This window comes from Gymnoscopelus microlampas (assembly GCF_963454915.1).
Source record: "Gymnoscopelus microlampas genome assembly, chromosome: 2".
In the NCBI taxonomy this organism is placed as follows: Eukaryota; Metazoa; Chordata; class Actinopteri; order Myctophiformes; family Myctophidae; genus Gymnoscopelus; species Gymnoscopelus microlampas.
In genome coordinates this window covers 25,015,526-25,087,466 of record NC_139939.1, presented here as the reverse complement: position 1 = coordinate 25,087,466, position 71,941 = coordinate 25,015,526, and the positions used below count along the sequence as shown (strand labels likewise).

Sequence of the window (71,941 nt, the reverse complement as noted above, 5' to 3'; positions counted from 1 at the left end):
AGCATTTCCTGTTTCCGGTTTTACAAAGCGTGTGTTCTCCCCCTACTGGACAATAGTGGTACTCTCCAATATGACTTGAGACTGTGCCAAGATTATCACTATTAAAAGCAGTGATGGTTTCTTTGATTGATTGATTGAATACTTTATTTGGAAGAAGTAGTCACATGTTTTACGTAAGTAAAAGTATCAATACTGCAATGTAGAAATACTCTGTTACAAATAGAAGTCCTTCGTTAAAAATGTACTTGAGTAAAAGTAAAAGTATCGGCATCAAAATATACTTTAAGTACCAAAAGTAAAAGTACTCATTGTGCAGAATGTCCCATTTCACAAGTTAAAAATGTATAAAATATTTTGAAAATAGCCGATCTACAAGCTCACAATGCGCCGCATCGTGAGCTTGTAGATCGGCTCATCAAATGTTTGTAATAATAATAAAAATCTACAAAGTAACTAGTAAGTAAAGTTTTCATTACACTATTATCCTCTGAGATGTAGTGGGGTAGTAGTAAAAGTATTGAACATTGTAAATACTGAAGAAAGTAAAAATACCTAAATTGTACTAATTAACATTACAGTACCTGAGTACATGTTCTTAGCTACTTTACACCACTGGCACTGTCACTAACACTTAAGTCGTATACAATGTAATAAAACGTGTGTGTGTGTGTGTGTGTGTGTGTGTGTGTGTGTGTGTGTGTGTGTGTGTGTGTGTGTGTGTGTGTGTGTGTGTGTGTGTGTGTGTGTGTGTGTGTGTGTTGCGGCGTGCGTGTACCTATAAAGCTCCCAGTCTGTAATTAGTGAAAGGTGAGAGAGGTGATGGACGGACTTTAGCAGGTCTTTCAGATCCCTGTCTACATGTCAATCATCTGACCATGTAATCACTGTGTCTGGACACAGTTGCCACAAGGGTCATTTCCTTGTTAAAGGGTCTACACCATGAATTTTAACTTTTTCTTCATTTTTGTGTGTTTTTGGTCTCCCCCACCTCTCTTCTGTTCCAACAAATACCCGACTTCGAGCATGCAGGCTTTCATAGGCTATCTGTGTTTTTTATGTAAATTGGTCTGAAAACAGTCCGTCAGATTTGTTCCCCCACCCTACGTCACGTCTGGGAACAATTCCTCCCGTTTTTCAGTTCTAACCCAAAAAAAAAAAAAAAAAAATTCTTATTTTTTTCTTTTTACTTTTTCCACACAGAACCAGGACATAACATGCATACAAACTGGCTCAATAGCGCCCCGTGCCAAACAGGACAATGTGGTATTGCAGGTGAAAGTGCTTTATAAGCCAGAGAGAAGTTAGTTGGAATGAGTATATCTGAGGCTTGATTTAGGCTCAAACCTTTTGAAAAACGTTTGAGGGACATAAACAATATGATATCAAATATTATTATTATTTTTTAAATTCATGGTGTAGCTCCTTTAAAGGGGAGCTGCAAGGGTCTGTTTGGGATTTTGCATTATGTTGGCTCTAACCAATTTATCCCATTTATGTTATAAACAAAAAATGGTGGATCCCTAAAATGTTGGTTGAGGGTTCTGGATCTGTGGTCAAGATAATACTTCAGGATGTTCTTCACTTTCACAATGTGGATCTGAGGAGTATAAGTGGTGATAGAAGTTACTGTATACATTATTTCTTTTTTGACACCGTTTGTCAATAAAAACAGATCTAGGTTTATAGAGCAATACGGTAAAGCCTCATCAACACACTGAGTAGAATAACCCATTTCTAGGAAGTGGGGTTTCATCTCCAAAGCCTTTTCTATGAAATCTTCATCAGAATGCCAAAGGCGTCTCACGGTCTCAGTCTATAAAATGTACTTTTAGGTAAGAGAGAGCTTTAGTTTGGTCACTGCTAGCTAGAAGGAAAGATTACAGTCAGTTGTGTCTTGTACAGGGTGGTAATAAATTAGGCCTCACATTTTTTTATTCTATCCACATATCCAGAAAAGACACTTAAGGTCATCCTCTAGAGAGAATTTTAAATCAAGGTAAACACCATTAAGGAATGACACAAATTCCAACAGTTCCTCAATTTTTCCCTAAGGAGGGAGAAATAACCATAAACATTTCTGCACCTTTGGTTACTGTCCAGCATATTTTTTTGCTACACTGCACCTGTCCCTCCTTAACTGAAAAGTCAGCTCTAAACACAATGAAAATTAATACCCTCAATATATCCAATTTCTGTGTTGGCTGGACCAGTTAGTGAGCTACACAGTGCACCATACTGTAGGCCTAGTTGTGTAATTGCAACGCCCTGGTTTAGAGTCCAAGATCTGTGGTGCATGTCTCCCCCCCCCTTTAAAGGATAGAGTTCCAACTCTCCTCTCTCTGCACTGTACTCTCACATAAAATAGAAAATAAATTAAATACGCCTATCTAGATTTCTGGGTTTAACAGAGGTGCAGAACAACAGATCAGCTTGAAAAATACATTGACGTCCCATTGAACTCCCACGGGATGTTTGAAAAATAGTGCAGATGAGCTAAAACATATAGACAGGGGCCGGGGATCGAGGAGAATCTCAGTGATTGACAGTGGTGGAAGAAGTACTAATTTTTTTTATTTGAGTAAAAGTATCAATACCACAATGTAGAAATACTCTGTTACAAGTAAAAGTCTGGTATTCAGAATTTACTTAAGTATAAAAGTGCAAAAAGTATTGGTATCAAAATATACTTAAAGTGTATACCAAAAGTACTCATTATGCAGAATGTCCCACTTCAAGTTTTCAAAATGTAAAAAAAAAAAATCTTTAGAATTTAGCAGATCTACAAGCGTTACGATGCAACACGTTGTGAGCTTGCTATTTTCAAATAGCCAAAATGTATACAGAACTTAAGTGGTTAATGTATGTTGTAATATCTATAACATCTAAATCTAAAAAGTAAATAGCAACTAAAGTTTTCAAATAATTGTAGTGGTTAAAAATACAAAATTGTCCTCAGAGATGTAGTGGAGTAGAAATCAAAGTATTGAAAATAGGAAATACTCCAGTAAAGTAAAAAAAAAAAAAACACAAAATTGTACTTACGTACAGTATTTGAGCGTACATGTACTTATAGTTACTTTACACCACTGCTGACATCCCATGGAACTCCCACGGGATATTTGAAACACAGTGCTCAAACATACATAGACAGGGGGCTCCAGAAGAATCTCAGTGATTGATTGATCTGGGAGCTTCTGCTGTGTTTCTCATGGTCGTTAGGGAAGGACCTGGTTGTTAGGGAAGTAACTGCTCGTTGTGGACGCTCCAGGTGTCTTTAGGGTGGACACAACCCCTCATCAGGCTCTCTGAGGCAGCTGGCTGAGACGGCACACGGGGACATCAAACAGCACACAGCTGGAGGAAGGGAGTCGGGCAGAATGGGGAGGAGAGAGAGAAAGGGAGAGAGGAAAATGGAAAGAATGGGGGGGATTAGAGGGCATGGAGAGAGCAGTGGTGGAAAGTAAGTTTGGGTGCATTTACTCAAGAGCTGTACTTTGAGGAAATGTAACTTTCTTTTGATATTTCCCTTCACTTCTGCTTCACTACATCTCAGAGGCAAATATCAAATTACTCCACAACAATTATTTGGCAGCTTTAGTTACTAGTTACTTTGCATATTTTGATTATTAATACAAAACATTAAGTGATACATTTTGATGCATTGTTATAGATTAAGCTACCCAGCAGCACATAGTAGTAACCCAATTACAACCAACCCTACCGGCAGCAATTAAAGTGATGAACACATACATGCATTTCTAATTACAATCCAATAATGATATGATTGTGAATGGGCCATTCTGCATAATTTAAACTTTTATGTTTGGTACTGTGAGTATATTTTGATGCCGATACTTTTATCCTTTAAGTAAAATGTTTAATGCATTGTTTTTTTTTCCACTGAGTAATCACAGCACAAAGACCAGCAATGGCAGCAGGAGAGATAAATACTGGCTAAAGCATATTTTATAAACAGCAACACATGGTAATCCCTAAAGACATGTGGGTGAGAAAGAGTAGCACTCAACTTGATTTTCATATAAGATTCCATCTGTAAGGACTCTTTCATTCCCAAATCTGTACAGTCACAATTTAACTGCACTTTAAGCTTGATTTATACTTATTATATTAGTTGTGCGCCAGTGTCGCATGTGAATGCAACACTGGCACGCAACTACGTATAAATCAGGCTTTACAGCATGTTTTCTGCATATTGTAGGATGATGTTGAATATCTCAGTTGGTGTTCACTCCTCTCTATGCTTTTACAAGACAAAACTCAGTGCAGAATGTTCTGTGGATGGTTCAAGTAGAAGAAATGCTTCAAAGAGCAAGATCATAGTTTATAGGCCTCCACTACTTTGAACTGGCCACATGTGTTTAATAAGACATTTTTATTGGGCTATTATACAGTACATTAATGTTTTATAATACAAGTAGAGAGTGATGCACGTCCCTTCTTCATAATATGACATGGTCATTCTGTGTTTGTCTGAGGGATTGCCAATTGGTTTGATATATCTCTGCTGTCGGGCAGAAATCAACAATGTCCAAAACATTCACTTTTCAGGAAATGAAAAACTTTTTTAGAACAACACAATACTGCCTCATCAAGTTGGTATGGTGACTTTATACATGATAGTCAGATACTTGAATGTGTCCTTATCACTTTACACAAACACAGCTGAAGTGGAGGTTTTTGACCATTAATGTGGAGCTTTTTTTCCGTCTGACTCTAAAAAAACAACTATCTCCAAAGTTGGAGTTAGGTGGTTAGACCGACAGCTTGAGGATCCAATGGAGTTAGGAGGTTTAGTCAGAAACGCTTTTTAATACTTCATTGGTTCAATACTTGTAAAACCCACACACAGACATAAAGGGTGTTCAATAGCACTGATTTATAAAAAAAAAGACATTAAAAGTAGAAAACTGGAGATAGCTGGTTTCTGCCCGACAGCAACGATATACAATATGTGTTAGTACTTTAACATGCAGACTAGTTTGTGTTTGTGTGTGTGTGTGTGTGTGTGTGTGTGTGTGTGTGTGTGTGTGTGTGTGTGTGTGTGTGTGTGTGTGTGTGTGTGTGTGTGTGTGTGTGTGTGTGTGTGTGTGTGTGTGTGTGTGTGTGTGTGTGTGTGTGTGTGCGTTTGTGTGTGCGTGTGCGTATAGCTCGTATGTAAATAACATTCATAGCATAATGTGATTGTGAAGAAGTAACCGCCACACATCTGTAGAGTATAACTAACATGTATTACAAATAGGTGAGAAGAAGTGATACAAGGAATGAGGAGTGGCAGGGGCTGAGGAAGAGTCGGACTGAAGAGGTGAGTTTTCAGGTGTGTGTGTGTTTGTTTGTCTGTCTGTCTGTCTGTCTGTCTGTCTGCACACACGCACGCGCGTGCGTGCGTGTAGCTGCTGTTGCAGTGACACACAGTATGCATGCATAATCAGACATGGCTGTTATTAAGCTGTTAATAGTGAAACACAGACGTTCCGGTTGTACAATTCCTGTCTTGGACAGAATTCCCAGTATTCCCAAACAGACTTCGGGAGCCTTCCAGAATGCCTGTGTCTTAGCTCCATTACGCTCAGGGATTCACTGCAGGGGACTGGCGTCTTAGACTTGGCTGTGTTCCAAAGCATAAGAGGGAGTGATTATTTTGCATGTATGTCCGTGGTGTGTGTGTGTGTGTGTGTGTGTGTGTGTGTGTGTGTGTGTGTGTGTGTGTGTGTGTGTGTGTGTGTGTGTGTGTGTGTGTGTGTGTGTGTGTGTGTGTGTGTGTGTACGCATGCATGTGTTTGTGTCTGTGTATAGGTTTATGAGTATGTTTACATGTGTCTTGTGTTTGTGAGTTTGGTGCTCTCCTGCATTGTGGATAAGCTGTGCTGGGCCTGCTAGGTACAGAGCCAAATATTCGCATGCACGCACGCACGCACGCACGCACGCACGCACGCACGCACGCACACACACACACACACACACACACACACACACACACACACATAGGAAGGATGCTAGCGAAACAAGCCTGCACATCTTTCACACATGATGCTTTCTCAGTCAGTGAATCAATTCGCTGTGTGAAACATATACCATTCCTACCACCTCATAGTTTTGTTTTTTATCTACTACAAATCTATCCATGTATCTGTATAAAACACACGCACAGACACACACACACACACACACACACACACACACAGTCATGAGATTCTTGGCCGCAACTACCTCATATGAACAGCTGTGCTGTCAATCAACCAAGTGGCGTAGAAACTGTTTGGTTACGTTTGGAATGATTTGTTTGATTTTGTTTAATCTTGTTACACTACATGCATGCCATAACCAGAACTGAAACACTCTGTTTCTGCTCCATCACCCTTTCTTCCGTGGGATCAGAAACCCCTTATGCCTGCACACTTAGAAACTCTGTAGAGAAACTCTATACAGTATCTGATGTTTCTACCTCTCGTCTCTCCTCACTCCCCTGCAAAGAAACATTGGAAACATTTAAGAGTCCGCTACGGTACATTGTGTGTTTATGGGGCTAAAACAGGCCTCTGTCCAGGGCTGTCAGGCAGAAAAACATATTGCATCCATGTGTGGTTAAACGTCTGCAAATCATTTATACGTTACAAATGTGACCATTAGCTGACTAGGTAAGGCCTGCTATATCCAGGGGGAGAATGTGTCACATTTTGACATGTAAGATTGCTAGCCAATGGCTTTACAGTAAGGTCTGAATCAGTCTGTTCCCTGATGTGACACTGTTCATCAACATAAGTCATAAACTGAGTCATCATGAGCTGAGCATCCTTTGTACGTGAATCACTTGTGAAATGATGCTGAATTACTGGTGGGATGTTCACTGCCCCAGTAGCATGTGTGGATATGTGTTCAGAGATCTTGGAGTGGAAACAAATCTTCGAATGAGATACAAGAAACGAGAGTGAAAACTTTAGCTGTCAAACAGCATTTGTCTGAAATATTTCCTCTTCATTTTCTCTCTGCCATCTATGTTTATCTAGTAATCACAGGATTTTTAACCACTTAATATTGGCCTACATCGTTGGCCGGTTTTCTCCCAGTCCCGAAGTGTCTATTCTTAGTCTCCTCCTTTTCCCCTCCACACCAAATCTCTTTGCTAAATATAGGCGATCTGCAACAAGCTATCACTATTTTCGCCGAGTGTTCACGTATTATGACATGGCCAGAATAGGGACACTGGTAAACATGAACACCCTAAACCTCATGTCTTTTCATCTTACCATGTCATCTCATTCCCATTGTCTGCTTTCCTTCTTCCTAAGACTGCATTCACTCCATCCTTCTTACCCCCATGCATTACAGAATTGGAGAAAAAAAGCAAGAACTGAAAGAACATAAAACGTGAAGACGTGGACCCTTATGGGTTAAATAAACACTATGGATTGGACTGTGAAGGAAGCGTAGAGGTATGTGTGTCTGCTGTCATGCGACGGGCTTTGGGGTGAGAGACATTATTTTTGGACGGACTTTAGGCTGCACTACAGGAGCATGTCTGTGCACACACTCACACAGACACAGGCACACAGGCACACAGACACACATGCACACACATCGTGCACAAACACATTATGAGCTGTCACAACAGCGACCTTACGCCAAGAGCTACCCAGTGGGTGTGCTCTTGGCTTGGGACAATAATTGAGAAGTATGTGTCTCCAATTCTCAGACACTTTCTCTGCAGTGCGTGCGTGAGCGCGCACACACACAGGAGGAGGGCGTGGGTGTGTGTGTGTGTGTGTGTGTGTGTGTGTGTGTGTGTGTGTGTGTGTGTGTGTGTGTGTGTGTGTGTGTGTGTGTGTGTGTGTGTGTGTGTGTGTGTGTGTGTGTGTGTGTGTGTGTGTGTGTGTGTGTGTGTGTGTGTGTGTCAGAGTATCCTCCGTCAGTCTCTCCATGGCTAGGTTGTGGCAGCAGCTCTCCTCTGGAGCTCTGGGCGTGCTCCAGCTCACCTTGTCTCTCTGCCTCCTCTACCCACCTTCAGGTGCTCTTCCACAGGACACAGTGGCCGGTGCACCCACTCTGAAGGTAAGACCTCCACTTCCATACGACAAAAACGCAGGATGGTAATATGACTTTCATACCATAGAAGTGTGTTAAGAATGTTAGGAACAAGCATATCATGTTCCATAGCCGATCGATTTCAGTTCATGTGATGATGATTTATGATATTGCAAAATGTTACATGCAAATTATTTGCTTTTACAATGTTAGGAATGTAATTCTTTTGAGCAAGAGGTGCAAGGGTCAGAGACTGACTATAGTCCTATTGTGTGATCATTGACACAAAGACATAGGAGACAATAATTAGAAGGCTAGGAACTATAGAAAGCAAATTTTTAGACACTTTTAGAGGTTTTCCATAAAAAAACATGATCTTTCGCTACTTCCAGCTGCAAACATTCAGAGTGAAAACATCAACTCAGCAATAATATATCAAAAAAGAATTACAATTACAGTACCACAGTTAATTTAGTTGATTTCATGGTCCCTCTGAGCATGAAGTCAGAGCTGATTCATTAAAAAAAACGTTGTCATAATCTTGCACACAGGACAATGGTTTGGCTTAGATTAGCACTGCATTTGTCACTCAGGCAAACTAATCAATAACACATTGCATGGATCCATATCTGATACTCAATAAAATATGAAAGGAGGAGAACAAGGGCTGTCCATTAAGCAGACACGACATGCAGAACGCAAGAGTTCTCCTCACTTGCATAATGGGTAGGGACCATGTAGATCCATTTAGCCGCCAGGAAAGAAGCAAAAGAACTCAAACCAACTGCTTGGCTGGTTTGAGTCTTTAGATTTCGGATGGGTGAGCGAAGAAATCATTGTGTCAGTGAGTAAAGTGAGCGCACATGGAACTGTGTGTGTAGCTGCATGTGACACAAACAAAGACAAAGTGAACTGTGTTGAAATCCTATGCGATGCCATTGATTGTGTGTTGTTGTGTGCACGTCTGTTTTCAGAGATTCGAGGTGGTGAAGGGGAATTTCTCTCGATCCTTCCTCAGTGTGGGATACCATAAGATAGCAGAGATTCCTGCAGGGGCAATCAACATCACTATACAGGAGACCGTTAAAAGCAGGAACTACCTAGGTACTCACACACAGACGCACGCACGCACTCACGCACGCACGCACGCACGCACGCACGCACGCACGCACGCACGCACGCACGCACGCACGCACACACAGTACTGTTAATTTAACACATTTATATACTTTTTAATGTAAAATTGTGTTAATGTAGTTTAAATAGAGCCTAAGATCTAAAGTAACACTGTGGATTATACTGTAGACAGACATGCTGCACAGTGATACATTCGCAGTTATTTGGTGAATCAACATGCGTGACTTTCCTCTAGCTCTACGCGCTCAAAGTGGCACCTCCCTCATCAATAGCAACTGGGCGATTGATCGGCCTGGCAGCTTCATCGCTGTGGGAACGCAGCTGACGTACCGGAGACCCAATGAGATCCGCTCTCGGATTGGGGAGTCAATAACTGCACCGGGGCCACTATCAGAGGGCCTAGATGTTTATGTGAGACCCAAAGACACACAGACACACGGATGTACACACACAGAGTTTGTTTCACTGTTGTTCACATAAATACACTAAGGCACAAAAATAGTGAATATGGCTGATCTACAAGCTCATGCGTTGCAATGTGATGCGTTGTGAGCTTGTTGATCAGCTATTTTAGCTACTTTTGAAATACATTTTAAGAAATTGGGCATTTTTTAAAATCTGCCCAAAATAGGAATGCCAGGGTTAATGTAAGATCACATTTTAATGAAATTGTTCAACTGTCTCTCCTTTCTCCTTCTTTTGGCTAATTCCTATCAGGGGTCGCCAAAGCGGATCATCTGTTTCCATCTGATTCTGTTTTCTACATCTTCCCCGGTCACTCCAGCCACCTGCATGTCCTCTCTCACCACATCCATAAACCTCCTCTTTTGGTGCTCCTCTTCTCCTTTTGCCTGGCAGCTCCATCTTCAGCATCCTTCTCCCTATGTACCTCTCATACTGTACCTCCTCTGCACATGTCCAAACTATCTCAATCGTGCTTCTCTTGCTTCATCCCCAGTCCATATTTTCCAAAAGGAAATGCATGTATTTAATTCAGTCTGATCAGAAGCAGGGATAAAACATATCCCCACTGACCACATCAACAGCAGAGGCATGAATTGTAGGCATCTATATGTACGTGTCTGTTTTGACTGTATCTGCACAGTTAATTTAACCCTGACCTCACTCCTCCCCTTCAGTTGATCTACCAGCAGCCGGGTCCCAGTGTTTACTATGAGTACAGCGCGCCACCACTACCACACACTCACCCTACTCCTGAGCCCAATACTCCTCCTGATATACTGTCTCTGGGTCAGTACACACACACACACACACACACACACACACACACACACACACACACACACACACACACACACACACACACACACACACACACACACACACACACACACACACACACACACACACACACACACACACACACACACACACACACACACACACACACACACACACACACAGAATGGGAGAGTGACCCAACAGCACTCCGTGTCATTTTCTCATACTAAATATCCTGCTTTGCCCCTGGGGAGCTTAATTCATAACAGATGTGCGTGTGTGCATGCGTCTGTATAATGTGTGTGCGCGCGCGCACGCACGTGTGTGTGTGTGTGCGTGTGTGTGTGTGTGTGTGTGTGTGTGTGTGTGTGTGTGTGTGTGTGTGTGTGTGTGTGTGTGTGTGTGTGTGTGTGTGTGTGTGTGTGTGTGTGTGTGTGAGAGTGTGTGTGTGCATTTGTGCGTGTGTATGAACTCAACTTAAGAGCTCCGCGCAGGGCCACAGTAACCCAATATCTATCCCACTCAAGAAAATCCTCCTTTAAATTGGATTTCGATTAAAGATAACATTTGATACAAGCGGGTCAGCCAAGCATTGTTCTGGCTGCATATTTGCTCCATATTCAGTCAATAATGTGTCACCGACGCCAGATCTGCTTTCATTACTGTATCTAATATGTCATCTCTGATGAAGCTGTCAGTGGTAGACAATAAAGAAATACTTTTACTTGAGTATTCTTTTTTTGGAAGCTTATGACTTTCACTTCACTACATTAAAAAGACAAATATTGTACTTTTTACTCCACTGCATTTCTAGGAAGGGACCCCTGGGACCCAAACTTACAAAAATAACCACTTAAGCCCTATTTCAAAAATAATCATTTTGAAATCCTTTATATCAAAATTGCCTTGTGGGTCGACTTTGGGTCGACAATGGGCGTCACGAACGTAACATGCACATATATGGAGACTATGGTATCGTATAGACTGTATATAAACCTTGCTGGTATCACTGATGATGTCACACTCTGACATCGCTCTGTGATACCACAAGCTCAAACTCAGTGTGTGTATCACCGAGGGTCAGAAGGAGTGTGTGTATCACCGAGGGCCAGAGGGAGTGTGTGTATCACCGAGGGCCGGAGGGAGTGTGTGTATCACCGAGGGCCGGAGGGAGTGTGTGTATCACCGAGGGCCGGAGGGAGTGTGTGTATCACCGAGGGCCAGAGGGAGTGTGTGTATCACCGAGGGCCAGAGGGAGTGTGTGTATCACCGGAGGTGCGGTGCTCGGAGTGAAGTCGGTCGGATTGGCAGTTGTCCAGAACCACTGATCGTCCATCCGATATCCCCATATATAGGCATATATGAGGATCCAGTTGGCCAGAACCGCCAATCCGACCGATATACCCATACATGGGCAAGCCATATAAGGGCCTATGCTGATGTCCATATATGGCCATAAAAGGGACATGGACAGACAGATACAGAGATGTCCATATATGGGCATAACAGAGACACAAGAAGACAGACAGACAGATACAAGATCTCCATATATGGTCGGTCATAAAAGGGACACAGACACACAGACAATGGGTACAACGGGTATTGCATAACCGGGTGGGGCATGCATTCCCTACTTACATTGTTTCTGACTTGCATAGATCCTGAGTCTGAGGGACCACTTCTAAATACTGTATTAAAAAGAAACTGTATTTAAATGATTGTGTATTTTTAAAAGCATGTACTTTTTAATAGTAGTTCAAAAGTACAACTTTCACTAGTTGAGTAATAGTATTTATATTTGAATCAGGTACTGGGGTTGAGTACGTTGTCCACCACTGGAAGCTGATAAATCCTAACATTCCTGAAGCCTGGTGTCTCATGCACCATTTTCCCTGACCTTGGTTCCCCTCCCTCATCTAATCCAGTGGTTCTCAACCTTGTCTGGATCAGGGCCCACTTGAAAACCTCAAAGGCGTTCACGGCACGCCCCACCCAACTATCACTTAACAGTGATACCGATAAGTGATCAGATGGGTGGGGCACGTGCATTTTCATGTTATGATCAATCAATTGATTGTGTTCTGGCTTGGATCAATGGAACCAACGTAGTATATTTCAAGCTCCTATTTAACAGTATTAAAATGAAAACTCCCTTTTCAAGGGCTTAAAGAAAATGTTTTATATAATTGCTTTTAAAATATTATTGTTGTATTATCATTACCAGCCCACAGTTTGAGAATCACTCAATAATTCATGTTTATGTCCCACACCCTTTCCCAGTTGAGACGGTTATGCCAACCCACCCGGGTGAGACTCAGAAGCCCAGTGATAACATCAGAGGAACACCGCACCCCAACCAGGTTCCATCTGACCCCGAGGTGAAGCCTGACCCCCGGCATGCCTACACCTGGGCAGAAACTGGAAACACTGCATGCAGCTCCACCTGTGGCACCGGTAGGCAAACCCAAACAACTATGTGCATGCATTGCATACACACAAATGCACAAAAACAACATAAGGCTTTAACTATATAAACAGAAAGCCCATTGTACATTTTGCCATGGGGGACACCAATGCTGTTACATTCCCTTTGAAGTTACAAGCAAACAAACGGATCAGAGAAACACACTGGGAATCACTGAAATGGAAAATATGTCAAATATGTCTGTGGAAGACGTACGAGTGTCTGCTAAATTTGTAAATTGACAACAGATAATACATATTAAACCTTGTAGCTTGGTGCCACTTCTAATTAGAATGTTATAGTATTGATAGCACACAACATATCATTATTATCTGTTAAGGTCTACAAATATGTGGCCCTAGGCTGCACCCACACAGATACACACATGCTCACTTAGTATGTCTGTGTCTGTCTGTCTGTGTGTGTGTGTGTGTGTGTGTGTGTGTGTGTGTGTGTGTGTGTGTGTGTGTGTGTGTGTGTGTGTGTGTGTGTGTGCGTGTGCGTGTGCGTGTGCGTGTGCGTGTGTGCGTGTGTGCGTGTGTGTGTGCGACTGTGCGTGTGTGCACATGTTCCAGGTAGGCGCAAGTTGCAGTGGGGGTGTGTGGAAAGGGATTCTCAGACTACTGTTCCTGCTGACCTCTGTGACCCTGCCCTCAAACCATCCATTCAGCAAGCAGACTGCAACACCCAGCCCTGCCCTGCATAGTGAGCAACACAAACATATATTTATACACACTGAACAAATATAGAAGTGCTTGTGGTTACACGTTTGTCCAAATATCCATATGTACACTTATGGGTGACTTATACTTAGGTGCACAAAACATTGCCGGTCTACAAGCTCCCAATGCGTTGCAGCGTGTTGTGAGCTTGTAGATCTGCTATTTTAGGTGTGGGACATGGCGCACAACCAAGTATAAATCAGGCATTACATCATATTGGTTCCACATGGAGTTGTAAAATTTTCATTACGCGCGTTTGTTCCTGCCATAAGTCAGTCAGCAGTCACAGTCGATCAAGCCAACATGCTTTGGTGTGGGTTTGGTATTCATGTCTAGTGGCACATGCCAAAGCACATAGCTTACTATCGCCAAGATGTAACAGGATTTCACTGTATTTGTATTTGAGTATTGTCAGATATTTGGCCCCAAACTCAACTGATACAGTGAGAGCTGATAGTTATGTCTTTATGCCTCACTGTGTTTCTCTGTGGAATGTCTATCTGCGGAATGTGCCAATAACAGACAGATGGTTGCAAAACTGAAACTTAAGCAGTAAGTGGTGCACAAGGAACACCTGAAAATACAAATGACAAAGCAGTTGCTTTCTGCAAATTGTTTTGCTCCATTTCACATCCATTTGGATTAAAGTTATTAAACTAACTGCTTGCCAGGAGAAATGTACAATAACCAGTGCAAAACAATGAGCTATAATATCAGAGGAAACAAAATTACCTATAACAATGACGGTCAAGTAACCTTGTGTCACCAGGCTCTCTGCAGTAGCTACATGTGGAAAGCCTGGTTTTCATTCCAAATTAACCAGTGTGATCTGGTCTACAGCCTGCCTTCTGTATCCAGTCACACACATATACAGTATATGAACGCATTGTTTGCATATCCGCTCTAGATACATCAGATCAGCAACCTACAAAGAGAATTGATCCCAGTCTATGGTCAAGCCTCAAACCTTTTCTCTTCTGCTTGTTATTGGCCAACAGCTGGGACCTGGGGGAGTGGTCAGAATGCAGTAGGAAGTGTGGTCCTGGGTCTCAGCTCCGCCAGGTCATCTGTCGCCAGGTTACCCGCATCCAAGACAACGGGGTGGACACAGTGGACACCGTGGCACCGGATCTGTGTGGGCCATCTGACAGGCCAGAGACAACCTCATCATGCCAGCTGAAGATCTGTAGCCAGTGGCAGATCCGTTCTGAGTGGAGCCCGGTGAGAACACAACGCACTCACATACACCCTAGCACTTCCATTACTGTACCTGCTGTCTTCTCGTTTGTTTCAGTCTTCAGACTCCTCTTCCCTTGTATACCTTCTTGTCGCTTATTTTGATAGATGCTAGTTATACTATGCAGCAATGCATGTCCATAGCTCAGTGGCCCTGGGGTTAGAGTGCATGCCCTGCAATTGAGAGGTCAGGGTTCAATCCCTGGCTCACACCAAAGGTTATAGGAACCCAAAGCCTCCCTGCTTGGCACTCAGCATCAAGGGTTGGATTGGGAATAAGTCCCTTGGACATACAGTACTAGCGTCATGTCCAGCGGGTGTATGTACATCAATCTCATGCTACAGAAACAGGTGGCTACTTATAGGTTTGATGTTTAACCAGGTAAACATCCTAGTTCTTTTTTTTGCACTCTATTTATGAGACCATTTGTCCTATTTGTTGACTATGGTTCATGCCACTACTCTGATCTCGCACTTTTACATCACTCTGGATAAGAGCGCCCAAATTGTAAATTGTAAATGGTCTCATCCAGCCTTATTTCAAACATGTCACCCTGACCTCCAAAAACATGTCATCATCACGTGTCATCTCCTCTGCCTTCCTTCCATCCACCCTCTCTCCTTCGTTGCGGCTCACCCAGTGTTCGGTGCCATGCGGGATCGGCCAGAGCGGCAGGGAGGTGGTGTGTGTGGGCGACCAGGGCGACGTGGAGCCAGATGAAGAGTGCAACCTGGGCCTGAAGCCAGACTCACTGCAGAACTGTGACATGGGAGCCTGCGCTCGTAGCTGGTTCACATCCCTGTGGAGCCAACGGGTGAGACAGGAACTGGGCTCATGGAGGAAGTGTGTGTAGATAGATGATGTATACCAGTGGTTTTCATGCCAAATTGATGCTTATTTGGCCATGGACTTCCATTTGAAACAATTTTGTGCCAGGATCCCCCCTAAGAGATGATTTGCCAAGATTTGTCAACATCGCGATTCGCGATGCATTGTGAGCCTGTAGATCGGCTATCTTTGAATAGCTGAAACAAAAAATAGGGCTTAAGTGTTAAACTGTTCCTCATTTTTGCTGAGGACTACCTGGAACCCCCTCAAGGACCCCTGGGGGTCCCAAAACCCCACTTTGAGAACCAGTGGTGTACATTATACAGACCGTGAACCGAAGAAACAGAATACAGAAAGTGAACCGTGTCGAAATTTGATTATGCTGTGTCACTCCTCAGTGCTCTGAAGAATGTGGTAAAGGCAGTCGAACCCGGACGGCAGTGTGTCTGATGGATCATGTGTCCAACCTCCCACTGGACAGCTGTGAAGGGGAGCGTCCGGCAGAAGTCACATCATGTGACTCTGGTCCATGTAACAAGCGCCTGGAGTGGTATACAGGATCGTGGGGACAGGTAAGTAAAACACGCACGCCACGCACGCACGCACGCACGCACGCACGCACGCACGCACGCACGCACGCACACACACACACACACACACACACACACACACACCATAAAAACAAGTGTTAGCAGAAACATCACCTTGAACATAATGTGTGCTTGTGTTTGCGTGTGTCATGCAGTGTTCTGCAGAGTGTGGGAACGGCACAGAGACCCGCAGCGTGGCTTGTCTTCTCCATGACAATGGTCACATGGAGGTGGTGGACCAGTCCAAATGCTCCCACATACCTAAACCCACCACCTCCCAGCCCTGCCAGCTGAAGCTGTGTGGTGTGCAGTGGTATGTCACAGACTGGAGTGCAGTAAGTGTTCCTACCAATTATTATTATTATTATCTTTATAGTATAAGTATAAGATTATAAAAAAGGGTTTTCATTGATGGGTCCGTTTACCTTAACCACTTGCACAACATTTTAATTTCATGCTATGTATATAATGCCAAAATTGGGATGAGAGGGAATGGTAAAAGCATAAAAGCCATAATATGGCTTTCATTATCAGGTTATATGGTTGACCGAGCAGTGCGTTGGCCTCTTAATCACATCCTGTTCGATTCTGTCTGGAGACCTGTGTTGAACTTCCCCTCCTCTCTCTCTGTCCACAGTTTCCTATCTCTCTAATGTCTAAATCAGGGGTCTTCAACAGGGGGTCCGGCACCCCTAGGGTCCCCCTGTAGATTTACTACAGGGGGTCCGCCAAATGTTTGTGTGATGGGGAACATTAGCTATAAATAGCAGATCTACAAGCTCACAACGCCTCGCGCTGCGAGGTGTTGTGAGCTTGTAGATTGGCTATTTTCGGCAAAGAGGTTTGATGTAGAGGGAAAAAAGAGCGGACCAAGTAGAGTAAAAGGTCAAGTTTACTAAGTATTGACCGTTTAAGTGGTTAAATGCCAGAAAATACACAACCTGAATTCAACATATTAAAAAACGTGGATTGACACAATACTGATGACAGTGCTGTCAAACAAGTCTATGAAGATATCTATGAAATCTATAGAAAAGTTAAATCTGCAACACAATTTTATTCTATATGTAGTGGGGGTCCCCGCTTCATCTCTCTCTCCGCTAAGGGGTCCTTGGCGTTGAAGACCCCTGGTCTAAATAAAGCAAAAACTGACAAAGAAACATTATGTTTTAACACTACCCACTTAAATTCACAGACAGAAGACAACCTTTATGTTTTGCTTTTCCTTCCTGATTCTCTATACCTTCAGTGCTCGCGCTCCTGCGATGGTGGCTACCGCGTGCGCGAGGTGCGTTGTCTTGCAGACAACATTGTTCCGAGTGGCCTCTGTGATGCCAGTTTGACCCCAGAGAGTCAAGAGGAATGCAACACCCAGCCCTGTCTAGAGGAGATAGGTAAGACCACACAAACAGGCAGACAGCCTAACACGATGGTGTCGCTATAGCCAAAAAGAACAGATATTCAAATTATTTTTGGCAAGCAACAATCGTTGAGTCGTGTGTATTTTGGAGTGTTTCATCTTGCCAGTATGGCTTGTATGTGAACCTTCTCTCCTCCCTCCAACTATCTCAATGTGCCTATCAGTGGTTCTCAAAGTGGCATACAGTGACCTTCTGGGTTCCTTGAGGGGGTTCCAAATGGACTCTTACGGGTCTATAATTCTGAGAGTGTACAAATGGAACCAAATGGACCCAAAATTTGGTTCCATTTGTACACTCTCTGAGTCACAGGGGGCGCTGAAATAAAATTTGAGTTCAAGTTTGAGAACCACTGGCCTAACTCACTCCCGTTTCGTTCTCTCCTCCCTCCCTCCAGACCAGTCCTGCAGGGATCAGTACCATAACTGTGCTGTGGTGGTCCAGGCCAGGCTGTGTGTGTACCCTTACTACAGAACAGCCTGCTGCGCCTCCTGCTCCCGATCATCAAACGCAAACTCCAACAGTGCATTTCGAAGAAACCACATCCGCAGGTGATGCTGCCGCAAGCAGGTGCACATGATGGTGCACAAACACAGGCGTCAGTTTGTTAAGACATTTTTACAATGGGACCCAAATTTCAGGGTTGCCCCTGGGACCCAGTCTTGGTACACCAGCAGACAGAGGTTTGCGACCGATGGTCTCGGTCAAGTGTGTAAATATCACCATGATCTGGGTGAACAGACAGAATACCTCAGGGTCTGTGTTTTCCAAACATAGAACCGCTGATCTTTAGTCGCTGATTCAGATCTTGAGTCCTACATGAAGCTCAACAAGTCAGCCAGCTCATCCCCCCTTCTCTGTTTTGTAAATACCACAGCCTTAAAAGATTGATGCCGTTTGGCTGACAATTAATTTAATCTGAAAGCATACTGGATAAAGAATGGACTGGGAGACAATGTTCTTAGTCTCATGCCAAAACACCCACATTTGGATAAGTGATTTAGGAACATTAATTTCTACGTCTGGACTGCTCACATTTGGTGGAGTGCAAGAACATGAATAGCAAACCAGTATATTTATTCTGAATAAACAGCTTACACAGCCGTTTTGCTTGCCATTTGTTCCTGGTTGTAATACAGATTGCGTGTATAAAAGTCAAAGTTTCAAACAATATTTCACCACAGGAGAATGTCTTAAATCTTACGCACACTATTTATACTTTATAAAAGTTATATATTGAGTGCATGCACAATCAACTTGAACATCAGTGAGTTCATAACCCTCATCCTAATTCTCAATATTATTAACTGAGCGGTGAGCCTGTACAGTAGATTCACCAATTTGCCATTGACATGCCCAAAATAGGGACGCCAGGTTGAAAGTGGTTAATGAGTAACATAAGGACATCTCAGTAGGTGGGGTTACTGTGGAGCTTCATTTGTTACCTCATAAATGACCATCCCAATTCTCAATAATTGCAAAATAAAATTCTCTGTAGATTGTATGGAGCTTTTAGACTACTGTCAAAATGTACATCACTACAGATACAATAAAGGATTGACTATGAAGTGATGCTGTTATGTTTAAGTACCTTGTAAACCAAACTCTGTGTACTTCATTGTACAACGAATAACTAAAACAGCCAATCCACATCTGCAATTTCGCATGACGTGCCAGGTGGATATTTGTGCCAGGCCGGATATTTCTTGATTTCAGTTAAAGATAAAAAGCATTTCAATCAGTAAACATCTGCATCCATCAGAGAAGAGACCCCAGTAGTTCACTTCATTCAGTAATACCATTGCTTTAATGGGACAGCCAGGCTGACAGCATGTAAAAGGCCATTATTCAATCACGAGAACTTAAAAGCACAAAAAGAAACATTAAAAGAACACCAACAACAAACGCACAGAGCATTCTTGGCTGTTCATGAAAACAACTTTCTAGCATGGGGACCAAGAGACTTTTAACATACACACTCGCTCTCACTTCCTGTAGCTATACACAATCTTTTACAATATTGTCCTGGTGCTCAAAAGTCTCTCTGTGAGTGACTATGGTTGCAAGGCTGCGTTGGTAGGTCCATGCTAGTAGGCTGTAGAGGATGTGTGTACAAGGAACTAATGGTCGGATGAGCCTGGGCCTTTGGCATCGAGGGTTGCAGGTTCCACAGTCATCATCCATATCTTTCAATCACTCGACCACCCTGAAAACCCGGGAAACATTCAAGACTCTCTGCATAAAACTTGTAATCATTCACTCTCCAACCCCATGTGTTATTTTTCTTTTTACTCTTTGACACCAAGCTTGCAGGGGTGGGGGATGTGAACAGACATGACAGCCACCAAGTACAATATTTTTTTCCTTTACCAACCTTTGTCCTTGGCATTGGGTTTCCATACAGCAAGACGAGTTTGTTACAGAAGGATTTTGCAATAAGCTCCTTAAAAACATCATTACCTTTACCATTGTCCTGGAATTGAACAATCTTTTTTTTATACAAGTCAGTTCTGAAAATACAATGGCAAATAACATTTTCCACCAATTTCATCGTAAACAACAAAAAAATATATTTTTCACTCCCCATCTGATTTGTTTAGCTTATCAAATGAAAGGTTGTTTTTTTTTCCTTTTAAGCATCGTACCAACATTCATTGATTTCAATACTGTTTAAGTTTTACAAAGACATAAATATAATAGGATACAATACAGTATACTGTATAAAATACAAAATAAAGTTGATAGTTTTTTTTTTTAAATGATAAATCACCAGAAGAAAACCCAAAAAACGGATCTTTGACATTAGGCAAAAACACTAGTAGAATTACCCCCTGAGGTCAAATGATACAAGGATAGCAATGTCTCAAACTCCTTAAGTACCCAGATAGTTCACTGCTCTGATGTCACCCCAACGTAGTTCACTATAGGTCTACGGGCATTTTACAGGTGGCCTTTGTGACACGCAGTGGATGTGTATTATGTGAGTAGGCTAGTTTGGTTAAAATTGTTATATTGTATCTTAACTGCATGATATTACACCAAGAAAACTTTGAAGGCACAAATATCTGAGGCGGGGTATTGCCTCCGAAGAATCAAACCATACAACAGTTGTGGTGTCAAAAAAGTAAAAAATAATAATAAAAAAATAGGGGAGAAGAAAAGGTAAACACTGCAAAAAGAAAGGTTTCAGGTAAGGTTTAGGTCTGACTGAGGATGATGAGGCAGTGAATCAGGAAGTTAAGGCCAATTTACACAAGATCATCCAATCAGAACACTAACAGTTAAGATGATGTTAGACCTGACCAAACACAGTTTTACTACGACAATGTTTTTTTTCTTCTTTTCCTTAGCCTGACCCAATACATATATTTCTTCCCAAGGTTAAGTCAATTATATTAAACAAGGCATTATTTCTTGTTCTTCTTTCAGAGGTTGTTATTATACACAATAATATGTAAAGGTATGTTACAAGAATATACACGGGCTTCAGTCTATAATATTTTAGTAAGGAGTACATCCAAGCATTCAGGGTGAGGACTTTGGCTTTGAAAGGTTAGTCTACATATGCACAAATATGTAACACGCATATAAAACTCACCATAGAAAAAAATGCACAAGTACACAGAAAGTAAAGGAAAACCAGAAATGGACTAAATGGCTCACGTTAACTACATATCAGTCGTGACCATTTGCTCACACACGACCAAAGAGGGGGGAAAAAAGAGAAGGGGGCGGGGGTGGGGGTGGGGAGAAGAATACATTTTCAAGTTTCACCTTTTCACACCCCTCACATATTTGTGAACTTGACCAATCACAGAGCATTTTGTTCAGGGGTAAAGAAAAGCCAGAAGACATACAAAAACAGGATAAAACATTGAGGGTGGGTGGGTGGGGGTATTGAAGGGTTAAAGTTCAAGTTTGTCATTCATGTGCAAGTCAATATAAAAATGCTACAACTCGTACAACGCTCTTGTCAACATGACAGGGTCAGGGCAGTCCCCTGACGAGAGTTTACAACTTTATTTTTTTTTAAAAGGGCTTAAGTTGGAAATTGGCAGGACAAGTTTGCTCAATCAATGACGCAATGCATTATCTGATCTCCGCTCCCTGTAGTTTAGTTTTTTTTCTCCTTCTGCTCATCACCCCTCCCTCTGTCCACGCACCTGTCAGTTCAACCAGACGAAGAGCCTTCTGAGAACCTGCCTCACTGCATCAAAGGCCAAAGCAAAGTCTACCTCCTCCATCTCTTCCTTCTTACCCTGGGAGAGTCATCTCTCTCCCTCTCTCTCTCCTCACCATGCACCTTTGCCCACTATGGTAGGTCATTTCAGCCATCTCACCGTTCCCCCAGCCCCTTGCTCACTCGCTGTCGGTCTCTAGGTCCGAGTCCGACCACTGCACGGGGCTCAGTTTGCCATGGCGCTGGGCGTACTCGATAACTGCCGTGTAGCAGAAGTAGTACTGATCCCAGGTCTGGATGCTAAAGGCCCTCTGTGTACGCATCCGCCGCACTGTCTGACGCACATCCACCGTGCCAATGTCCTCTAGCCGTGACAGGCAGATGTCCAGTGTACAGAAAGTACCTACAGAGGAGGGCAGTGAGGGATGGAGGGAGAGGACAAATGGAAGAAGAAGAGTGAGGTCACACTTACAATCATTCGCACACACCAACCAACTGCTTTTTCTTCAATTAATTTCACTCCAAAATAAACCAAATAAATTCAGTCCACCTCATAAACATTAAAATTCAAAGGTTTCCATGCAATGTAATCAAGATGATATCAGATACTTCATGCACTACATGTGATTTTGTGGATGATATAGTGGTACAATACTGTTCATGTTTACCTGTGCGGCCAATGCCTGCACTGCAATGCACCACCACAGGGGGCCCCCCTGGAGACCCCGTCCAACTGGGGCCCAGGCTCCTGACTGCTGCCTCCTGCCTCTGGAGCACATGCTCACGGAAATCTAACATGGCAGACGCACACTTGGGAACGCCAAAGTCTGGCCAGCCAACATAGAGGTAGTGGGACACCTCACGCCTCTCGCCAGTCTGAGAGAGAGAGATAAGAAACACATGAACACGAGTGGAGTTGTTTCTCTGAACATGACCAACACATCACAGTTAAGGCTAATCAATCACATGAACCCCAGCATCCCTATTCTGGGCATGTCATAATAGGTGAACATTCTGCGAAAATAAACACGCTCACAATGTGAGAGAACAGACCCCTGGGGAACCCCGGCCAACAAAGTATATAGGGTTCAATGTGTTTTTGCAATTGTGTCTTGACAGAAAAGACAATGTTTCAACAATATTCTTTGCCTTTCATGTTGGCACGTTTCCACTAATAGAACTTTATATCATTATGTGAATTATCATCAGTAATGGGAGAGGGGACGTACCCAAGAGGAACACACTTTCAAGGATTTCATGGACTTTTGTAGTCCTAGATAGGGCTGCAACTACCGATTAACGAATATTCTATCAATTACTTTTTCAATTAATCAAATAATCGAGAAGCACGTTTTTGTGATACTCAATCGATGCAAAAACATCGAACGAATGTTTCATAATCGTCTAAATTCAATTGATTAGTCTGATTAACCACTATTTTAACGTAGTCGTTCAACAGTGGTGCATAAAAATATTTCTGATTGATTGATGTCTTTATTGACAAGTGCATAGACATGACCATATCATTTGTACATATCTGTCGAAAGGATAAAACTAAAGTTTGAGAACTCATTTTTCCACTGTGGTCCTTTTTGCAACTGTTGCACCCCTAGCCCCAGGGCACGTCTCACCTGTGCGTTGTAAAGTTCAAGATGGGAGAGCTTGAAGTCCTGGAACACCTTGATGTGGGTGCTCCTGATAAGGAAGTATCCATGCTGCTCCGTCCTGCCCTCCTCCAGGGGCCAGTACTGACCACACTTTACACGGCCGCGCTCTACCACCCTGGGAAGCACACAAGAGTTAGCTCAACTCTTCACCTGCTCCGTCAGGCACCATGCATCTGACATCATTCAACCCTCACAACTTGTGTGCACATGTGACTCTTGGCATCTCCCATCGCACAAGATAATTTTCCCAGAAATCAGATGACGGCGAAGGTTCACCTGGTGGTCATGACTATAATCAGTACCATCTGCTCCCACACCATGCGCCAGAAGTCACCAAAGGTCTTTGGCAAAGGACCTGAGGAATACAAAGACACCGTCTGACCAGGGTAACAGAGTCACCAACATAGTTCCCACAACATGGATCAGAGACTGACAACCTAGAAGTAACAGACATTTTAGAAGACCGATTGCAGGGAAAACAGCCAGTAAGCCTGTTAACAGCAGCTTACCTTGAGTAGCAATGTAGGCGTTGCTTCTCTTGTACCCGTCCATGAAACTGGCATTGATGTAGTCTGGTGTCTGAAGAGAACACAGCACAAAGGAAGTTAATTGCTGACCGTTTGATGTGATGTTCTACTGCCCTCTATAGGAGTACTGAGTTGTGCACACAACAATATAAAAAAGTGACCACTTAAGCACTTTCTTATGGTCATATTTAAAGAAAAGTGAAAATAGCCACCTACAAGCTCACAATGCGTCATGTGCGCTGTGTTGCGAGTTTGTAGATTGTCACAATTTTGTTTTTACATTTTTTCCTACATGCCCAAAATATGGACACTAGGGCTGATATGGTTAACTGTAGTTTGTTTTAAAGGGGAACTTTACCGATCTGTTACTTGAATCCTATCGTTCTTTTGTGAGATGGACATAAACTGACATATCACTATCCAATTTGTTCTGTGTGCTGCACTCTCACGTCGCTGGAAAATCCCTGTCAGCCTACGTGACTCGTCGAAACTTGCTGTTTTACATAGCACCACAAGCAAGTGTTAGCAGATCTTCAGTCTCAACACGATAGAATGATAGGACTCATGTAAAATATCACCAAAGCTGCCCTTTAAAGATGGTGCAAGTGATTATTTTGTTAAGATAAGAGTTAAATAGCCCTATATTCTGATAGCAATAATTGCTATAGAGTGTTTGTTCAGTAACAGGAGTCTCCCCATGTCTCCAGCTCTTTAGTAGGAGACCAATTTTATCCAATCAGGAGAGAGAACTCATACAGGAAACAGGATAAACAAGTGAAATTGGAAAAGTGTAAACAAATTAGCATACAAAATTGGAACTGGAAAACATGATCATAAATCATCTTTGTAGAGTTCTCTCTCTTGATTGGATGAAATGTGTAACCAACCTGAAAACGTATTTTGTGTTTACTAAAAAGCTGGAGAGTAGAGCTGTTCACAGGTCCCCAAAAAATGGATCGACGAACCCGAACCCTAATGGACCCGACTGGTTTGGGGACGCGCAGCTCAACTTTTTCCCCCCGCATATTGCACTGGAGTATTCTGATACCAGGTCACTGTGATCATCGTAGCACTTCATGCTTTTCTCTAACGATCAGTGTGGAGCACGGGTCTTCTCGGGTATTAGACATAATGATAAACAGAACCGAGGTCCGAGATAATAGAACTGGACCGGAACCCACCCAGGTCCGAGTGATAATGGTAAAAGATGGATCCGGACCTGTAGGGGCCTGTCGTGTATTTTTCAGAATCGGAGGACCCGAGAAGAGCTTTACTGGAGAGATGGGAGACCCCTGTTACTGAACAAGTTCTCTACAGCAGTGATTACTAATAGAATATAGAGCTTTAAAGGTAGGGTAAGTGATTTTCTTTCGTTAAAATAAGTGTTAAATAGCTTTATATTCTGATAGTACTCATTGCTATAGTGTGTTTGTTCAGTACAGGAGTCTCCATGTCTCCCCAACTCTTTATTAACTCTTTTACTGCCATGGACGCGTTTTGAAGTCATTTGGTACTTGGTCCACAGTGCCATTGACGCGTTAGACGCCGCGTTTGAAAAAAGAAAAAAGCTGATAAATGGGTACTGATGGCTGAAATTTTGCAACCCACTTGAAAATGTGTGTTCTGTTTATTGAAGAGCTGGAGAGACAAGGAAGATACCCGTTACTGAAACAAACACTCTATAGCAATGATTACTATCAGAAAATACTCCTTTAACCTTTTAACAAAGCACTTTTTGTTTTAACCCAAAGATATCACTTACCCTACCTTTAACTTTTTAACAAAAAACTTTCAACTAAAATACCTTTATACACATTGATTACTGGTTTTTAAAATGGATCAGAATTTTAAGAAGAGTGACAAGCTATGGTTAAAATGAGCAAAAATCTGTCTTCAACCATTTTAAGTCTGAATAGGTAATAGTTTTAGGGAATTTTGATCAATAATTCGAATTTCCCAGTGACATGCATAGAGAAACATTAAGAACATTTCATCGCTGTTGGGCAGAAACCTTGTATCTCCATATTTCAACATACCCTACTTTATCGTACAAGAGTGTCACGCAAAAGTAGAGAAAACAGCTGATCTACAACCTCACAGTGAGATTTATCGTAGTTACATTTATCTGTGGGTTTTGTGAATATTTAATCAATGAAAAGTATTAACAAGAGCTTGAATTTTTGCACGAGTCAGATCTGAATTATTACCTCGTCGTCATCATCACAGAGCTGGCAGAGTCGCACTCGCGACTGGTCTAGACAAAGGACATCGCTGTACCGGTTCTTAATCTGATTGGACAGCTTCCTGTAAAAGAGTATTAAAACACACGTAGACACACTTTCAGATAACAGATTTCAAGTTTGGGCAACTCATGTTTTTCTGCCTTACAAGACAAAGAGAGCATCAGGCTAAGTATCATCTCTTACTTGGAGTAGTCAAAGGTTCCCGCTGGTGGCTCCTTGCGGATCTCCTCATACTCCTGGTAGATGCCCTTCTTCTTCTGTCTCTTCACATGCTCCACCAACTCCTGCACGGTCATCCCTCCTGGCTCGGGCATATGAACAGACGCCTCCATGCAGGTGTCCTCGTCCTCGGGACCCCACGACGATGACAAGGGTGGGGACTGGGACGACGGCTGATGGGGGGGCCGCGGCAGAGCTTTCTGGGGCAGAGGGGGGATCCCTTCTTCCTCTTCAAGCTCTTCGTCTTCCTCGTCCTCCACCAGGCTCTCATTCTGTGGGCTGCAGGTGGCAGTGTCCGCCGCCTCGTCATCGGGTACGTCCCCATCGACTTTCTGGTGCTGCGGGGTGTCAGGGGGGGTGTCCGACTGGGGAGGGGGCTGGTGGCCGCGGCCGTTCACATTAGCGTTGGGACCGGTGCCGCCAACAGCCACGTTGGCTCCGCTCACTGCCGAGCCGTTCCAGTGTTGGTGGTTCCCCTGCGGCCTGTTGGGAGCCGAATGCGGGCTGTGCTGGTTCTGGCCTTGGGCTCGAGTCCTACCCTCCACTCCACCACAGTGGTTGTGTGGGTTAGCATTGCTATCATTATAGCAGTTGGAATTAGCCACGGCTAGCTCCGATGTCAACGTTGTATTGATATGCGTGTGGGACAGTGTAGCGCCCGCGCTAGTGTTGCTGCACTCCAGGCTGTAGGAGCGCAGCAGGCTGCCCACGCAGTCGTGCGTGTCGTGTACTTGCATGTCACCTGAGGCAGGGTGCGTATTAACACAGGACTGGATCCAGGCCACGTGGCTGTACTGGGACGTCCCACCTAGGTGCTCGGGGAGAGAGGAGACCGGGATGTGATTGGCCAACTCGTGGGCTTTCACAGTACACACCTGAGGAAGAAATAAGAAAAAAAATAAACAAGAAATAATATCCAGATATTTCATAACTGATAACTTCAAGTTTACACCAGGTATAAAGGAGTGGGTGAAATCATTTTCTGCAAGCTTCCTATGAAATCCAGTATACATTAAATAAAGAATAACAATGAAAAACAGTTAAACATTCTGACGGTAAATGTAAAAGGCACAAGAACTGGTACTGTGCCATTGGCTTGATCACATATAATAGTCTATTTAGCAAATATCAAATATACATCAAGGGACAGTAGTCTGCAGTCTCTTGTGCACCATATAAAATAATGCAAAACAAATGTACATAAATGTATGGTAAAGCATGTACAGTCAGATATACAGTACATAAAGTGAGTGACAGGCCAGTGTAGCGGTGCAAAATAGCATTTAAAGGCTGACATGGCCATCTTGTGGCTGCACTGAATAACAGAACATGTAATGTACAGCAAGTACTCAGATATCGTCTGTCAGGTGGAAACCTTGTATGTCCTAAACCGTTACTTTTCAGGAAATGGAAAAGAGAACCTGTGTTCCAATGGATTCAATGTAGTTTTATCACTATTTTTGTAATTATTAATTTAGTCACAAGCTCTTGCTAATACTTTAAATTTTATATTTATAAAACACACTTAACCACTTTCACTTTGCAAAACGTGTGCATACATGACTTCAGAGACGTACGTACCCTTTCTCTCAGCTTCTCACGGACAAAGAGGCGAAGAACAGCAAAAGGTGCTCGGAACCAGAGAGGTGATGACACGATGAAGACACATTTTAGACGAGCTGGGAATGCTCCCTGATGAAAAACAGAGATACGAGTCACTGACCCAGGAGAATGACACCCATATTTAATGTGTCGTGTGCATGTCCACCTGCTTGAACCCCATCATTCCTATTCTGGTGTGAACATTCGTCAAAAATAGCAGATCTACAAGCTCATGATTGGCTATTTTTGGCAACGATATTTTAGTATAGAGCGAAAACAGAAGGGAGCCTAGATAGAGCACTTGGGAATCCACTCAACTAAGTATATGCTGTATACTAAAAACGTACTTACATCTTAAAATAAAAAGTGAGAACAAGACGTGATGATTCAATTTAATAGGGATCCCTAGAGAAACAGTAAAATAAAGCAATAGCCAGAACTCCGAAGTCCTTCTGGTACTTTTAATTCATATGCAGCACGGACAACATAGCACACACGGACGCGTTTCGGCGTCAAGCCTTCTTCAGCGTGTATGATAATGCAAACATTTGGGGACATTTAAATAGGGGGACCGGGGTGCAACACAGAAATCGGTCCGTCTAAAAACAGGCTACTTCATAGGCCTCATCACAGTTGTTTATACAGTATATCACATTAATCCCTATACCCCTCTTTGATTCCCTAGAGAAACACCATGCTTCCAGCATGCAAGATGATTGAGTCTCCCGAACCATCTTGGCACAAAATATGTATACACAACACAAAAAGGGGAGGAGTTCGAGCTGTGACATGACCCAACAATACCCTCTCTTTGGTAGGGCACAATGGTCTGATTCAATCATTAAAGTCCTTTGTCAATGCAGCCAGATAAAAGGCCTTTTTCGGCTGATTCAATCTAGTTCTTAAACATAAAGCTTGATCAAAGGGTTTTCAGTGGATTCGAAAGCTGTTGGTAAAACTGAGATACTATGGTCACCAGTTCTAGTAGTGGTGATGTTTCCACATTAACAGCGGACTCAATCTAGACACACACAAGATCAAATATGTGGTTCCCTTGGTATCAGTCTAAGTTGTGTGGCGAGAGGGGTTGAGTGCTGCGCTATGGATTTTGGCATGTCCATAATATTAATTCAGCAGACCGTTTATAATAGCACTCTAGACTTTCAAATTAAATAAATGGGGAAAAGGAATAGCATCCTACAGTACCTGATAGCAGTGTATTTGTGAAAATAAATGTTTAATTTCAATAAACAAAGCTATAAGAGTAGAACAGGAGAGGGGTCTTGTTAAATGCACCTTGAGCAGGTTGAGGATCTTAACACAGAGCTCATAGTCGAAGTTTCCATAGCTGGAGTTGGTCATGTCGTAGATAAATATGAGGCCGTCTTTTTGAGTTTGCACACTGTTGGAGATAAAAGAGACAGAGTTATCCAAAAGGAGGAAGGGTGGTAGAAAAAGATGAAGCAATCATTCTTACCCAGGGTTCTTAAACTTTGTTCGCCCTGGCACTAAAACAACATTTGTGACAATCTCTATGAAAATCAGACAGACGTTAATGGAAACACATTTGGGATATGAGCACTGCAGGAAAGAGGACATTTTAGCTGTCCAACTAGATTTTTGAGAAACTGCTTCAACAGTAACATCTGATTTCAAAGTAGAAGGTTACATTCACGCCCTAATTCAGAATACCAAGCAAGCGGGCATACAGTCAAAAGTAAATAATTAAAATTCTCATATAGCAAACAAACAGGACAAAATGTTCCATGAAAATGTTTCTAAGAGAGACCGGGGTATTGTAAAATACAAGAGAAAGAAGAAAACGGTGCATGTGAAGGATGCATTACCACTCTATGGCTTTGTCCAGCTGGTAGATGATGGCTTGTAGCACCGCCTTATGGGTAGTGATGTCTGGCCGATGGAGATGAGCAGTGAAGAGAGCTAAAGCTGCACCTTTTGCATCACGGCCAGGCTGGAAAGACGCACAATATTACATTACTGTGCCAAGGCAAATTCCTCCAATGTGCAATTTACTAAATGTGATTCTGGAATATGCATCAAAACGTCAAGACCATGAGCATACATAATAATCTCAACACAGAACAAAATACAAGGAAACACACCACTTTTTTCTGATGCACTTACAAATTAAGGTATCTAGTTTGAGGATGGTAAACACATAAGGCACATTCAGAAAACTACTAAGCTCTTTTTTCCTGAGTTTCACACAGTCAGGCACTAATAAAATATCCTGTCAGCAGAGAGATTTGAAAGAATCGTCAGCCTAAATCCCCACTAACTGTCAGCCTCAATCATCACTGTGGATGTGGGTGTGATAATTGCAATATGAAGCTGACAATGTTTCAAATTTGACTAAAACATTAGCAACCATGACATGCAAAAAAAATCACATCCCTCTCCCTCTTTATTTGGAGGAACCACACAGACTGAATAGGACACACAGACCAAGTTGGTGAAAATGTAATAAAAGCCATGTTCTTGCGATGAGCTGTCCCCTTTTCATTAGGGCCGACTTTTTAGTCGTTCAACGCCAGCTGTACTGATTCCAATGCTGTGTCTGAAACTTGTGAACACATCAATTGTGCTGCTATTAATCACTAACGCTTAGTGCCCTCAAACTAGACTTGTGTCTAGTCTATAAAGGAAAGGTGGCTAGTCTCACCGAAAGTTTAAAACAAAAACAAACAGATGAATTACAAAGCAAGCACGGTACACATTCACAATATTAATTTTCAATCCTATGATTAACTGCAACACTCACCAGGACTGTGAATTTGCCACTCAATAGCTCCGATCGCAGAGGCTCCTCATCAGGGTTAATGTTGAAGATGCCCTCTTTGATTCGTGTGTTCTGATTTGAGAAATGACAGCAACAGGAAAGAATGATTTAGCCTGCAGTTAAACCTGCCTGGCTGTGTCACTCTGTAGGCATTCACCTTACAGTGCTCAAAACCTAAAAGAGTAGACAGTTTAACACAGATGTAGCAGAGACACAATGTCAGTCAATACTACAAAATTAATGTTTCATCCTTTGAATTCATGTCATCCTCTACACTGAAACAAATATAAGTCCATGCAAGTGTTGGTAATAAATCCCCCAAAAACACTCCAACTACTATTTTTTTTGTTATTTACCAGCAGTGAAAGTGCATAGATATGGTTTTGTTATTTGACTTGTTAATGATCCATTCGAGCACTCGGCGGATCTCCAAACTTACTTCTTCTCACTTTAACACTTCTTTTTTGCTTGCTGCTTTGTTAAAGTCACAGATGATTTGACTGAGAAATGTGCCGCAGATTGTCTGCTTTGAAAATACTGGGTATACTTTATGACGTAATTGGACCAAGTCCACATTACGATGCATCTTAGAATTGATTAATTACCACACCTCTAGCTGACATGCAGAGATTTCTCTGTCTAACAGTTGGCCAATCAAAGCTATTATTCACATTTTCAAGGTTATTTTACGCAGGGTGTTTGTAGCTATTTATGGGAGCTGATCAGATAGTACTGTGACAATATAATCTCAACACTCCTGGTTTGATTGTGGCTGGAGACCTGTGTTTAATGTTCTTCCCCAACAGGTTTCCATATATTTACTATCATATCCAAATAAAGCAAATACTGACAAAAAAAACCCAAAAAACAGAAAGAATACAATTACCACAGGTGGCGATAAGTTTTACATCACTAGCACGTGACACCATGTACTACCATGTATCCAATGTTAATTTACCATCCTGCTTACAGCCCTTTTGCTGCAGGTGCACATATAATTCTAGAAGTTACAGTGTTTCTCATGAACTGAACTGAACTAGAACTAATGAAATATCCTGTCAGTCTCATAATGAACCGATATCCCCCCTCCATCGTTATCATAACGTTATCTACAAATGAAAATGCAAGATATTAGTGTCACTGTGTGCTAAACTCACACACAGCTAAAGCCGGCCAATAACAGACATCCGTTCACACTCTGAGTGTTTACTAGCTTGTTTCACATTCAGCTTATTCAACCCTTCTTTACTTGCTTGTCACGGAGTAAATAATTTGACTATTTAACTTTGGCATGCGCATTTGCATGAGATACGACCGCGACAGTTTCACAGGACCAATGCTTGCTCACCTTTCATTGAAAATGAATTGATGAATGATGATATGTGAAAATGTTTAAAGGCAGGAAGAAGCTTATAAAGCATTCTGTATATAAAGCTTTACAGCTTACATCGGTTCTTTATGCCAGATTCCAAGTAGCAGTACTGACGTACAATAAGTGATTTTCTGAGCAAAGCTTAGCACATTCGTAAAGTTAGATTAAACGCTTGCTTTTTTGGTCGACAGACAACAAAATAAGAGCATTGCGTGAAGTCAAAATAAAATTCTAATAGAAAATAACAGCAACATTGACAGGAAGCACGGAGAGAGAGTAGGTGAGTGACATGCAGCAAATGGTCCGACTGACCAGGAATCGAACCCAAGACTTGCTATCAGGCATTAGAGCCCATGTGGTATGCGCTCTAACCACTTGACTATCGGGTCGCCCAATTCCAGAGATTTTAATAAAAATCCTTACCATCACACTGGGAACTAATACTGAACTCTGAGTGCCATTAAGCAAAAACAGCAAAATATTTCACACTGTACAAGTCACTCGATAATGGAAAAGAAGCGTGCACTTCGGCTTTGAGTGCTGTCACCCATCACAGGTGTCGGTGCCATACCTTGTATGCCTCGAAAAGTTCGATGGCCCTCTTGACGTCAAACTTGCGGGCCATGAGGAACTTGACAGCTGTGGGTTGGGAGACGAGAGCAGCACTGTGGGGCTGCTCTCTACTACGCACCTTACTCAGGAACTCCTCCACTGCCTGTAAGGGACAGATGAGGAAGCATAAGGTGGAGAATAGAGATGAGGGGTGAAAATAATAAAAGAGCAAAGCAAAACAAAAGTTGTCAGAAGAAGACAGTTATATTTGCAGAGAGAGGGAAAGGCAGAATGAGAGAGAAGACAAAAGGAGGTGCATCAATGTGAGATAAGAGAGCAGGGCAATGAGAGACAGGAGATGGGGAGGATAATTGCGTTAATTGGAAGACTACATAGATGTCAGCTTGGTAGTCCTCTCCTAACCAAGGTTGGAATACAGTGAGATAAGGCTGTTAACAGGCCATAGTCATAGTAATAGGCAGCAGTAAGCAATAGCGACCATAATCCAAAACATTATCTAACTTGGGCAACTTGTTTTCTTGAGCATGTAGGGTGCACAATTTTCACCAGTATATTATATAAACTACAGCGTGTTAACTCAACAAAAGGCCTCATTGACTTAATTGATGCTGTACCCATTCATTTATCTATAGAAAAGAGTGAGTGTAAATAAATGTGGTCAGTGTATCCCAATGGAAATTATGACCCGACATATTTGACACATGTAATGTAAGATGTACATTACTTGCGTCAAATATGTATGTTATGTTTCACTTCTGGCAGAGGTAATCGATGCAACAGACGGGTATTAACGTTCAACCATTTCAGGCAAGGATATTGTCAATGGATAGGGTTGGATAAGGTTTATGAACAACTCACTGTATTCAACACATACTGTAAGTAGGCCCAGTGAACAATTCACCATGTATGACATGTGTACAAGGTTAATGTTCAAGCTTTGTTGCTGGCCATTGATGACCATGCATACAGTCTCCAATTTCAGCTTCAAACTAAATTATGTGGGGAGAGATATGAATAGAACTTTTCTGGAAGTCAGTTACTTGGTAACCACTGCTTGGAAGAGGGTCTTGTCTTGTTTTATGCTTGCTGTTGTATGGCTGTGTGCTGAGCTGATTGATGTGATTGCAAAGAACAAAGCAAAACAATATTTCACTTGTGGACAATAAAGGCAATCTAATCGAATGTGAGAAGACGAATGCAACTATCGAGAAAACAATCTTAACAGGGAAAACACCACTTTTTTGGGTGTGTTTTTCTAGCACCTTAACTAATGTTCATAAGTATATCATGCACAGTATACATCTGCTGCTATGCTCACGCACCTTATATCTCATCTCAGGTACTACTGTAGATAATTTGTTTGTTTTCTTTGATTGACCCCCCCCCCCCCCCTCTTCCCTTTCTTTTTTTCTATGGATATAGCAACATGATGGGATTGGGAACTATGCACGAAAACGAATTTCACACACTTTTTTACTTCTGTAAACCTGTGATGGGACAAGCATGAAAACAGTGTACAGGCCAAATCTCATCCGGCCAACTAGCCTAATTGAGTTAGCTGTGATTATTCCTGGTGAATGACTACATCATTACATCAAGGAAATAATGAAGGTGTCATCAAAAGCTGTGCATGACTTTCAGTGTTTGCTATCAATGTCAGGCCCATCCCTTTTACTGGAGAGTCATGACAACAACAATGCTAGGAACTGGGGGTCCAGTTCTGTGAACTGTCTGCCGTAAATTTGATAGCCAGGATATTGCTGCTAACTGACTCTGAACGCTAGCATTAGCATTGTTATGAGAGTAAACCCAACTGAATCCCATCTTACACTGACATTCTAACTACGTCCCATATTTTATAAAATGCTCCTTGGTCGATCGTTTATACATGAAACGATATTCACAACACAATGTAATAACAGTATAGTAACAACTCCACAGCCAGACAGAGCTACCAGTGTTGCCGGATTCTGTGAGAGAAACAAGCAACCAGGTCTAGGAAAACAAGCCCCAAAAGAAGTGACCATATGAGCACTTTAAACATATAAATCGTCTATTTGAAAATAGCCGATCTACAAGCTCACAGTTGTAGTTGTGAGGTTGTAGATCTATTTTCAAATAAAATCTTAGGGGCAAAGGGAAGGGGATTTGGAACATTTTAACAACGCAAATCTTTTGTAAGGGGTTCCCTGGCACAACATATTTTTAGATGGGGGGTCGGTAGACAAATACATATTAATCTGAGGGTCCTCGACATGAAAATGTTTGAGAACGTCTGGTTTATACGACATTAGGAAACAAGAGCCAAATAAGCAACTACACTTTAGAAACATGCCCGAAAAACGCAACTATTATATTTACAAGCAAATGACGAGAAAAACAAGCCCAAAGTCGCTTATAATCAGCGGACATGGCAACACTGTTAGCTACTCACTCAAGCCAACAATGGCTAACCAGTGTTAGCTGATAGCTAGGTTACATGTGGTAGCTAGTTAGCCTAACGTCAGTGTGTGTAACGTTACGTTACTTTCCACAGTCAGTCACCTAACCTTGGGTAACGGCAGTTAACTGGATGCAACGTGCATTAAACACGACTCTCTAAATAGATTACAATATTTGTTTTGCATACGCTGGTTATTATGTACCCAGCAGTACAACCCGGTACAATGCCTAACGTTACTGGATGGCAGTGTAGCCGCTATTAGCAAACGCCATCATGCTAAAAGCCCACCTCTTTGCTAACCAGTGGTGGGAAAAGTACTCTATTTTTTTTACTTAAGTAAAAGTATCAATGCTGCAATGTATAAATATCCTGTTATTACAAGTAAAAGTCCGGGATTCAAACATTTACTTGAGTAAAAGTACAAACGTATTGGTATCAAAATGTACTTTAAAGTACCAAAAGCAGAAAGTGCTCATTATGCAGAATGGCCCATTTCACAAGTTTTCAAATGTATAAAACGCTTTTGAATAGCAGATCTACAAGCTCACAATGTGTGAGCTTGTAGATCTGCTATTTTCAAATGGCCGAAATGCATGTAGGTCTGAAGTGGTTAATGTATGTTTTGTAATAATACTAAAAATGTACAAAGCAACTAGTAAGTAAGTTTTCAAATAATTATATTGGAGTAAAAAGTACAATATTTGCCTCTGCGGTGTACTGGAGTAGAAGTAAAAGTACAGAAAATTGGAAATATTCCATTAAAGTAAAAAAAATACCTCAAAATTGTACTTAGGTACGTACAGTACTTGAGTAGATGTACTTAGTTACTTTACACCACTGCTCTTTGCTAACTGCTGTCAGTCAGTCATACATACATGGGGTTCAGGGTTCTGGAGGGCCACAACTGTTTACTAGGCTGTACCCCCCCACACCCCCTGCCCCCCCCGCCCCACACACACACACACACACACACCTGAACAACCACCACACCATAATACTGATATAAATATGTGTATATATACAACTTTAATCACACAAAGAGGCAACGGACGTTTGAAATGCACACATTAAAAACATTATGTCGAGAACAAGGCACGGTAATAAGTATGTTAGAACGAGCCTTCTTACCAGCTCCTCCTGAGTTGTCAGGGCTTCCGCCATCTTGAAGCCTCCGCAACGTCGCAGCAACGGCCGCGCCCACAAGGCGCTGGCTCACGCCCTTACGCCAGGGCCCCGCCTCTAACTCCGCCCACATCACCGCCCCCAACCCCCACCCATAGTAATAATAATAACAATAATATATTATTATTATTATTATTATTATTATTGTAGATATACTGTACAATTGTGTTGCCTGGGAACAACTGGGTCCAAGTTTATTTCCTTAGAGACTGATATTCACTAGCCCCATGGATACACGCGACGGTCGTCTGTCACGACCGTCATGGATGAACTTCAACCTGGTCCTGGTGTTTGCACTTTCTCTATTTGTAACCCGTACATCTACATAAATGTTCATATATAAAGTGCTCACCCTATGACCACAATTATTACAATTATGTACGGCCCCTTAGAAGTACCCGTATTTTCCGTATTCTTCAATAAAAAGCATTTTAATCCGATTGGTGGTGGCCATTTTCTCATAGTTATAATGTATCAGAGTGCAATACACCTCCCAACCAATAGGGATACAGTTGAAAGTATGTGGCAAAAATACGGAGAAAATGGCCACCAATCAAGATTCAAATACTTTTTATTGAACAATACGAAAGATATGGGTACTTTTGAGGACCCGTATAGAATTATAACATACGTGGTCATAGGGTAAGCACTTTACATTTGAAATTTGAACGTTTATGTAGATGTAAGGACTAAGATTAAAGAAAGTGCAAACACCAGGTTGAAGTTCATCCATGACTACTACTGTCAATATATGACAGTCATATTTCAGGGCTAGATATTCACAAACACTGCTCCACGAAATAAAATGTGGGTCCATTTAGAATGTTTATATTATAATGTGTGAAACGTTCTATAACAGTTGGACTAATCATAAACAATAAATAACGTTTTTTCTTTTCAAACACGACTGTCGCGACGTCTAGCTTTGAAGTCTGTTTGAAGCTGTAGGGGAACCGTCGCAGTTTAGTATGTGTTGCTACTACGGAACTGTTTTGGTGAAACACCAGTGAGCGCAGCGGTCTTTTTGATTCCGCTCGTAATGCTCGTAATAATGACGACATTCTACTGGACGTATTACTAGTCTAAATACTCTAAATACTAGTAATACGTTCAATAGAAAAGATTTTGATCATCATGACCTCATCGGGTCCTCCACCGAAAAAGAAATGCTACATGGGACTGCACCCGATCATCAAGAAAAAGAGGTAGGCTGAGTTTAGACTCATCCTCGTAAAAACGTTAGCTCAGTGTTGATCTTTCTTTTAAGCAGTGGTGGAAAAAGTATTCACATTTTTTATTTAAGTAAAAGTATCAATACTGCAACGTAGAAATACTCTGTCACAAGTAAAAGTCCGGAATTCAAAATCGACTTGAGTAAAAGTACAAATGTATTGGTATCAAAATGTACGTAAAGTACCAAAAGTAGAAAGTACTCTTTATGCAGACTGTCCCATTTCACAAGTTGTATAAAAAATATTTTGAAAATAGCAGATCTACAAGCTCACAATGTGTCATTGTGAGCTTGTAGATGTGGTTAATGTATATCTTGTAATACTATTCTAAATCTACAAAGTATAACGTTTTCAAATAATTGTAGTGGAGTAGAAGTACATTATTTGCCTCTGAGATGTAGTGGAGTAGAAGTAAAAGTATGGTAAATTGGAAATACTCAAGTAAAGTAAAAAATACCTCAAAACTTGAGTAAATTTACTTGTTACTTTACACCACTGGCTATCATCAGATTGTCCAGCTTCACAGAGTTCATCCAGTACTTTTCTTCCTTTTGAGTAAAGCATACAAGCCGACGATGGACCATCGGAATCAGCCAGACAAAGTATATCTAAGAGGACTAGGTTTCTGATAGACACAACAAACATATCAGAACCTGTAAACACTAACATGGTGAGTTTGTTTTTGTCTTTCTCACTGTCTTCTTCACACACACACACACACACACACACACACACACACACACACACACACACACACACACACACACACACACACACACACACACACACACACACACACAACACAGGCATGCCGCCACACACAGATCCCAGATAGCTGTTTTTTTTTTTTTTTTTTTTTTTAACGTTTCTGTGTTTATGTTTAGGGTGCAGGGCGTGTGTTTTCTCTGAGTGAATCCTCTTTGGCTCTTGATGAGGAGATGCTCCAGGTGCTGGAAGCATTGGACCCTATCAAGGCTGTGGTTGACAAAGAGTCTCCAACAACAGCACACATGCAGGAAGTACCAGCACCAACAACCACATTTGCTATACCTCAGCCTCTGGACAGGAAGAGAAGCAATCGAGCGACAAAGATTGGAGACAAAGCACCCCTGCAGCCCACTGTTCCAGGTGCAGGTCCTGAGAGAAAGAGTGAAACGCAACAACCACCTGAAGTGGCAAAAGTGTGTGGCCAAAGAGGAGTGAGTGAGAGACCTGGGTGGAGAGCTGACTGCAAAGACCTCGCCCAGCGGCTCCTCTTCAGTGAGGAATCGGAGGAAAAAGATGTTCAGATGGGCCCAGAGAGTTGTCAGTCAGTTGCAGTTTCCCAGCCATGTCATGATGAAATAAAGCGCAGTCGGCCAGCAAAAGCCTCCCACGGGCAAGCCATAACGTCCACCTTACACATCAGTTAATTTATTTTTTATTTTTTAGGTGCATATGTTATATCTCTGTCCACCCGCGCTGCTAACAAATCTTCTCTGGCACTCTTTTTGACAGAATGAAGCATGAGGCGAAGAAAGAGAACTCCCGTCTCAGTCCAAGATCAAATGCTGATTCCGTTTTGGATGTCTCCAGTAATTACATCATGTTCAGCCCCAAACAGCTGGCAGCGGCAAGGAAGAGGGCAGAGCTCCAGCAGTCCTTCAAAGACCAATCAGTGTCCGTGCTCACGGCCCCCTCAGGCTTGGAGATCAGTACACTCGCTGACTCTTTGCCACAGCCAGGTAAAGCCTGTTTTATAGGTGGGTGCACCGTGTCTGAAAGCTCACTACACGTTGCAGTGCAACATGTGAGCTGCCATTTTTTGGTGTGAGACACCTTCACGCAACTAAGTATAAATCAGGCATAATATGTGTCTATCTGTGTATGCAAATACTTTTTACTTTGGTTTAACAAGAGTATAATTAGTTTGGAAATGTATGAAGAACAACAAACCAGATCATTTCAGAATAAAAAAAAAACTGCATCAGTGAACAAGGTTGGGTACCTGAGTAAGGAATAGGACTTTTGGGTGGGATTTACTTTGTTTAATTCACTTTGGTGATATATAGTATAATTATGCATACAGGTATATGTGTGTGCCTACTGTCTATGTTTGTGTTTACATGCACCCCTATATTTGTGTTATCATGTGTCTGTATGATTTTGTGTTATGCCATAGGTGTTGCCTTGTGTGCCCCTGTGAAGCATGCTGAACAACTGTTATTAGCCAGTTGGGGTTTGCCTAAACCTGTGCTGGACAGATACCAGAAACACGGAGTGACTCACATGTTTGAATGGCAGGCCCAGTGCCTTACTGTTGGAGAAGTGCTTCAGGGACGCAACCTAGTCTACTCGGGTAAGAAACAGGAATGCTTTTCCTCAGGGTTAATTTAATTGTGTTAAATGGTATTTTTTTTTAACTCTCCCAAGTTAAATTAACACAGGATTTTCTTCAGACAGAGTCGTGGTTCCGTTTGTTTACCTTTCACTTTCTTCCACTGTCAGCTCCCACCAGTGCTGGGAAGACTCTGGTATCAGAGCTACTAATATTGAAGCGTGTGTTGGAGACCAAAAGAAAGGCACTCTTCATTCTACCTTTTGTCTCTGTGGCCAAGGAGAAGATGAGCTACCTTCAGGTGAGGGCTGGCAAGATGGATAGGTAGATGGATTCATGGTAGGATTGTGTGACTGCACATTTCTGTCCGTGTATATCTACGTTTGAGTGACTCATTTACATGGTTGTCCCTGTAGAGTGTATTTGAGGAGGCTGGTGTTCGGGTGGAGGGATACATGGGTAGCATCTCAGCTCCGAGAGGGTTCACTGCTCTGGATGTGGCTGTGTGCACAATAGAAAAGGCCAATTCCCTTGTCAACAGACTCATAGAAGAGGACAGTATGGACCTGCTAGGTAAAGTGTTTGTATATGTTTGATTAATGCACATTATTACACAGCTTTTTTGAACACTCTGTTTATGTTGCTATTAAAGCAAAAGCTTGTGAGCTAACCACAAGCATTCTTTTTTTCAAGCTTAGTTTTTATTTCAGTTTTGGCAACTTGTACAAATACATTGTACATACTGTATCTTTTACAACTGTTTTCTTTCGTTTTTTTTCTTGTTCTGTCAGCTGTTTACAAAAATAACTCAAAACAAAGCAGAAATAAATACAAAGCATAAATCAAGATACATAGATATAGGACTATTACTGACTTTGACAATGAACTTACTTTTACAACACTAAAGTATGACTAAGACAACAAAATCATTTTTGAATCAATATTTTGTGTCGTATTATTCATTTTGTTAGTTAATAGTTGAGTAATAAGCAGGATAATGTAAATGTACGGTGAGGTGTTCATAATAATAATAATAACATTATTAAAACAACCCTTAAATAAAGAATACATTTTTCTGTGGCATACCATTTCAATGAATTTGTGGTATGATTTGTATGAACAGGCATCGTGGTGGTAGATGAGTTACATATGGTTGGTGATTCTGGGAGAGGATATCTATTGGAGCTGCTCCTGACCAAAATCCGTTACATCGCACAGAAGCGCAACGTCACAGGGTTTGTGTGTCTGTCTGTCCTAACTTTTTATGCACTGAATGTACTGTATGGATGTGCAATGAGAAATAAAGTGTGTGTCTTCATACAGATCCCTCTCTGAAGGCGTACAAATAGTGGGTATGAGTGCCACTTTACCCAACCTCTCCTTCCTGGCTGGTTGGCTAGGTGCTGAGCTCTTCCAGACAGACTACAGACCAGTCCCCCTGCAGGAGCTTCTCAAGGTGGGGAGCAATATCTATGACAACAGCCTCTCCCTGGTTCGACGGTTTACACCTCTACTCAAAGCTAAGGTAACAAGAAATAATTTTATATGTTACTGTTAACATGTCATAATTTCTCTTTCGGAGCGGGAACTTTGGGGGGGTGGGAGGGGTAACATACATTCACTGTTTTTGTATGCCTTTTGTTATTGACCTGTGTGTGAAAATGTAAAATAAAGAAACCTTGAACAAAAAAACATGTCATAATTTCCATGTTTCTCTATATATCATGAAAGGTATGTGATCATATGGCGTGTGTGTGTGTGTGTGTCTGTCTGTGTAAAGGGTGATGATGACCACATAGTAAGCCTGGCGTATGAGACGGTGAACGATGGTCATTCTGTACTGCTGTTCTGCCCCTCCAAGAACTGGTGTGAGAAGCTAGCAGACAGCATCGCTAGAGAATTTTACAACCTCAAACAAAATGGTAGTTGTATGAAGATATGATCTTTAAATTATTATTGTTTTAGCACGTATTCCACAAGTGTACACGGTTCAACAATTCCTGTTGTTTTTGTGTAATATTCAAAGGGCTCTTTAGCAATAAGACTAGTGGAGGAACCAGTTAAATGGAGATGCTAATTGAATTACTGGGATTCTTATGGTTACCTGCCTATTTCATGGAGAAGCTACTGTACGTTAAAGCAAATCAACCTCAACACTTTCCGTTTGATGTACAGTATAGTATATTGAATGAAGATTAAGTTGTCCAAAACATATGGTTTGCATGGCTACCTTTATGTATGTATGGCTGTTATCATAGAGCTCAACATGCATTCCAGTTTGAACTGATCTTTAATCTACATTCAGGACATAGAATCACTTTACTCAAACATATTTTGACAATATTGTTTTAGAGCGTCAAGGTGAAGTGGAGCCTCAGCCAGTACGCTTGGACCAGGAGGGTCTAGTGGATGTAATGGCCCAATTGAGACGCACTCCGGCCGGGGTGGACCCCATCCTAAAGCGCACTGTGCCCTGGGGGGTGGGTTTCCACCATGCAGGTGAGCATTGCTACACATCATCAAAATTGAGGCACAACAAATTCAGTGCCAAAATGTATAGTTTGTTTTCTCAGAATGAAGCGTTCTTGTGTTGTGTGGCCTCTGTAGGACTGACATTTGATGAGCGAGATGTGCTGGAGGATGCTTTTCGACAGGGCATGATCAGAGTTTTGGCTGCTACCTCCACCCTCTCCTCTGGGGTTAATCTTCCAGCCCGCAGGGTCATCATTCGAACCCCCACCTTCAACGGACGCCTCCTGGACCCTCTCACATACAAACAAATGGCGGGACGTGCGGGGAGAAAGGGAGTAGACACTACAGGTATGATTTATACTTTTGTTCCGCATTGTCACACCGATCTACAAGCGCGTTGCAGCGCGACATGTGAGCTTTTAGATCTGCTATTTTAGGCGGATCAGAAGAATGAGAAAAATGGCTGCTTGTCCATTTTAATTTCAGTTCCCGGGTAGAAAAGCCTAATTGAAATCATTCTTAGATCAGAAATAGGGAAATCTAATTGTGTGTGTTCTTTCAGCGGCCCTGCGTGAAGTTCCTCCGGGAGAAATATTATTTTATTATTATTTTTAAAGTTTTTTTTCCCTTTCACACTCTGTTCTTCTGTCAGGGGAGAGTGTACTGGTATGTAAGGAGGCAGAGCGACAGAAAGGTGTTAAACTCATCCAGGGTGCACTTCAGCCTATCAGCAGCTGCCTGGCGCAAAGGGAAGGAGACAGCGTGACCACTAGCATGCTGCGTGCCATCCTAGAGGTATATGAAGGCCAAGAGATAGTTGCAGATTAGTGGGATACATCCCTGAAATAGCCACTTGTTTGTAATGTATATACCGTATGTGAACTTTACTTCCGTTTCCTGAGCCCTAATGCACTTGTAACTGCAACCTACAGATCATAGTTGGAGGTGTAGCCAGCACTCCACAGGATGTCAGGCTGTATGCTTCATGCACATTGTTGGCTGCCAGCGTGAAATCTGACAGCCATCCAGCAGGGGGTGCTGTGAATAAAGAGCTGGAAGCAGGGACCAACAAGGGGGCCATTGAGGCCTCTGTGGAGTGGCTGATGGAGAATGAGTTCATCAATATTCTGAAAGAGGGAGAAGGTATTGTCACCACCTGAACATCTGGTTATTGTTGTTGTCTCATTCATTCTATAATATTGAAATTGGCTAATCGGTATCTGACAGATACAGAGATCCCCATATATGGGCATACCCATATATGGCCATATATACTGATGACATCAGGGATCTCCATATATGGGCATATTGGTCGGATCGGCGGTGCGGCGTAGGTGTGAGGGATGCGTGCGGTTTGCACCTCTAGTTCTGTAAATCCTCCTAGTTTTGTAGTGAAAGGCATACTGTGTAACTTACAAATGAAACGGTTTTATATACTGTGTGTGTGTGCGCGCGTGTGTGTGTATTTATATTATACACACATACATACAAATCTTTCACTGCTTTATTTTCCACATAAATGTGTATTTTTAGTCTCGAGTGGCTGCCCCCGACACTCATGCCAAATGTATGCAGGCACGTACCAGAAATGTATTTATTTATGCATGTATTTTAAATCCATGCTCATGCATGTCTCCTATGATGTCCTCAAATCCAGAGGAGCGATACTGTCCTACCCACCTGGGTGCGGCCACCCTCTCCTCCTCTCTCGCTCCACCGGAGGCTCTGGGGATATTTGCAGATCTCCAGCGGGCTATGAAGGGCTTTGTACTGGAAAATGACCTGCACATTCTTTACCTGGTATTCACATACACACATACGCACACGTATTTTATTAGTTCATCATTGGTACTCTCTCCTCACTGAATTCATGAGATTAACAACATTCAATAAAGTCTATGATTTCTTTCCATATCGTTGTTTTTCCCATTCCAAACTCACAGAGTACTCTCTCTCCTGTATATTATACTGTCTGTGATATAGGTAACACACACACACACACACACACACACACACACACACACACACACACACACACACACACACACACACACACACACACACACACACACACACACACACACACACACACACACATACTTACTTACTGTGACCCAACTCTCCACAGATCACCCCAGTGTATGCTGAGTGGACGACCATAGACTGGTATCAGTTCTTCTGTTTGTGGGAACAGCTGCCGTCATCTATGAAGAGAGTAGCAGAGCTGGTGGGGGTCCAAGAAAGTGTCCTTGCTCGGTCAGTCAACGGCAAACTTATTGCCAAGACTGAGAAGCAGCGTAGACAGATGGCTATACATAAACGGTAAAGCTACATCAATTTCATAATGCAACATTAGCCATACACTGTTTTGTGTGGATTGTGGGGGCGCCGATAGCCAAGTGGTTAAGGCACGTACCACATAGGTCTTAATGCCGGACTGCATGTCCCGGGTTTGATACCCGAGTTCGGCGGCGGATTTGCTGCATGTCACTCCCTGACTCTTCTCTCTGTTTCCTGTCTCTCTCCACTGTACTATCAATAAAGACGAAAAAAGCCATCAGATAATCTTATACATAGCAACATCTAAAATGACACTGATGCTTTCCCGGTTATAAAGGTATAACAACGTATAGGCTTTCCTGGTCTTTAATGGGCTAAAAAAATATATGTTTTTTTTGGTGTGGATTGAGTTTTCCATATTTTCTACATGTCATCACAGGTTCTTCACCACTCTGGTGCTCCAGGACCTGGTGAAGGAGGAGCCTCTGGGTGTGGTAGCCTCTAAATACAACTGTAGTCGTGGGCAGTTACAGTCTCTTCAGCAATCTGCCTCAACGTATGCAGGTACTGCGTGTTCAAAATGGGAATGTTTGTTGTTTCCGTAGCCAAGACAGAACATAAATGTAGAAATTTCCATGGACTATTTTAAATCTACGCCACCTACAAAGAATACTTTGCAGCTGCTGACTAATTTACTTTCGCCATAAGACAAATCTAAAGCCTCCATTATACTCTGACTCTCTGCCATCCTGTAGGTATGGTCACAGTGTTCTGTAAGCGTCTGGGCTGGCACACCATGGAGCTGCTTTTATCTCAGTACCAGACCAGGCTGAGCTTTGGAGTCCAGAGGGAGCTGGTGGACCTGGTCAGGGTGTCTCTCCTGAATGCAACGCGAGCCAGGGCTCTCTATGCACAGGGTCTCTGCACGGTCGCTGAGCTAGCTAGGGCTACTGTATCTGAGGTGGAGAAAGCCCTGAAGAAAGCTGTCCCATTTAAGAGGTGTGTGTGTGTAATCTGAAGGAGAGAGAGCAAGATGAAGAAATATTAACACAGGGTAACAAAAATATGTTACTCATGTCGTTAACCAATTCTTCTTCTCATTATATATTTAGTCACAATTTCATAATAACATAATAATGATAGTAATTGTAAAAAGTTTTTGTTTTCATTTCCAAATATCTATTTTTGTTTGTTTGTGTCTTTTTTGGCAACAATATGAAGAGGTTTAGTCCAATTGTATTTTCTATTTTCTAAATTCCCTTCTTTTCAACATCACATCTTCATGGAAAAAAAGATTGTTGATGTGTCTATTTCATCACAGTTTTCATCAACAAAATTAATTATGAGCACCACAACTAAGTTCGAAATGTAACCCCCCAACCTTTTCTGTAAGCAAACGATTACCCTAGTGGTACATGGGTGGTAAATGGTACAAGGTTTTACTCTCTTGGAGTGTAGAAATACTTAATTAATACTACATTTACTAATATCAATACTATTTTGCTGTGGAAGTAGCTCATCATACCGACTTTGAGACTGAGCACAGATGAGAAGTTAATGGCCTCTTGTCTTCTCTTCCTTAGCTCTAAACGTGCGGTGGATGAGAGTGAGGTGGAGGCCGCTGAGAGGCGGAGTCTGCGGTGTGTCTGGGTCAGCGGTGGGCGGGCCTTGACAGAACAGGAAGCAGCCAATGAGATCGTGTCTGAGGCCAGGCTTCTCCTCCAGGAAGACCTGGCCCAGTTAGGGGTTCAGTGGGACCCGGGCCAGTTACCCCCTCAGGCACCCACTGGCGATAACGCTGATGAGGACAGGAGCAACCGCTCAGCCACAGACTCTGGCACCTCATTGGGTTCCTCAAACAGCTCTCCTGAAAACCAGCAGGAGGGCCATGGGTTCAAGACGAGACAAAGCAGAGATATTGACAGGCACGGACGGGAGAATAAGGATGAACAAAAACGAGAGACAGGGCATGCTGAAATGGGAATGGGGGAAAGGAAGCAAGAAGTAACCGAGAAAGATCAATGCAAGCGAGCAATTACGAGGAGAGAAGAGAAGAGTAAAGCGATGGCGCAAATAAAGGAACATAGGAGTGAAACAGAGGGACAGATTGTTGATGAAGTGGGGAAGGGGGAAGCTGCAAAGTCGAAAGAAGAGACAAGTATCATTCACAAAATGGTCACTGTGAGTGATAAAGAGAAGCTGGTAGGAAGATCAGAAATGATTCAGAGCTTAGAGCACGGAGGGCAAGAAAGCAGAACAGAGCAGGACGAGGGGAGAAAAAATGAAGGTATGGTTTCAGACAGACAACTGGGTCATCAAGCAAATCCTGCTCCTGAACGAAGTCTGACACAGGAATTAAGTGAGATCATATCCAGCCCCCTTCCTCAGCTTTGCCCTCTTCCTCAGCCGTCTTTTTCTTCCCCCATGCCCCCTCCTCGCTTCAGAGCCCCAGTATCCCGGACAGAAAAGCCACACCGTGTTCCTATTAGGACATCGGGAGGAGATGGTAGTACAGGACCTGAAGGCTCACCTGTGCAGCCAGGCAGAGTGAAGCATTCCAGAGTCCTGAGCAAAGTGCTCAGTTCAATACAATGTGAGAAAAGCATACAAGAAAACATAGAGGCTGTGCGGACATTATCCCCCTTAAATCTCATGGTGGATACCCCAGAACCAGTCCCAAACTTAGACATTCACATCCCAGTGCCGGCCTCTCCTCGAATTCTTGAACCTGCCCAAGAAACTGAGCTCACCCTACCCCAAAATGCAGACACATCAGAGGGGCTTCCCCCACCACCGCAAGGCACATCTTCTGCCCAGGAACGTGCTCCACCCCCTCCCTCTTCTCCAGAGGCCAAACGGAGAAGGCTTGAAGAAGAGGAGTTGGGTACGTTTTTATCTCCCGAGTTATACGCAGGTGAGGAGGGAGGGGAGGAAGCCAATGGAGATGGCACAGATGAAGCGGAAGACTTTGGTGACAGCTTTGAGTTGGACACTCAGACAGAAAGAATGATCCTCCAGGAGGAATGCAAAGCTGGAGAGACTAATGAAGGGGGGAAAGACCAGGGGTGGAGGAGGTTACAACATACAGGAGAAAATGGAATGAAAGGCAGAGAGGTTGAGATGGAGAATTCACAGGAAGGGAGACCTTCCTCAGAGGATGATGGAGGGAACCTGAGGAAAAGTGACACTAGAAAAACACCCAACATATTGACTGATGACGATATCCCTGGCAACCCTGACAATACTTCTCCCAAATTCAATATTTCTTTCACAGCTACCCAGATGGAACTCTTCCTAAGCAGCAGCCCCCAGGTAAGTGACTGAAGTGACATGTAGAACTGAAGGCACCTTCAATGAATGACTGATAGTTAGGTATTGTGGTGTCATACAGTAGGTTGTAGTTTGTTGTACGTCCACGTTATATTGAATACAGGCATCTAAAACATGTTTTGGGTGTATACATATAATATAAGCTACAACCAATGGTTATGCTCCCCCCTCCGCAGATCTCTCCTCAACCAGGTGGTGGTGATAACATGGAGGAAGTTGCAGATGAAAACATGGAAGTTGATGATGCTGCTGCTGCTCCCGGTGACTTGGAATGCGATCAGGTCGCTTCAGAGAGTCTGAACGGCAGCAGTGGCTTCCTGTTTGATAGCCTGTATGACAGCTCCCTATTGGCCGGCCTGAACACAGACCAATCAGATGAGGAAGAGGAGACAGAGGACAACGACCACATCCCTATGGGCCAGGAGGAGCGCCGGCGCAGTCAGCTTCTAGCCAACCAGGAGACGGAAGAGCAGGAGGCTGTCCAGTGGGGCGTGTCTTCCTTTAACCTATCAGAATGGGGCGACTCTCTGTTGGTGGGTGAGCACTTCCTGGAGAGGCAAAGCTTGCTCAGACAAACAGAGAAAACGCAGAAAGAAACAAATCCTGATCACGGAGAAACTGAGCGATCCAAAACAGGACATAGTCTGATGTTGCGTTCAGAATTTCATGGTCAGAGAGATGGTCTGAAAATTGATTCTGTTCTAGCAAAAGGTGACCCACGTCAACATGGTCTTACAGAACCTCCAAAACCTGGCCCCAGCAATACTCAACAGAAGAACCACAAAGTCTTGACCAGCAACAACCAAGGTCTTCTAAACAAACTGCAACAAGACATCATAGCAACAAATCACAATGAGAAACGTGCTGGACGCACAGAGGGAGGAGGAGAGTGTGGAGCAAGGACAAGTAAAGAGGGTGAAAATGGACTAGAAGTATCAAAAGCAAGGAATGAAGAGAAGGAAAGGAAAGAGGGAACCAATGTCCTTTTGTCAGATTCTACTGTGTTAAAAAATGCAAATAAACAAACTGCCTCTGGTAGCTGTTTCGACTGCAGTCCAGGACTGCAAGACATCTTTGACCGTTGGCCTAGTATGTGTGACCAGCCCTCACCGCACACTGCTGCTGGAAACAAAGACGTGGTGGAAGTCACCAAAAAACCTCAACCCTCAATGCAAGTAGATGGAGAGAGCACAAAGATGGTTATTCAGCCTGCTTCTGATAGGAATGATTCCCATGAGACCGTATCTCATCCACGTCAAGAGAGAGCATGGGAGAGACCAGATGCTGACTTAATCCCTCCTACGCAGACACAGGGACCTGTCACCCCCAGAGTAAAACTGACCACCTCCTCGGTCCAGTCCCCCCGGTCTGTCAAGCCTCTCGGCCATTCGACTCCTGCCACCCTCCCTGGCCAGTCAGCAATCCCAACTTGTCCTACGTCCTGCCGAGAACTCAGTAACCATCCGAAACCTCCTTGTCCATCAGAGATCATCTCTGATGATGACCCGCCTCAATCTACATCCAATTTTAACCACAAACACAAGCTGGATTCAGAAGCAAAGACTCGACCAGAGTCCAAGTCCTACTCAAAATCAGACCCTAACTGTGTTCCACACTCAACCACACAACCAAAGCCCCCTCTACACACTCAATGCATCTCTAATCCTGCACAAGATTCTGCCTTTACACCTTTACGTCAGGCTGAGCCTTGCTCTGATCTGGACTCAACCCCAATCGGCGATGGCTTTTCCCTTCAGTTGTCCCTCAGTGATTCACTCACTCCCAGTAACTCTGGGTCCTTCTCCATCGTAGACGTGGCAAGTGACAGACACCTCTTTCAGACATTTATAAACGAGTGGAAAACAAAAGAGCGGTATTCCCTTGCTCTTGCCTGTGACAGGCAAGAACACATGCAAAACCACCATGGCAGGATTGGTGAAAAACACAGCAGAGGTAATTAACACAAATCTTTCCCTCCTAGTTCTACTTTGTTATATACGTACAAATATACTTACACAACAAGTTAACACTGCAAGCAGCACTTCCACATGCAAAGTACGTTTACTCATCGTATTGTAATGTATTTTATTGCAGCGGCAGCTCGTGAGCCAGACTGTAGGGTTGATGGTTTTCCAGTGAGGGGCAGCGACAGTCTGGTGCTGATTGGCCTGTCAGTTTGCTGGGGCTCGAGAGATGCATACTACATTTCACTGCAACAAGAGCAGAGCGCAGGTATGTACACCCATGCACATATGTATGAGGTCATTTCATATACAACTCTCACACACACACACACTCTGTTCTTTTATGTTCACGTTGACTGTCACCCGACAGGTTTGAGCTCTAGTCTGGCCCCTCCTCCCCTGGATGCTGACTTGCCAGTGAGTGAGAGGCTGAAGGAATTGAAGGCCTGTCTGAGCAGACCATTGGTGGTTGGTAGAACAAGGGGTGTGGTTGTGACCTATGACATCATCCACATTTACAAGACACTCGTGCTGAGTTGTGGCATCAGCTTTGAGGGGCCATGTGAAGACCCCAAGGTGATCACACACACACACACACACACACACACACACACACACACACACACACACACACACACACACACACACATTGTAAGTACGTTGTTCTAAGTCATTTCATTCAATGTGTAACCTAGGTGGCATGTTGGCTGATGGACCCTGGAAGTGAGGAGAGAACTCTTACCAACATGGTGACTTTCTACATTCCTGAAGAACTACCTCTGCTGGAGGGACTGGGACACGGGAGATACGCACACACATATAGTCCCCGTGTCAGAGCAGCCACCGAGAGTGTGCTAGTGCATGCCACCATGAACCATCTCACTGGCCTGCTAGAGACAGATGGAATGCTTGGTACAGTAAACTACACATGGAAACACGTGACACTCATACCGTGTTATGGTCTGTTCAGCAGTGTCAGGAACTCACCTCATCACTGTCTTACTGTTGTGTGCTTTCTGTCAGATATGTTCAGGCGTGTGGAGATGCCCTCGCAGACATGCTTGGCTCTGTTGGAATTGAATGGCTTGGGCTTCAGTGTTGAGGAATCCGAGAGACAGAAGCATGTGATGCAAGCCAAGCTATCAGCCCTGGAAGCCCAGGCTTACAGCCTGGCTGGACACAGCTTCTCCCTCACCAGCATTGATGACATAGCACAGGTTTGACTGCTATTTTCCCCCCAGCTCTTTGACAGTGGTATAGAATGTAGATAACATGTGATACTTTTATCCACAGCCCATTTAAAGCACTGGAGTCTTTTCATGGCAGGAAATGACAAACAGATGATAGCTACATGTCGCAACGTTTGCGAGGCATAGTTAGACTCTGTAGCATTCAAAGATCGTGGATGAGTTGTCTGGCTTGAGACACTTATGCACAGAACATATGCTCCTTGTGAGTGTGAGGACGCGGGTTCAAATCCGATTCCCATCTTCTCTCGCATGTTTCTTCTCTATTTTTTTTCCTTTATCTTAAATAAAGCATAAAAATACCAGAAATAAATCTTAAATAAAATAAAATAATAATTAAGCAATAATTAAGCAAAATAATAAATAATTGTATCCCATAATTAGTAGTGCGGTAAAGACCTTTATCAGAGGGAAATGCATAGTACTAGGGAAATGTGATTTAATAAAAATAGACTAATTTAGTAGATTAAATGCAGGCAGATGAGGAGACTTGGGAAGAGAATATTATATTTGTAGCACATGGAGATTTGAAACCACAGCTTTAATTTTGTGTGTTTGTGTGCATGTTTCTTAGGTACTATTCCTGGAGCTTCACCTGCCTCCTAATGGTGATGTGGATGGACTGAAAAGTAAGAAGACTCTCGGCTACGCCAGGAGAGGGAGAGGAAAAGTACGGCTTGGCAAGCAATTCAGCACAACCAAGGTGAAACGGCTTGTTACACACACAATTAAAGGGATAGAATAGTTTTTCTTTTTTACATATGGTTCTATTAGTTAGTTGCTAGTAGTAATATCGATGCATGGACATTAGCTTATGAAGAGTTGCGTGTTTGGACTGAGATATGACTGAGATATGCCCCATCAGGTTGACAGCTGATCAACAGCTGCAAACAGGGTCAATTAACAAAAACATACAACGGATAAAAAAAAAGGTTTAACCATCTACAACAGAATATAACTTTTATCTTTTAGCTCACATAGATATTATTTATGTTGACTGCCATCTTCAACAAGAATGTATTTCCAAGATATATTAGTGCTGGTCTGTGAGGAGAAAGCATATTGATGCGAGGGTGCAGAACAGCCGGCACCAAATCAGGACTCCTGGATCGCTACAGTCCACTCTTTTCTATACGGCATCGGGGTCCGATGCTCGGCAGTGTTGCTGGCTCCACTGTCATGCCGCAGTGTGTCCACATGGGTGGTGCGCCACCTTCTCCTCCTAGCTATGTATTGGCTTGGCTCCCACAGTGTCAGTGGTCTCGCCATCGCTAAATTCAAACATACCACATTTTGTATTGAAATATCTGCAGTTCTTGGCCAGATGATAAAAAAGCTGTCAAAAAGAGTAAAAATATACAGTACATGAAAGTAAGACCGAGCCCATGTATTAAATCAAATCATACATTGTGCTGTGAAATAGTAATAATTATTACAAGTAATAATAATTTAAATGGCTTCAAATTGATTGTCAGGATGTTCTGGAGAAGCTCCGCCCTCTGCACCTGTTGCCAGGGGTGATTTTGGAGTGGAGGCGGATCACAAATGCCATGACCAAAGTGGTGTTTCCTCTGCAAAGAGAGAAACAGCACCACCCTCTACTGGCCATGGACAGAATACATCCCATCGCACAGACACACACTGCCACAGGTACACACTAGACGTATACTGTATATTAATGGATGTATTGTACATTACATAATGTGTTATATAGAGACACCACTAAATACCATACATTCGCACAGCACAGGCAAGAGCATCAATTGGCATGTTAAGGTCAGGCAAGTAGACAGGGAGGCAGTCATCTGAATTGGATGGCATTTTACAAAAGTTTCGCACTCACCAGGAAGCAGTGGCTTCCTGTACCTTTAGAAATGTCAAAAGATAAAAATATCCATTCATTCTTTCAAAATATATATATAAATATAAATAGATATTTTTTTCAAATCTACTCCAAAAGATTGCGCCACTATATAACTTTCATTCACCACCATTATTTCCCCAAACGCCTGTACAGAATCTGTTCTTGTTCTATAAATCCTCATGTCTTTATATGAAGTTCTTTCCTATTGTTTAGTGTTTAATACATAATTACATTCATTTACATAACACATTCTATGTTTTAATGCAGGCAGAGTGAGCTTTACAGAGCCCAACATCCAGAATGTCCCGAAAGACTTTGAGATTTATATGCCCACAGTGGTTGAAGAGAGCCCACCTTCACATGATGGCCGCCACAATGCCACTAAGCCAGGGTAGGTCAACGCTTTATCAGCTGGTTCCTATTTGAGACTCCCTCAGAGCAGCCTACCGTACTATGAGCATCGACAGAAGACAGTTTCATGGTTATTGCATATTCCGTAACGTTTCAGCTTTTACCTGTTGGTTTTTGTGTTTAGTTTTCAACTGTCGTATTGGAATATATTCCGAGGCTGATTCAAGACTGGTATATGACAAATCATGTCAACAGTATACCCTGAATATGATCTTGACCACAGTTTTTAAGCAGTTTTATCCAAAGTTAAAGTAATAGTCATTGAAACTATTCTCTTCTCACAGCACTAGGAGGCGCACCATGGCGCAGACAGTTCCCCAGGGCAGTCCAGAGAGGGGACCAGCCTTCTCTGTCAGCATGAGACATGCCTTCATACCTTTCTCAGGTTGCTTACATATGTGCATGTGTGTCTACATTGTTCGTTATGTTAGCCTTGTCTTTCCCTATATTGAACCTATTGTACCATTTGTATTCTAGGTGGGATGATATTAGCAGCTGATTACTCGCAGTTGGAGTTGAGAATCTTGGCTCACCTGTCGAAGGACCGACGCCTCCTGCAGGTTGAGAGCTATAACACCACATAGCAGTTCAGCTTTTGAGACATTGATTGATTGAATTCATTATGAAGTTTCCGCCAAAATAAATGAAATGTGTATGCCAGGTGCTGAATGGTGGCTCAGATGTGTTCAAATGTATTGCTGCGGAATGGAAGAACATGGACCCAGAGACTGTGAATGATAGTCTCAGACAACAGGCAAAACAGGTAGAAGAACTAAGATATCCACAGACATGCATGTACAGTACAATATTCCATTTGTTCAGCTCATTATTCTGTGTGATTATGACTAAACTAACCAACTGTTTGTGTCACCATTTGTGCAGATTTGCTATGGCATTATCTATGGGATGGGAGCCAAGTCTTTAGGCGAGCAAATGGGTGTAGAAGAAAATGACGCTGCCTGCTACATAGAGAGTTTTAAGGCCAGATACAAAGGTATGCAGTGTTATTACTGGGTCTGTACACACACATATACTGTATATACACCATATCACCAGGGTATTCTTTGCAATGATGAATACCTATGTGATAATTTGTTCATCCCATAACCATAGCCTTATTTAGTCATAAAGACAATAAGAAAATAGCATATGCTCAGCAAAGAAACCGTAGTGGCCATGCTGAGTTCAGTATGTGGTTGCACTGATTCGTCAGCTACAGTATCAGCCCTAGGGCTGATATAATTTAGCACTCTCTCAGTTCCTTCCATCTCTCCTCTGAGTCCTCTCACCAAGGCCAAAATATAGGCTTTGTATGTGATAAATATACTCCGCGAGAAACCCACACAACACTGCTTTTTCCCGCTTCATGTTAATGAATGCAGCTGTCCTGACCGGCCGTGCGAGGGCGCACAGATGTTTTTTTCCCGCGCACATTCTCATTAACCGCATTGATACGCATTGACCAGACGTCTCGCTGAACAATTGTGCACAATTAAGAGCGTTAGCGACGCTTTTTTTTTGGTGGGTTCCCAGCGTTACTTACAACATCTCACTGTTTCATTTATTAACACTCAAACCATATATACTTGACTGGAATTAACCAGGGCTTTACCCTTGGCCCCCTCCTTTATACCCTCTACAACAAATGTAATATATCTAAAAAGCTGTGAGCTTGTAGATCTATTTTCACTGAATGTTCTCTTATGAAATTATGAAACGTCCAGAATAGGAATGCTAGGGTTCATGTGGCTAACCAACGTACTGTCTTCCAGGGATCAACACTTTCCTCAGAGAGACGGTGAAGAGCTGTGTAAAGAAAGGCTACGTTCAGACTCTGCTTGGTCGCAGGAGATACCTACCAGCGATCACACAGGGCAACCCACATGCCAAAGCACATGTATGTGTGTATGTGAAGCACTCACGTTGACATGTGTAATGCTGTCGTTATTTCTCTGTCTTGTGATGAGTTTTCCCTTTCTGACCCTCACCTAGGCAGAGCGCCAGGCGGTGAACACAACTGTACAGGGATCGGCGGCCGACATCGTTAAAATTGCCACTGTCAACATCCAGAAACGTCTCAGAGAAACCTTCCCAGCAGCTCCACTGTCACACCAGCATAATACACACAAAGGTGAAACATAATACACACACACACACACACGCATTGTTTCTAATAGGGCTGCAACTATTGATTATTTTCTTATTACTTTTTAAGCCCTATTTTATACCCGAGTCTGTACAAAGGGTGTCGTGAAAAAAAAAAGCAAAAATAGTCTATCTAACAGTTATCTAGACCAGAGCTTGTAGACTGGTTATTTTAGCTATTTTTTTAAACTTTGGAAAATGTTCAATTAGTCTTTCTATTAAAACCATAGTTTTTAAATATAATCAATAAAATGTACTGGTTTGATTAACTGTTGCCCCCTAGTCTCTAATTCAGTCCCACTTTAACACAGATAGTTGTAGCAGCAACAGGGCTGTGATGTCACATCAGAGAGGAGCCTACTTCATACTGCAGCTGCATGATGAGCTCATCTATGAAACCACAGAAGAAGACCTTATACAGGTATGATGCAGCATATGGTTGGGCAGAAACTTTCTACTGTATGTCCAAGGTTGTTACTACTAACCTGTGTTCCATTGGATCCAATGTAGTTATTTAGTCACAAGTTCATGTTAAAACTTTTCATTAAATATTTTAAAAACCCACAGACATGCATAATATTCACTTTCACTTAAAATAAATTGCAAAACTAGCAGATCTACAAGCTCACAACGTGGCACTGTGACACGTTGTGAACTTGTACATTGGCTATTTTGTCTTGACAGACCATGTGTTTGATTGTTCACTGCCCCCCCCCAGGTGGCTCAGATTGTGAAGAGGGAAATGGAAAAAGCAGTAAAACTGTATGTGAAGCTAAAAGCTAAAGTCAAAGCTGGACCCAGCTGGGGCAACCTTCAAGATCTGGACATATGACCTACATTATTCCTCTCTGTTTACAGAGATAGAAGGTTGAAATGTCGTTACTTTGTAAAGGCTAAGTATAAGACACTTTTGTCGAGTTACACTTCATGTCATGTGGCCTAGTGTAATGGTTGTAAATAGTAAAAAATAAATTAAACACTAAGCAAGCATGAATGTGCAGTATGCACATAAAATGTTATACTGTGATTAAATTGAGCTCTGAATGAATTTAACATTATGAATTTTAAACATCCCTGTACACTCAGACTGGGTTAAAACGTTGTAAATATGTAAAAGATTTTTACCAAGCCAACATGAATTTGAAATATGCAACTAATGTGATGGATAAGCATGCTATTGTATACTGTAATTACACTATACGCTGAATTAATTTAATGTTTATGTATTTAAATCTCTCCTGTACAATATTGATAATTTAGTTGCGATTCCTGCCATCAAAGATTAAATCAAAGACTATTTTGTGTATGTGATAGTGGGCCTATGCAGTCAATAAAGTCAAATACATTAGCCCTGGTGATTTATTTTTACAGGGTGTTTTGCTCCATAATGAATCAGACGCTTTAGTCTTTTGGACATCCTGAAAGCTCATTTTTATTGGACCATTGGTTGAGTTGTCTGTCACAACAAGAACAAACATCACACTCATTACACAGGATTTGTTTTTCTCCTTTATATTTATGACATCATTCGTTGCTCAAGAACTATTGTCAGCATGAAAGACATGATCTGTGCAAAATAAAATTGGCCAGCTTAAGGTTTGAGGAAAGGGTAGAGGATACCATGAGTGTCTCAATCATACAATTGTCCGGCAACAAGCTCAATTTGAATACATGATACAGGATGATTACCTATAGTCTATAAGGTGGTGTCTATGCCCTCATGTTACTTGCTATTTAACCTAAGCAATTCTTTACAGGTTTACGAAAAGAATCCGGTTCCAATTCAAAAAGGTGATCGCATTGCCAGGACCTCTTAACTGAACTGGGGTGGGGAGATACATTTTTTAGAGCGTTAGAGAAGCATGTGGGGTTGACCTTTGTTCATTGCTGATGACGTCAGTTAACCACTTGGACCCTTTAATTAGTTGACCGTATTTCCAAGGGCATTATACTAGGCCTGTTTTTCACGCTACACTAAATATCGTTGCCGAATACAGCCGCTCTACAAGCTCACAGTGCGTTGCCAAGTGGTGCGTTGTGAGCTTATAGATCTGCTATTTTCGCTGAATGTAGGCCCCATATAAACGCAAGGGTTCATGTGGTTATGAGATGGATCTGCTGAATGCTTACCCTGAGGACAGCCTCCTCTGAGCAGTAATCCTCCTTTATACCTTTGGGGCTATGTTTTCACCTCTGACACATGTTAACATCTGCTTCACTCTCACTAGTCTTCACGATCTGCTGGACTTTCCTCCTAACAGAACCCCCTGCCTGGAGGCTCATGTGGTTAATGACTCCACCATTAAGCAACAGGCTCAGTTTGACATAAAAAAAAGGTTACAAAATGACCGACAGACAAATAAATACGAGTCATGGACAAACATCCATATACAAAGTCAGAAAACAACACAAACCATGAATAACAGTCACTTAAAAAAAAAAGTTTTGTTTTTTGTTTTAAACACTACTAGGAGTGTGATGCCGTTTGATGCTACTGATGTTTCCTGTCCGGGTCAAAATGAAAATGCCTTTTCAAATAGCTACGGTATTAAAACCATGCTGTCAGTCTGTTCTTACCATTTACGCCACACTCATTGATTCATTTGTAGCTATTCTCGTACATTCAACACTACAGGTAGGAGTATCAACTGCTGGACATGTGGTGCTCTTACCGAAGGTTTGAAATATCTAGAGAATACCTGCAGCTATGGTACGAACATATGGTTTCATGAGGCAGTCAAAGTCATTAAGAGTGAAATCATGTACAGACAATCGGTATCTTTGGTGGTTCGGCCACTGTGCCCAAATGTGTCTCGCCCCCAGTATGTGCAACAAATGGCTTGACCTGTTTCTGAAAGGGGGAGAAGGATTGTGTAGTTGGCAAAAACGTTTGAGTAATCTTCACAATTACGGAGGAGAGGAAAACCGAGTTCCTCTGAGGCCTGATGTATACTTAGTTGTGTGCCGGTATCGTGCATTGAAATTAGCCATCTATGCACACAAATCGCGCTGCAACTTGATGTGAGCTTGTAGACCGGCTATTTTGATGCGCAAAATGATGAGCGCAAATATAAATTAAGCGTAAGATTTCCAGATTTAAAAAAAAATACGTAAAAAGGAGGGGGCAGGGCTCTCTGTGGATTGGGGGAGGGCTGTATCTGTGTATATGTAAACATAGTTTTTAGTCAGATACTCATTGCCACAAACACACCAAGGTTATCAATTAAGGCATTGACACAGGCAGAGCTGTGCATTCAACCAGAGTAGAAAACAGAACAGAGAGGAAACTATGTACACAGGTAAGTGCTACTGGAGTTGTCTAGTGGTCCACAGGGCTGAAAACAACAACTGTGACCTGGCCATCCTCGCTCCAGGGGGGCTAGGGGAGGGTGCTAGGCGTTATCCCTGGTCAGATCATCGTGAAGGGAAAGCTCTTGGCCCTGGCCCAAGGTACTGTATAAGGGTAAAACACACAGTAAAATCCTCAGTGTGTACAAATGTAACCAAATGGACACATAATGCGAGTGTCCAACTGGTTAAATGTGTACAGTCAGAGTGATGAATGGATGAAGGATTTTACTGTGCAGGATGTATTGGGGGATGGGCGTAAGGACACAAGAGGTTGGAGAGTGGCGTCTAGGAAGGCTTCAGGGCATCTCGCCATCTGCGTCCCGGCTGAAGTAGTACCTCACCGGAGGTCCAGGGAGGTCCTCGTCCCCGTCTGCCTCCGGGGCAAATGACACCGTCAGGTCCACATAACGCCGCTCCGCCGATGGCTTGATTAGTTTGTGCATCCTGCAGGAATGACAGGAGACAGTGACAGTCGGCCCACTTGGACAACACATACAACTGGACAGTAAAAGCCTTCCTCAGCATGATGAGTAACTCGTGCTTACGTTAGTTTGAGTCTCTTGCTATGTCCAGGCATCACAGGTACATAGAGCATCTTCACACCGTGGACCACCATGGTGGGCTCAATGCCATACTTCTCCTATTAGACAGAACAATGAGACGTTATCAACATCATCCTCCTGTTTGAAAGATAAACGAAGACTAAAACAAATGCTTTCCAGTCGATTAAGGGTAATACTATGATGATATTGTTGTAGAACAAACTGCATTTCTCACCCTCACTGCATTCATGAAGTCAGAGAGAGTGAAGTCCTCATGACCATGGATGGTCCAGCGGTCCCAAATGGAGAAAGAAATGTTGTCCCTGAGCAGGAGATCACAGGGGGGATTGATACCTTGCACTTGTGTGCACGTGTGTGTGTGTGTGTGTGTGTGTGTGTGTGTGTGTGTGTGTGTGTGCGTGTGTTTACCTGATGTGTGTTCTCTTGACAGCAGCAGTCTCAGTAAATACCACCACAGGGATGGCCAGGTTAAAGAAGCAGTTCTTGAAGGATTCAAACTCGTAGCCTCCAACCACCTTTATCAGCTCTAGAGCCACCTGGGTCAATGAAACAGTACGAATAAAGACCAGGCTAAGAGTCCAACAGCCCGGCTAGCAGCCCCAAAATGCTCCTTAAGGAGCAGGGATGCACTCAGTTTCATGGCAATCCACCCAAAAGATTTTGAGAGGGGAAAGTTAGGCCTAATGGCAGCACAAAAGAAAAGGTCTATGGGTGCAGGACAAATTTAACAATAGTATAATTCATATTATTACTATATATAGAACAGGCCATTGACAGCCATATGAATGGCTGTCAAGTCTTAATTTTCTTGCAAATATGTTAAATGAGTGACATGAGGTACACATGCTCCCTGCTCACCAGTCCAGCCACCGCGGCGGTCGCTGTGGCGATAGCAGGGATGATCTTGCCCGCGATGCGCTTGGCCTTGAGACGGTCAGCAGCCTCGATGGAGTACATCCTAGCTCTTAGAGCCGACGCAGACGCAACAAAGTCCATGTGGCCGTTACTGTCATCATCCTTCTCAAACTGCTGCGGGGTCATCCGCAACTTCCCTGTAGTTCACACACACACACACACACACACACACACACACAAGCACAGCTGTTGTAATTACGGTATGAAAGACAGTTTTTAAAGTGTGACTGTGTAGTGTATTTGTATGTACGAACCTGGTGTGACTTTAGCAGAGATGGCTTCCTCTAGCTGCGTGATAGCCAGCCTCTCCTCTTCGCTGCTTAGTGACATTTTCGCTTGATCTGGCTTTTTCACAGCTTCATCTGTTTCTATAAGCTGGGGGAGTGGGGTGGAAGACATGCTCAAAGGTTGTAACCACACCCCAATCGATCAAGCAGCTTAGGTCATGAACAAGCAATATTATCTTGTATAAACTGATCGATCAATCAATGAGCCTACTTTTTCAGAGGGCTGGTATTGTGGAATCTGGACATCACTGAGAATCCTGTCTACCGCCTCCTCTGTAAGGTCCTAAAAAGGAAAACAATCTTGTCAGTTCTGGTAGAAGAATGTATTTGTGTTGTATATGTGCCAGTGTGCATGTTGCCAGATAGTTTACCTTCTCTGAGTATGGGATGCTATAGATTCCTGCAAAGAGGCGCGCTGCGCTGAGGACAAAACTTAAGTGCCTGGTGGGAAAAAGGCAGAACAAGACAACACGGCACATGAGTCCATGAGAAACTGACACGGGTGTCTAAACATCGTAAATATGACAACCTACTCACAAAGGGTCTTTCAAGTCAAATTCAATAGGCGACGGAGGTCGTTTAGGTGACTGCCAAAATAAACCTGAGGAATAAGACATAAGGATTATTCACAAACAATAAATATTCCTGTTTTATTGAGTCTTTAGTCTCTGTATACAGAAAATATAGATTTGGGAGACAAACTTACTTCCATCTTTTAACCGTGTGTCCAGGGGGAAAGAGTGCAACAGTTGTAAGGCCTACATGAAGAGAACACCAAAGGTCACAGTCAAACATTTTGTAGCTTGTGGTGAATACAGTATATCAAGAAGAGATGGACTCTCTCTTTCCGTCAATTGACCATATTCACATGGCAGACATTTTTCTCTGGCTTCTTACTGGGTGGGAAAGCCCACAAAGTGAGAATGAAGTAATAGCAAAATGGCCACCATAAGAATATGGTTTATACATTACCTTTTTCTTGAAATACTTTTCAAACTTGAGACGGGCCAGCGTGACACAGTGCTCCCACTGACTAGGTCGCTTGCTTAACAGCTTAACGACTTGGAATGCTCCCTCCAAACTCTCCCTTGCTTGCATCCTCTACAGCAATACACACACGCAAAGGATTTAAAAGCAGTATTCCCATCAGTGTAATATTTAACACCTGATAGGTGTTGACACCGAGGCCATGTTTATAGAGATGAACGCATTTTTGCAGTTGGTGACACAGCATAATTACCTGTAGCACAGCTTCAGCTGAGGAGTGGGTCTGCCAGAATAAGTTATATATGGAGGGCTTGTGGGAGAACGAACTCTCAAACTACACAACCAGAAACAGAAAGGGTTCACTGTTACAAAAGTATGTAGATACTAGATATATTTTGGTCTGTTGGTGAATCAACTTTGAACAGGACAATGTATATCTACCGCACATGGCTGATACACAAGGGAGAAGATTATAATTCTGCTAGTGTCCTTGCAGAATACATCTTGATCAATGTCAAGACAAGCCTCTTTCAGGCTTGAGCATGTAAAAATGATGACTTAACTCTAGTCTGTGTAGCTCAGACTATTCATTTAATTACATTATGTCCTTTTAAGAACTTCTATCTGCGTCCCATTTCTGTCCCTTTAATTGTTTTTCCATATCTAATTTTCTTCGAAACATCCAATAAAGTAGCCTGACAGTCAGAGGCAGATCATTTAAAAAAGGCACACACTCACTGATAAATTCTCTTCATTTTGCAAGATAGACTCCTGTTTTTGGAATTTATTTATTTATCATCTTTCATCATCCATTTATTTGGTGTTTTTTTCTTTGTGTCTAAAACCTAAAATGGAACAATAACTGACATATCTGATCTATTGTACCTTATTATATGTGTGTCGGAATAAATACATACCGGTAATCTCAACACAAGTGACGAGCGTCATTATTCTCATTATTACCGGTAGTTATTATATCAAGTCTCATTATACAAAGACAGTGAGATGCAATGGGTGACTGTGGGATGGCAGACCTTGTCTCTGGACCACTGGATAGTGTGTTCTATGACCGCAGGGAAGGATTTCAGCGTGCAGAAGGGGATCTCCTCCTCTGGGGGGTCCCTCTGGAAATGCACAAGAAAACACTCAAAGCACTGCAGGACACTATAACCTTTTACCCAAAATAGGGACACCAGGGTTAATGTGATTAAAGTAACGGACAAATGCAAGCCCAGCAGACCAGACTCACATGGCTATTGTAGGACTCTGTCAGGTTTGGCACAATGATTTCTGTGTGTCCTTTGGTTCCCATGGTGCCAGAGTCCAGGAGAGGTTTCCCACTGGACACACTACGACTGCGAAATTAACAGACGACAAGAGAGAGAGCGAGTCAAAATTTCAGCCGGAGAGTCATAATTGGGTGAACGCCGAATGAAAGGCTTGCCCTGTAATCTGGATTCAACAAATGCATCAACAGCTCCGTCACCACTGACCTATCCACGTATCTGCGGGCCTCCACGCTGTCCAGCGCCGTGACAACTAAATGCAGGCGGTCGTAGAAGGAGTCGCTGTAGATGTTCTCGGTGGCCGGACATACCTTGTCGAGGCGAGAGTCCACCTGCAGCTCCGGGTTGATCTCCAGAGTGACTGTAGCTGCTGTGGTGCTCTTGGGTTTCTGAGAAAGACACGGCGAGGAAGAGAGGATAGAGGAGGGGGAGGCAGGTAGGACAGCAATGGTATGACTTGAGTTTTGGTTTGACACAGTGGACAGACCGTGATAAAAATATCAGTTAAGAGGACCATCGTATGCCGCAAGCCCATCAACCAGGATTGGGTAATAACAATAGCCAAATGCTGGTACATTTTGTTAGTCTACACTTCAAGCCACTTGGACAGACATCATTCAAAGGGCCCGTTTTATTTTATTTCCCTATTTTTTCTCCAAGATAATTGTTTTGGAAATGTCGCAGTGACTCTGTCAAAGACATTGTTGGAGCAAGGTGATCTTGGAACAAAAGTTGGTGACACACTGCAGTCAAGTGATTTCTTTGGCATCATGAAACGGTAAACATGGGGGAAATTAAAGCTATACTCCTTATACTGTAAACCAACGTCACACGTCCTCGTCCGTCCTGACTACCTTCTGTTCTTTTTGGCAAGCAACACACCTGCATGATGGCGTAGGATAAATGCAGAATAGATCAATTAAGCTTTAGGAAACTATGGATAAACGCAGGAACAGCACAGTGCATCCATGCTGAAGTGATGGAAAGAAGCTCTGCGCTCCAGTAAAGAGCTGTAGAGATCAGTTACATGGTACACACACAAGGCGCCAGGTCAAAGATGCAGGAGGGAGAAGAGAAAAGGGATATTTATTCACCTGTATATGATGTGGTCTGAAGAGAAACTGTCGGTTCAGGTTCGACTTCTCTATAAGATCTGGGTCAGTGATGCACACCTGAGGATAGACAACACAAGAATCAAAGATTCAATAGACACAATAGCACCAAAAAAAGAAAGAAAGAGGAATGGAGAGAGGGAAGGGAGACACTAGAATTCCATACCTCTCCTGAGCTTTTGGCCAATCCCACGCCAAGCAGTGCAAAGTTTTTCAGCATCTCGCAGCCAATAGCACCACAACCCACCTGGAAGAGTAGAAAAGGACCCAGGTCAACACAGATGTAAAAACACAGAGACCACGTCATCTTATGCAGAATGCAGTGCTCACCATGAACACTCTAAGCTTATGCAGCTCCAGACACATGGACTCGCCAATGCAGGCTCGGAGTCCATCGTACCGATTGCCCCTGGGGGCAAACTCCTCAGCAGAGAGAGACTGGAGCGGTCGTACAACCTCGATGGCATCCAGGTAAAACTAAAATACAGGAGTCAGGGAAATGTAACAATAGCAGAGATGACGAAAGGAAAACTACAACGAACATGCATCGATTCGGTACTGTACAGTACTGTCTGCTGTTTATCCACTTAAAACCTATATACTTTATTGAGCCCACAGGTCTATACTAGTCCCCCTCTACACAAAATTTCCAAAGTGGTTAAATGGAGGTTCTTGTGACCTACCCACTGCTGCAGGGGAGTGAATTTCCCTGTGAGAGCCTTGAGGACCTCCTGACTGGCCAGGCCACCTGTGGCTGCTGTTAAAGGAGGAAGGGCTCCCCCTGCTGTTCTGGAGAGGCAGCGCACCAACTCAGCATTCACTGGAGCCTGGTCAGGTAGGAGAAGTGCAACGGAGATGAGGTCAAAGGGTGAAAGTATAGCGAACGCTAATAGGGCAAGTGTGTGTTGATAGATAGTTTAAATACTTTATAACTAACCATTAGCTCAAGACACAACACATGTCATTTGTAACAATTTATTGCAACAAGAAATGCAATAAAATGAAAATAACATACTAAAATACAGTGGTCCCAACCTTTTCTGGATCAAGGCCCGCTTGAAAATCTCAAAAGTGTAAGCGGCCCACCCATCTGACATCTTAACATGGCAGCCGATAATCATAGTATTGAATAGTTTACAGTAAGTTCCTATTTATCGTATCACAATGAAAACTCATTCTTCAAGGAATTAAAGAATAAATAACATGAACGTTTAAAAATATATATACATATATATATATAAATTAATGTTACTTTATCATTAAAATCCTACTGTTTTGCCAATTATTTGGGCGCTCACTTGCAATATCCTCACGGCCCACAGGTTGGGAAGCGCTGACATAATAAACTAAACAAAAAACATCTGCACCATCAAGATAAAACAAGAGAGTTGCTCACTTTGTTCCTGAGTTTTGCATTTACTTCCTCAGTGAGCTTCACCATAACCTCAGCATCCTGTAAACACCTGAAGACAACAAAATACAACAAAGGTTTACCTCCCTTGGATTAAATAGCGTGACAAGAAGAATATACGTAATCAAGAGAACATTTTATCATCAGATACAGCTGTAAAAACCTCCAAAGGCTTGCTTTGGAACACACAGATAAGATCAAACGTGTGCTTGAGTAAACAAGCACTTGTTTAACAAACCATAAATGTTTATGGAAAGGTTCTAATCTAAAATGGTTTTGTGGGCATATATTATTTTTTATATTTTATTTATATTTTTTACATCTTCAAGTCTTATTTTTTTATGGTTCTGGATATACAGTAGGTATTATGTCAATAATCGAACGATCATGAATTGTGGAAAGCCAAAATCCTGATTGTGATACAAATTTGATTAATTGTGCAGCCGTACTGTGATTTCAAATATTCACTTTGATATTTAGGGTGATTTTGAATCCAGCCCAGTGTGTTGAAGATCTTGAGATTTTGATAATTTCTCAACAAATTATACGATTATACCCTTTAATGTAGATTATAGTTAATAATTTGTAGGGGCAGGAGTTTGACTCCCGTTTTTAAAGACGAATTCTAGAGCAGCACTATGGACCCCCATCAGAAAAAGGGACTCCTACAAAACGAGTACATGAGTACTTGCAGGGAGATAGGAGATTAGGAGCATGTATTTAATTAGAAAGAAAGCAGCTGGACGATGAAAAGTAAATAGATTTTGGTTACCCAATGTTCGGCAGTCTGCTTTGTTGCTCCTGGAAGGCGTCTAGTGCCAGCATGGCTGCATGGATCTGTAGTGGGGCCTGATGAGTGTATTTCAAACAGGAGACAGAGACAGGTGATGGTTACGTTTCCCTCATATAATCAAATCAATAGTTACAGAACCAGAGCTGCTCTGAACGCTCACCTCTGGCTTACTGAAGTCAGGGATCAGTAGTTGAGGATCGCACAGCTGTCTCTCCATCGTCTCCTAACATGTATGTGCACGCACACACACACACGCACACGCGCACACACACACACACACACACACACACACACACACACACACACACACACACACACACACACACACACTTTGAGTTCAATGAATCTTACAATATCCAAAGTCAACCTTGCTGAGTGGTTTGAAAGTTAACTTACAAAGCTGAAGGTTTTAGGAGTTTTCACAAGGACAAAGAATCCTCCATGTGCATACGGCTGCAAATTCGACGTGTCCTCTATTGCAAAACTATGTGGTGTAAGGACTGTATAAAACACACACACACACACACACACACACACACACACACACACACACACACACACACACACACACACACACACACACACACACACACACACACACACACACACACACACACACACACACACACACACACACACACACACACACACACACACACACAGAGAGAATCAACCAAGACTGATGTAAACAAGTATAAAAGAATGCAAGTAATACTTTTGTGTAGTATTCACTATTCAGCTTGTATTTCACTTTTAAATAAATTACAGTTCTAGGGTTATAAAAAACAAGTTAACATATCAACTGAAGTGTAGACAAACTTTACAGCCCCTCTCAAGATTTACCAGTATTATGTCATTGACTGGCTTTATCCAATTGACAGTCTTCAAGAGACAATAAAGTGGTCGCACACACTTTATATCACACTCTGGGGATTACAGTATCAAATCTGATTAATCAGAAATTAACTGAAGATTTGTAAAGAAATTAGTTCAGCACGAAAAAAGTAACAGCGCTAACAATGTAATGCAGCAGATAGATGACATGCTATAAATAACCAGGCATATGACAAGTGTAGCATATTGTCTGTGATGTGATTCCCTGGCTGGCCTGCCCCCAGGGTTACAAATGGCAAATTAATTCAATATTCAATTCAATGAATAAAAATGCAATGAGCCTATGGGTCTATACCTGAAACCTGCCTTGCAGTGCCGTTGAGTTCCTCCATGCCATTGACCTCTCTGAATAAGACACTCTGACCTGTCTGCAGGCCGTGGGTGCGATTGTCCATACAGGTCACAACTCCAGGGTTGTCCTGGAAATGCAACGGGCAAATGGGGATATATTAATGTTATGGGTGGAATTTCACTGTGGCCGCTTGCTTTTTGCCCAAATTCCGCCATCTACCGCTTTTGACACAATGATGTCAGTACATTGAGGAAACTAACTAATACTCACTCAAAAGGCTTAACAATTCTTTGAAATGAAACACAAACAGACCAGAAAAGGAATCCATGCAAGAAAATCTGTACTTGTGGGTGATACAAATGGGGCCTAAACAACTGCATTCACCAAACATCAAAGGTCTTCAATCATACAACCTTACCTGAGTGATGCTTTGGATGAAGATTTCTTTAGGCTCCTCCCCTGTGGGGTCAAACACCTCAAACTCGTCTCCGAAATCACAGAACACCCGTACGCAAATCCCATAGGCATCACAGCCAATAAACTACCAGGAAGAGAAGATGACAGTCAGTTGATTATGCTTTGATTTTATGTTCAAAATATGAGTCAGTGCTCTGTCTGTACCCCTCTAATGGAAGTGTAAACGTACTCTAATGGGAGGTTGTTGTGAGTGGCAGAACTCGTTCACTCTCTTCTGCAGGCTCAGTCTGGCTTCAGTCAGAATCACACACTAGAGAGAACACAGCAGAGGACAACAGAGCAATTCAGTCAGACCTTCTTATGAACCTTCCCTGGTGATATTGCAGAGACATCAGTGAGGTAAACAGAACAATGCTCATCCTAAATCAAGCCTGGGACCAAATTAATTCAACCCAAAGATTCCCACAGAATAACAACAACAAGAAAATGTGTGCAACATTGTTAACTCAGATCTTTGCTTCTGGAGGTCCCTGGAACAAAATATTTTGAGATGGGGGTCTGCTGCCAAATAATTGTGGGTGGTCCTTGACATGAAAAAAGTTTGAGCAACACTAATATAGCAACATTAGTTTTTCAGAGAACAGAAGACATTTGTAGAATCGGCCTCAGTCTTAATGGGTTAAGCCCAGTTCTATCAGGCACACTGATAACAAAGAGGACAGTGGGCAGATACACCACCTGGTATCTTCTAAGGAAGCTGAGGTCAGTGCTGTCATCCAGAGTAGAGGAAGACATGTCTACATGGACATATGGGTTCAACTCTGCTACCCGAGGCAAGACTGCCTCCACTCTGAGAGAGAGAGAGGAAGATTTAGTGTATGCATGTAATACATGTATAAAAAGACATAAATTAAGACACAGACATAGGACACTTAGCAGTTGTTTCTCTCACCATCTCTCTTAACATAGAGCAGTACAGAGTGGGAAATATATAGGTAAATGCTACATGCTATAATCTGGACCGAAGCTTAAACAGTGAGATAGAAGAAGTGGCGAGCCCTATCATCGGCTTTACCTTTTCCTCTGGCTCACCACATCCTGTTGGCGGATGAAGAAGTTGGAGCCCAAATTGCAGGTTTCACACTGCTTGGTGTCATGGAGAGTAACAGCCTAAAGAGGAAACCATGCACGCACACATGCAGAAAACACACATGTGGACGGACACACAAACAAGAACACACACGTGCACAAACACAACATTGTTATGGTCGATCCAGTTCTACAGGATATTATAAAAAACAAACTTAAAGTCTGTGTTGTAGGATATTTCACAAGAATGCTTACCTTTACACCAGCCAACACAATATTCTTGGCTGTGAAGAACAAAGAACAGCGATTTTCAAATGACATTGTAACAGTCCAAGCCAATTGTACCAAAGAGGCAATTCATATCTTTGCTCGATGGCAAACCAAAGATGCTATTATGATGTCATAACGTGTTACTGTGTCAAATCTTTTTTTCTTTTAACCACTTATGGTAAGCCGTAAGTGGTTAAATGTAATATTTAATATTTTGTCGTACAACTCTGTGTCACATGAAAATAGCCAAGCTACAAAATATCATGTGACGCGTTGTGAACTTAACTTGTATATCTACTATTTTTGCTATTGTTATTATTATTATCATCACATTGTTATAATGACATGCCCAAAATAGGGACACCAGGTGGAAGTGGTTCAAGAACATGGTACTGCACATTACCCACCAATCTCTACTCCCACTCCTCCCATTCCACTGAGAAATACTGAGGACTGGGCCATCTGCTGCATAGCGCTGTCTCCAAGAACATAGCGCTGACGGCTGAAACAGTAGGATGGGCAGGAATTGAGATGGACAGGAGTGAATAGGAAGAACGTTTGAGGCATACAAGTAGAATAACTGGAGTGACGTACATGTCAAAATACAGTGGACAAAAAATAGTGTTGTACGCATGTGTGCAGTGAAGGTAAGTAGATAACATGCTATAGCTATTATTATTAACATGTAGTGGTCTGGCTGTAATACAGATATATGACACTTACCTGTAGAGAGAGTCGTCAATCTCCATCGAATCTGCAGCCATGGTGGAACGGGAAGAGGGGGGGAATTATGGTCCAAGAGAAAACCACTGTATCTGTGGGAGGGGGAGGGGGTCCTAAAAGACAAGTGACAGCCATCAGAGGAGGTTCCTAACAGGGGGAACATTATGAGTGGTTCTCAAACCTTTTAATTCCAAGCACCCCCATAACTCTGGCAGTATACAAATGGAACCTTACAGGTCCATTTGGTTCAATTTGCACACTGAGTTACAGACATTTAAGGGTCCATTTACAACCCCCTCAAGGAAGGAACCCAGATGGTCCCTGGACCCCCACATTTGAGAACCACTGCATTGTGATCGCAGGCTCAAATCTTGCAGCATATTTGAGCAATCCTCCAAAAAAATCCACAACACAGAAACGGAACACACCTTTTATTAGTCAGCTAACGTTTAGCACAGTGGTTCTCAACCAGTGGTCCGGGGACCACCAGTGGTCCTTGAGGGGGTTCCCAGACAAATTAATAGTTAGGAACTAAATTGACACTTGTGTGTCTGTAACTCTCAGAGTTAAATTAACACTGATGATGATATAGTATAGATTGGGACCCCCTAGAAATCAAAATGGTTGAGTCCCTGGCATATCTTTTCAAATAGGGGTCCCTGGGCTAATATGTGTCAATTTGGGGGTCCTTGACGCAAAAAAGGTTGAAAACCACTGGTTCCTACCGTCAGGCAGTCAGCTCAGCCACCGTCGTTCCGTCGGCTAACAGTCAACACCGTTGATGATGTGACAGTTCTCTCACCTACGTCGTTAATTATCTGGCGTCACCTCTCTAGAGTCAGATCGTCTCTGCTGGACACAAGCGAAGAGTTCCATTCAAGTTAAGGCCTGCTGAGATCGATGTTAGCTAAACTCAGCTAGCCTGACACTCACACACCCGGCTTCTGGAACACTTGGCATGGACTTGCTGAAAAGCAACGTACAGGCCACAGCCAGAGGGCTGATTAAATATAAAGACACATAGGAATTCCCGATATTAACAGAGACAGATTGTTATGTCTAATACCAGCAGATTGCTACCTGTCAATGTGCGCTACCTACGAGCGAATGTGAACAGCTTCTGTACTGTGTGTGCTTGGTTGAAAGGAGCTGTTCCGGGTTAGCGCAGTCACGTGACTGGGGCCGGGCCAATCACAGGGGAACGTCTGTGGTCGTTTCAGCACCCTCCATGTAGTTAACCTCGGTCCCAGCCTCACTCATCTGGTTCACGCCAGGGTTGACTCCTGGTAGAATCACTTAGTGTTAGTGGTGGAGAAAGTACTCACATTTTTTACTGAATTAAAAGTATCAATACTGCAATGTAAAAAATACTCTGTTACAAGTAAAAGTCCGGAATTCAAAAGTAGTAAAAGTACAAAAGTATTGGTATCAAAATGTTAAAGTACCGAAAGTAGAGAGTAGCCTACTCATTATGCAGAATGTCCTATTTCACAATGTGTTCAAATGTGCTCAAAATGTATACAAATCTTTTGAAAATAGCAGATCTACAAGCTCACAACGCGTTGCTTTTGCGACGCGTTGTGAGCTTGTAGATCTGCTATTTTCAAATAGCCAAAGTATAGGGATAAAGTGGTTAATGCATGTTTTGTAATTATAATAAAAATTAAGTTAAGTTTTCAAATAAATGTAGTGGAGTAAAAAGTACAATATTTGCCTCTGAGATGTAGAGGAGTAGAAGTAAAAGAACTGAACATTTTCGTCAAATTTGTACTTAAGTACAGTACTTGAGTACATGTACTTTAG

The 71,941-nt window shown here is 42.6% G+C and overlaps 4 protein-coding genes across 7 annotated transcripts; 2 read left to right on the top strand and 2 right to left on the bottom strand.

Moving 5' to 3' along the window:
- Positions 1–19,466: 19,466 nt before the first annotated feature.
- Positions 19,467–36,476, bottom strand: ptpn9b (protein tyrosine phosphatase non-receptor type 9b). The gene is made up of 13 exons (XM_084047075.1): positions 36,433–36,476; positions 32,860–33,003; positions 30,899–30,988; positions 29,964–30,088; positions 29,413–29,518; positions 28,096–28,206; positions 26,479–27,389; positions 26,260–26,356; positions 24,035–24,104; positions 23,802–23,880; positions 23,490–23,640; positions 22,527–22,734; positions 19,467–22,261 (listed from the first exon to the last, which is right to left on the bottom strand). Exons 1-13 carry the CDS (start codon positions 36,463–36,465, stop codon positions 22,038–22,040), a joined length of 2,349 nt encoding a protein of 782 aa, XP_083903201.1. The 5' UTR covers positions 36,466–36,476; the 3' UTR covers positions 19,467–22,037.
- A 1,082-nt stretch (positions 36,477–37,558) lies between these two features.
- Positions 37,559–39,130, top strand: LOC311054518 (uncharacterized protein; the record flags this gene model as incomplete). The annotated part of the gene is made up of 3 exons (XM_084070532.1): positions 37,559–37,691; positions 38,280–38,388; positions 38,603–39,130. Exons 1-3 carry the CDS (start codon positions 37,621–37,623, stop codon positions 39,128–39,130), a joined length of 708 nt encoding a protein of 235 aa, XP_083926658.1. The 5' UTR covers positions 37,559–37,620.
- Positions 39,131–39,243: 113 nt separating this feature from the next.
- LOC311035365 (DNA polymerase theta-like) lies at positions 39,244–57,045 on the top strand. Its single transcript, XM_084043527.1, has 32 exons — positions 39,244–39,442; positions 39,880–40,056; positions 40,206–40,336; positions 40,452–40,608; positions 41,159–41,270; positions 41,359–41,560; positions 41,816–41,957; positions 42,388–42,534; positions 42,643–42,855; positions 43,160–43,302; positions 43,440–43,650; positions 44,165–44,307; positions 44,636–44,829; positions 45,227–45,351; positions 45,543–45,786; positions 46,371–48,099; positions 48,294–50,070; positions 50,212–50,349; positions 50,452–50,657; positions 50,777–50,993; positions 51,105–51,298; positions 51,903–52,031; positions 52,804–52,978; positions 53,460–53,583; positions 53,888–53,988; positions 54,081–54,163; positions 54,265–54,366; positions 54,486–54,597; positions 55,376–55,500; positions 55,596–55,734; positions 56,060–56,169; positions 56,467–57,045. Exons 1-32 carry the CDS (start codon positions 39,304–39,306, stop codon positions 56,578–56,580), a joined length of 8,055 nt encoding a protein of 2,684 aa, XP_083899653.1. The 5' UTR covers positions 39,244–39,303; the 3' UTR covers positions 56,581–57,045.
- Positions 57,046–57,166: 121 nt separating this feature from the next.
- uba6 (ubiquitin like modifier activating enzyme 6) lies at positions 57,167–71,288 on the bottom strand. Of its 4 annotated transcripts, none has more exons than XM_084078437.1 (33): positions 71,219–71,288; positions 70,864–70,987; positions 70,139–70,251; positions 69,823–69,917; positions 69,401–69,429; positions 69,132–69,226; positions 68,795–68,906; positions 68,286–68,366; positions 68,058–68,180; positions 67,643–67,766; positions 66,850–66,953; positions 66,614–66,676; positions 66,433–66,509; positions 65,646–65,712; positions 64,933–65,076; positions 64,580–64,726; positions 64,416–64,496; positions 64,232–64,309; positions 63,345–63,526; positions 63,101–63,206; positions 62,886–62,975; positions 62,105–62,185; positions 61,837–61,965; positions 61,571–61,622; positions 61,402–61,465; positions 61,236–61,305; positions 61,076–61,147; positions 60,832–60,952; positions 60,521–60,714; positions 60,071–60,198; positions 59,877–59,964; positions 59,645–59,739; positions 57,167–59,543 (listed from the first exon to the last, which is right to left on the bottom strand). In XM_084078437.1, exons 3-33 carry the CDS (start codon positions 70,177–70,179, stop codon positions 59,396–59,398), a joined length of 3,081 nt encoding a protein of 1,026 aa, XP_083934563.1. In that variant the 5' UTR covers positions 70,180–70,251; positions 70,864–70,987; positions 71,219–71,288; the 3' UTR covers positions 57,167–59,395. The 4 variants fall into 4 exon arrangements, with proteins under 4 accessions (XP_083934563.1, XP_083934562.1, XP_083934564.1 ...); XM_084078436.1 differs by having other exon boundaries at positions 70,864–70,990; positions 71,205–71,283; XM_084078438.1 differs by having other exon boundaries at positions 70,864–70,990; positions 71,219–71,234.
- Positions 71,289–71,941: the final 653 nt, after the last annotated feature.

Coding starts and splice junctions, on each gene's coding strand:
- ptpn9b (XM_084047075.1), bottom strand. CDS start 36,465: ATGGCGGAAGCCCTGACAACTCAGGAGGAGCTG. Junction 26,357..26,478: donor GGAACCTTTGACTACTCCAA/GTAAGAGATGAT, acceptor ACTCTTTTACAG/GAAGCTGTCCAATCAGATTA. Junction 24,105..26,259: donor TCTGTGATGATGACGACGAG/GTAATAATTCAG, acceptor TGTTCTCTTCAG/ACACCAGACTACATCAATGC.
- LOC311035365 (XM_084043527.1), top strand. CDS start 39,304: ATGTTCAGCCCCAAACAGCTGGCAGCGGCAAGGAAGAGGGCAGAGCTC. Junction 52,979..53,459: donor ACAGACACACACTGCCACAG/GTACACACTAGA, acceptor GTTTTAATGCAG/GCAGAGTGAGCTTTACAGAG. Junction 53,584..53,887: donor CACAATGCCACTAAGCCAGG/GTAGGTCAACGC, acceptor CTCTTCTCACAG/CACTAGGAGGCGCACCATGG.
- uba6 (XM_084078437.1), bottom strand. CDS start 70,179: ATGGCTGCAGATTCGATGGAGATTGACGACTCTCTCTACAG. Junction 68,367..68,794: donor GCTTCCTTAGAAGATACCAG/GTGGTGTATCTG, acceptor TGTTCTCTCTAG/TGTGTGATTCTGACTGAAGC. Junction 61,966..62,104: donor CAGCTGAAGCTGTGCTACAG/GTAATTATGCTG, acceptor GTATTGCTGTAG/AGGATGCAAGCAAGGGAGAG.